We start from the raw sequence: 72089 nt of genomic DNA, 5'->3' as shown, positions 1-72089 counted from the left end.
CGTACTAAACAGATAATCGTTAATCTACTCGATTATTACGGGAATTAGTGAAATGAACCATAGTTCAATTTATTGGTCATTGGCTACCGCCTCCATTGTCGTCGCCGATCCGTGTTGTTGCCGGCGCGGGTCCTTTAAACCCAGCCCCGATGTTAAAGTCTTCAATGAATCTGCTGTCAGCCTCTTTTACCGTCAAGATCGACACGCGGATTATTGACCGTTTTGATTCTGGCCATGCTTGCCCGTACCAGGCGTAAACTCCTCTCAATGAGACTTCAGCATTGATACTTTGAAATCCGAGCCACCGATAAATACCCATTTGCTCTAATTGATGTCAAACTTTGCGACGTGGAAAAACGAAAATATTCGAAAACGAGTTGCTATTCTGAGGTATCCCTTTATCGAGGTGGATTACGGGATGGGATTAAGTAAAATGGTCTTGAGCTTGATTGGTCAAGTCTTCGCTTTATATTAACATGTATAAAAATCATATATGTTATAATTATAAATTTTATAACACATTAAAAAAAGTTTTAATAAAAAACGTATAAAATGTTGTTTATTACATGTAGACGTGTAAAAAATATTTAAATTTTTTTACATACTACATGTTCTCATCGAAATAAAATTGCAATCATGTGTAAAACATATTTCGTATACAAGCCATTAATTTAATAAAAGTAATTAGCGATTGTAACCACGCTCGGCTCTTATTGCCTAATTAATTCAAATATTTTATATACTGAGCCTCTATACAGTTATTAAAAAGTAATTTAGCTTCTGCTTAGTCGAGCGAGATTATTTTGTTTATTTATTAATATACGCTGGCCTCACAATGCGTGCGAACGTCCTTCTGTATAGGTTTCATGTATGTAATATGGATTTTATATTTCAAAATTTTGGAGAGAATTTTCAATATATACTTCTTATAGATTGAAGGATAGATTTAAATTAATGTAAATCAATGCGTCGACACACTGTTTCTTTTATAGATATTGATACGAGACATTTGTAATGCGTTTAGTTTTTTACTGTTCTGAAGAAGGCCAAGTAAGGCATGAAACGTTAACGACTGTATACTATTGAAATTTATTAAATATAATTTTAACATCTTGTAAATGCTCGAAAATTGGCCGTTTTAAATTATTTAATAAAAAGTAAATTAGAAAATATAGAAGATATATTAGGCATCCTAAGTAAAACAAAGATTGCAAATATAAGTCATCTTCAATTGCAATTCACCAATATTTAATATATTTTGTTACTCCTCTTTTTATGTTTCGTGACTTTAAATATACACTTTGCTAAATTTTCCACTAATTTTCGACAGTAAACACAGATATCTAATCCCATTTTTTTTTTAAATTGTATTTTCGATTTGGACTTTTCTTTCAGTAAGATCCAGGAATCCAATCTAAAAAGCTGACTTCATCTTGCTCAAATCACAATTTGCTTGCTTCGCGTGACACGGAAGATCATCTTGTTGGAAAAATATATTTTAACATCTAGTTTCAAAAATTTTCTATATAAAAGATCGCAAAATCTCTTTCAGTAATATCTGTATAGGTATACAGCGGAATTTATTCGTTATGTCGCGAGTGTCGAATAATTTTGAGAACATGGTTGTATATAATATTCCATACTTACCTTATATTTCGAGTCTTGAAAATATTCATAGCAAGTATACTAGGGATCGTAATCGTAATTACTATGCGCAATTAAATCTGTACATACATAAATGAAAATGAGAATAGAATAAAGATAATCATAAACGGCGATTCGCAATGTTTAAAAAGACAGTTAAAAAAAGACTGAAGAAAGCGTTTACTCGCGAGCTTGTGTGTTTCTCTAGAGATCGCTCGCTCCATTGAGAATCTTCAGAATGTTCAAGGTGGGACAGGTATACCCCGATGGACACAATAGCGCTCGTACCGTCTCAATGGGCTCTTATTATCGCCACTGTCGAAACAAGTTTCGGAAATATATTCGTTCGCCATTCATTCGGCTCTTCTTCTTGTCGGCGTGGAGAAAAGAAAAGCACGCGCGATGAAAACCGCGGCGCGTAAGCATGTAATTTCCATATGTAATGTAATTTCTATATACTCGTATAATTCTGCATAACATATAAAGTATTTAAATATAATCAAATTGCCGGATAAAGTTACTCAAAATCTGTGATACTCTCTGTAGAAAAAAAGATCGAAATAGAAATCGCTCACGCGTCGCGTTGCAATTTGCAGGAACGTATTCGCGAATGAGAACTGTAACGCGTAAACGGAATCGTCACGATGAGTTTTTAATACCCTTCGCGTATCCATGGCACATGAGTTCGCGCGATCTCGCCGCTCACGGTTTCGCGTTAATCCTACTGCACCAAGCCGCTTTCCGCGCTAAAGCCGCTTCTAGACGATACGTTCGCTTGCCGAATACTCAGCAGGCACAGGTATCACATCGTGTGGATGTAACGATGTAACGATGTAACAGGCGTGAATGTAATAATCTAATAAAATTTATATAAACGCGACATATTTACACTTAAAATAAACGATAAACGAGCGTATTGTTTGTAGCCAGTTTAATAGCATCAACAATTAATCGCTTTTTATCCGCGCTGTACAACAATAGTGTTGATCTTTGAAACTACTTTAGATCCTTTTGTAATGTTCTAGATATATTATTATTATTACATGTGTAAAAATTTTTTCAAAATTAAACGCTAAAAGAAATCTTTTTCTGTATTTATTGAAAATGTGGTAACGCTCTTTTGAATAAATAATAATGTTTTAATATAATAATATATCAGTTATCGCAACATAATTGTTATTTCAAATATACCTTTAATGAAAAACATTTTACAACGTTTTTTATGCTCAAAAATTGATCATTATAATTAAATTAACAAGTAACAAGTAAAAAAGGTGATGCACTTTGAGAGTGCAACAGATTAACAGTGCGTAAGTTAATGTTATATCGATCTTTAATAACTAACAGGATATATTAATTATACATCAAATGTTTTGCTTTGCTTTGCTCTGCTTTGAGCCATCTTCAGCGATGCGGTAAAAGTTAATCGTTATAATTAATCATTATATGTAAATACAAAATAAATAAATTATTTTTTTATATCCACAAAAAATTCTTTCCTACATACTATTTTTGAAGGAAAATTATGCCTTTATCTACTATGTTGAATATACACTATGTGTATATTATGACTTTATCTTTAATAAATTTCCATAGAAGATAATTTAGTAATATAAAATCGAGCGAGCATGGTAGTCATAAAATGACACCACCACATCTTATCCATTTTATTTCAAATTTGTTATTTAAAATAGAGCATATGTTTCTTGTAAAGTGAGGGAGCTCTATTTTTTAGGCTATATTTTTCTTCTCATGGCGAATGATTTTCTAAAAGTCTATATAATTTATTATAACTATTTAGCTATATATAAAACAGGGAAAAATGTTTTAATTGTTGTGTATGTCATATGTTAAACAAGATTTATTAAAAAATGTGAAAGTTTATACATTATGCTGTTAAAAAAATTAAGTACCACTAATTTATTATTTAAAAAACCTCACTAAATCACAATAACTGCAAGAAAAAAATTTCTTACTATTTTTGGAAAAAACATATTATAATATTTAGAATTAATGAGACACCTTGTACACGCACGAGTACTAGATTATAAACGTATTAACAATATCTGAATTTTGTAAAGAAATTCTTGTAAATATAATACAAAATAATATTAATTTACGGAATGTAACCATTACAGTTACTGTACATTCGAGGGAATGGTAAACTTAAAAATTGTGCGATAATAATCGTTAATTATCTTCAACTCTTCTTTTCTCAAGTTGCTAATTTCCGTCGCCTTTCTTCATTTTACCTTTTTGATACTCGCGGATAAAGTTGACACACATTGTCGGCCGATAACATATTATTGTGAACATTTCTGAAACAAAATCGGGAGATAAGTACATTTTGATAAATAAACACAGTAAAATGACAAAATGTACGTTGCCGATTAATAGACTTCCAGTGAATCGATAAGCGTTGACAGCAGAAAGTATATTTAGGCTTCCAGTTAATAATGTGTTAATATCATTTGACGCGCTATTTCCAGTTTGACAGCTTTAGCCGTATCATCGATGATTGGTTGGCATGCAGAGAGGTAGTCGGTTAATTATCCAACAGAAATAGACGTAAAAAAAGAAGTTGACGCGCCCATTCACAGCGATCAGATGAGTACAGCAAAATGAGTACGTCAAGAAAGGCACTCACGAGCAAAGAAGCGAGTGTGAGAGACGCGGGTGTGTTAAAAGGGAAAAGGCGGAAAAGAGAGAGACTGGGAGAAAGAGGGAGTTAGGAAGAGAAGAAGGTAAAAAATTCGTCTCATAAACACTCGGAGTGTGACACGCTCCGAGTGTCGAGCACATACATCAAAGCGCGAGAGCGTAGTGTGGGGTGGAGGCGCAATCTCACGCCATCCCGGCTAACTTCGGCTCCTCTTGAGATGACGGCGGTGGTAGTAGTGGCGGCGGCGATGGTGACAGGAAAGGCGTTTGTTTGTCGCTTTGTTGGATTCGGTATTCACGAAGATAGCTTTCACTTACGCGCCGCGTACCGAGATTAAACAGATTCGAAAATGTCTTCGGCACTCCCGGCGGCCGTCCGCCACTCGGTCCGGTGCTATAACCAACCTTCTCTCACGACAGTATCTACGCCCTTTCGAGGACACACGCGTGATTTCATGCGCGCGCTCTTACCAATTTCGCGTTTGTTTTCTTTTTGCCTGACCTAAATACTCTCGAGAATTTTATATTTTCATCTTACACATTAAGATATTTTTAGAATAAGATTATACATAGAAAACTTCTTTTTTTACAGAGTGTTTCCTAAGTAAGTACAAAAAATTGAAGGAAATATTTTGTGGCTTATTTTAGGAAGAAAAGGTCCTATAAACATATGCTCTGAACTGCTTCGTTTCCAAAATAGAGGGTGTCAAAGGTGCACGCTCCTATATGGTGGATCTAAAAATGTTTCATTGGTACTGGAAAATGGTTCTTAATACCACATGCACGCATACCAAATTTGAATAAAATATCTTTAAACTGTTTTCCAGATTTTCGAAATTTTCATTTTTTTTACAACTTTGACACCCTGTATTTTAAAAACGAAGCAGTTTAGGGCATATATTTATAGGACCTTTTTTTCCCAAAATAAGCCGAAATATCCTCTCCAATTTTTTTGTACTTACTTAGAAAACATCCTGTATAATTATAGCAGAAGTAAGTTTTCAACATTACTCATGTACTAAACGAATTTTTTAAAAGTATTATTATGTATGAAAACAATTAACCTTTAGATTTTTATACATCAATTAATTATTATTGTATTGTTAAAGTCTACATATGCGTTTCCGAATTTTACTTACAAGACGTGAAATATTTTACTAAGCAATTTACAATATCTTAAAATTTCTTCTTTTGTTGTCCAACCTTAAGACGCTATATATTTTTTATTTTGTTTAATTTGTAGCAATTTAGTACAATCTTTTTATTTTTAAATATATGTATATACATATTTTTAACTATTATTACACATATTATTACACAGAGAATTGACGCAATATAATCGTATTTCGTTTTATATTTATTCAATTTAAAATACAAGACATTATCTTTTGCTGCACAAAATCACTTTGAATCATAAAATAGCAGTAAAAAAATACACGATATAGCAGACTACGCTATGTAATATGTAACATCAAACAATAAGGTAACAGCAATAATATAGAATATAGAATACAAAATATAATATATCGAAATGTTTTATCGAGAGTCGGTTCTCCGAGTCGCGTTCTCATTCGATTTTCGTAAGAGCCAGACGATAATGAGGAAGGCAGGCGGTTCGTCGAGACGTACAATTTTACGAGAGCCAAGAGGTCGAGCGAATCGATGGCACCCCGCGCGTAAGTACCAAGATTTGCACAGGCATCACTACCGGGGGTAAGAAATGCTGCCGTTCCCAAGAGGGACGTCATTATAATACATTGCGTCGCGCATCCATCGCCACCAACCACCCCCTTGTTAGATCCGCATGCGGAGATTCGCATTCGACTACTTTTCTCGTGATTCGTTGCGACAAACTTTGAACTTCTGTCACTTTGAACTTCTGTCACATCATTCAATTTACCGTCCATCGTCCTCTGGGATACAACAAATCAAAATTATGATTATCAGAATACGTGTCGCATTAATCTTCGCATACAAATGTGTGATCGTTACAGAGCATTCTCCTTCTTCTGTTAGGCCCTGCGCACAATAGAGCACATATCAGGAATAAGAATAAACATTAAATATTAGGAATTGGAATTAGAAATAATAATTAAACGTAACGCACAATAGAAAAGAATAAAATATATAGGGAAGACCGGGGCAAACTCGACACTGGGGCAAACTTGACACCAGGCTTTTTGCAAATTTAAATCTATCATAGAAACTTGCCTTTCCTACTGTAAATGCGTCTTTATGTGTCAGTATTATCAACGGAATTTGGTGACATTCTCAGTTATGGTGTAATTTTTAGCGCGACATAAGCGTTTTTGATGGTGAAAAGTAATTTTTCTGATCTCTCGAAAATTTCTACTCTTTCATCGAGCTTTATTCTTGCAAACCTATATGTAAGTGATTTTCATGGGAAATTTGATGCTCTATATGAATCCGATAATCGTTTTTGGATATTTTCAAAATGTTCATGTTTTTGAAGTGACAAAAATGAAAAACGACGTCCGGGGCAAAGTCAACACCACACCGTTTCGTCGGCTCCCAGTAACAAACGATGTTTGTCATGCAGCCGTATGGCTCATGACAAATGTATGCGCACGTCTAATCGCGAATTTACTTGCATATAAATTGTTTTTCAGACATGAGTTTAGATGAAAATAATTGAATGTTCAACAATTTTTGTTCTTATTATTTCCATTGATTGTTTTAGTTAATTCCGAATTTTTGTACTTTCTAAATACACAATAAACAATGTATGTTTAGTTTCAGACAATAAAAAATAAGTTCCAAATCAAATTGTGTCGATCAGGCAAAATGTCGAGCTTGCCCCGGCATTTTTCAATTTAAGTCTTTGCATCACTTTTCCTTTCCTGGGGGCAAAAGTAAGCGACGTACAGCAAAACTTCCTTAAACAATTTTGTACCTGAAGGAACACTCTTTAAATGTGTACCATTAAATTTTCTTGAAAATTTTAATTAATTGTTGAAAATTGCCTTTGAAAAAATCGTGTCGAGTCTCCTCTAACATATTCCTACATTTACATATCCGAATATTTAATATTTATTACAGAAATATTTCTATATTTATATATTCTAATATTTAATATTTAGTCTTATTCTTAATATGTGTGCTCCATTGTGCGCCAGGATCTTACTCGAAAGATAGGTATAAAGATAGATATAGATATTATTTCTTAACATCAACTCCCTCCCTCTCTTGCTCTCCTCTTCCTCTCATCCCTCTCTCTCCGTTTAGTCAAATTAGAATATATATTTATTAATTACTTTTTTATCTGCATCTCTCTTATTATTACTTTGAATTTACCTTATATTATATCCTTACATTTAATATAATTTAAATTTCTTTCCTAAATCGTTAAAGTATTTTAAGGCAGTCAAAGTTTTTTTGATGTATTGAATATTAATGCTAAGTAATTCTTTGTCGAATAATTATTAAATTAATTATTAAAAATAGACAAATATAAATATTTGCGAATGCATTACTATAGAAATGGTGCGACTGCCGAGACACGAGAGCGAATTCATCGGTTTTAGAATCTCTTCCGGCATTATGCTGAAGGCAATAAGATCGGCACGCAGCGCGCTTTATTACTTTGGAAAACGCGAGAGGGATTGGGACTCTTCTCACGGGGGTAACAAAAGAAAATGGTGTGTCTCCGTGAAACGGATACGCGCGATCGTTGAATGCTCGACCGCCCTCTTTATATTTCTTCCGCTAAGTATTCGCGCTTAGTCGAATGATTCGGATTGAATCGAGTAACTCGTTGTCCCTGTTGCGTTTCACGAAGGCGTCGAACCGTGGATAACGCTCGATCAAAGCACAATGATCGAGAAAAGCGGGGTTGGGCTAGGTGGTGCCCCAGTGACACCTGATACTTCGTAATTAGATGTCGACGGCGCACAACGCTACGACCAAGACCACCAAAATCGATAACAATTACTATGGAAATATTATGGTCAAGCGCATATATATATTTACATTAAAATTTTTCACATCGATTAGTTAGTTATAAATATAAAAAATATCTAAATTTGGATACGATAAATATATAATAAATTCTCAAAATTAATTTTAAAAAGAATAAAATAAAAATGTAAAAATATTAAAATATATATAAGAGCAAGAGTGCTCGATTGCCATTTCATATTCATTAAATATAAGTTACTGTAAATTTTACTGCAACGCAATTAATAATTGTTAAACTATATATGTTTAAATATGCCGGTTTATTTAAAAAATTAAAATAATTTTGTCCGCAATTTATGTGATTAGCATGTTGATAGCACATGCTCTTTAGTCAAGAGATTAAACCTTTGTTTAAACAAACGAATTCTTATTTTAAAAAATATGAAGATAGACGTATTTATACAAGAACATGATACACGAAAGGTTTAAATGATTATCAATCGTAAAATTGATTCATTGAAGTGCTTCTCATTGAGCAACGACGTATTAATAGGAGCGATCGTCGAATCGAAACAAACATACGCGACGGCAGCATGCGAAATGATCGCAGCAGGAAGCTCTAAATCCCCTTGGCGTGGTATCGGGTTGCTCGTAAATGCGACCCCCGGGGGCTGATTTGCGACCATGCCACCCCCGTTAATATCCTTATAATTGGTTAAAACCCGTAACTGATGAGCGAGCTGTAAGTTATTATGCGAGCAAGACCTTTGGTTCGCTTGGTTCGGCGATAGGGGGTTTTACCAGATACGGTTCGACACCTCTTCACATTACTCTCTTCATCCCTTCACGGCCCCGGCGACGGCGTGTCAGTACGGATGCCTGGCATTATGGCGGCCTCCGTATTATCATTGTATCACGGATCGCCGAGGATCGTCCGCTCCACTGCGGGATTTGCGCTAATATTCGCTCGACTGAGCTGATACGTGCAAAAATTTGCTCGATATATACATTTTGGACGCTTGAGATTATATTTATTGACAGGAGATCCATGGTGGAGATTTGTGGAAATTACAACAATCATTGAGTTCATTTCAATGCTCCATCTATACTGTACACGGAATTTAACCATGTTAAGAAGAAACTGTACATGCTGTATTGTTTAAATTTATTTACAGATTTAATTACAATCTGTGGATCAAGAATAAATTGCGGTAATAAATTGATAATATAAAACAATTTAACATTTTATACGGTAAAAATAAGTCAATAATGAAAAATTAGTAAATTGACTGATAATATTTATTAGTGTACGATTATGTTATAATAATTTTAATGACAAAATTATCAATATGTGATAAATAATGGAATTTATAGTTTAAAAAGGTTTAATTTTTTTATTTCCTTCCTTAACGATATTTCCCTAAATGGCGATGCAAACATCTCAAGATCGTTTAATTCTCAAACGTTGCAACGGTGATTTTTAGTGATTTCACGCCGGTACGTTAAATTCTTTCCTTCATAGGGCAAAATTCCAAAACCGGAATCGCGGTAGAGCGAGCCGACTTAAAAGGCGACCGACGTGGTTACCGCGTTCCATCCTTCGGCGGGGAAGACGTATCCGTATAAGTTCGTGATTTAGGGAATTCGCAATGCAATGGAAGCAAGAAGCCGACAACTCAAGAAACAGCACGACATCGGTTCCAGGTGTTAATAATCCGCTCGTAATTGTGCCTCTCCAGTGAGGATAATTCCTATTAAATGCCACTAAATTCTTATTTGTATACAAATGCTACTGCGCGAGTGGGACTCTTTTATATACTCAAAAAGCTGAAATTTCCTGCCGTTACATAGAGAAAGCTTGACACTTTTATATATATACCTCTTACAATTAGTAACAACGTAAATATCAACAAAAGCAAATAGTAGATATATGAAAAAATATATTGAATATATCTGAGGTTCTTTTTAGTTTTTTTACATAAAACTGTACAAGTATACATATTCATAAGTCAAATTTTTACGCATCTTCGTAATTAGTTCTTTTAGTGACAATCCTTTAGAATCAATGACGTGGCTATAATAGGACAACACATTCAATACCGCGTGTCATCGAATCCAGATACATTATTGAGATACGATGCGTTCACGTATCGTATCGACCACGAAAGTATTCAATAGCGAGCCGTGTTACATCGCAAACATCGCCGTATTTCTCGTTGACACGTAACCTGAACGACGTCCTATATAGAACGTATCACCGATCCCGTAACGACCGACGGTATTTGATAAGAGACAGAATGGCCCCGATGGTCGGATGAGCTTGAATTTAATGGATAGAGAACAGATTCTGCAGATACATCAGAGGGCCGGTGCGGTATCTCGCGCAAACATCAGGAGGGAAGCACGTTGTCCTCTCTCTGTCCCTCTTTGACGCCCTTCGAACTCCGCAACCCCCTTAGTCGTCCATCTCCAACATGCTTCCCACTCTTTCACTTCGCAACTGCTATCATTCTTGGCTGCACTTTCAATCTCTGTTTCGTTCTAAATCAAGCCATCTCCCTTTTCCTCTTTTTCTCTCTATTCTACTCCCAGCCCTACGGATCACATCATCTCTAATGGTAGACGTGGTTCTCTTTGTCCCTCCTTTTCTAACACCTTCCGTCGATCGGGCTACTCGCTTCCGATATCGTTAATCCTCTCCCGCGATTGTAGACGATAGGATATCGAGGTAGACGATGTGCTCAAGAGGCGGTTCTCTCACTCATTGCAGCTAGATTAGGGATCGCCCGGATGATGTGTCCGAGAGATTAGCGTGTATACACCCTCGTTACGTATATTACGCAAAGGGTTAACCCTTCTTTCCGCGTAACCGATACACGATTTTATTAAACTTGCGATACTTCCGCTTCTTATTCATATCAGATACATAGATATCGTGGCCTTAATTTTACGAATTTGATTTGATATTGAATGTAAATGCAACAAGGTTTTAATTTAATTTAATAGCCGAAAAATTGAAAATTAATTAGAGTAAAAAATTTCATTAAGTTGGTGTTACATAAATGTTTTGAAATATACTTCAATATACTTTAATATCTACTGTGTTCAATGTAATATTTTAAAATTCGTAAAAAATAGTATTGACGGATGTTTGCAAAATCAATATATTATTTAATAGTTTTTAGGTATATTATATATGTATATACATTATAATACGCAAAAGAAATAATAGTCTTAATATTGATCCCATTTATTCGCTCTCTCGTTGCTATTTTCATTTAAAAATAAATTTCAAAAACGTTGTTAAAATTAATCGCTTTTTGGCATAAAATAATTTTAATTTTTATTGTTATAATATTCTTCACTTTTCAATTCAATTATATGCTAAGCGTATGTTAATTAGCAATAAAATTGATCAACTCTAGGAAAGATTTGAGAAGAGCTGAAAGGAACAAACAGTACTTCATTGGTATCGATGAATTTATTGCATCGGATTGACTCATATTTACAACAAGGACACATACATATATATGCATTTTCATCTACTTTACCAATTATCTACATACATAAGTTTTCACTTTTAGTTACGCTTGATTAATTTCACCGCAATTACTTGCCGCTTATCTAGCTCACGATACATGTACAGACAAGAGTCCGTTATGACTCGCTTTTTAAAAATAAATTTTTAACATATGACAAAGCAAATTATATCCTGTTATAATAATCAATGTTGATTTGTAACGTGGCGTTCCAAAGTTTATTTTATGCATAATTATAAAAATAGTCTCAGGCGGCTTTTTCACATTTACGAGATGTAAATAAAAATGCATAAATAGTTATACAAGTTATAATAATAATAATAATCTTTATAAACATTCTTGATTCTATTGCAAAGCTTTTAAATGATCACAGTTGCATTAGCCACAGTGATCATGATTTAGCTATAATAATTACAATAGTAATAATAATGACCAACATTTTATTTGCTATCTATGATTCACTTAAACCTACTATCACACCGATTTATACATTTGCCTAAAAGTAGATAGATATGCAGTCAACGTATAAGGTTGCTCCGTACGCTCTGCTGCGCCGTAGCCATAGCTCTTTATTCGTAAATTACATGATACAAAAAATCTCTTTTGAAATATTTTTCCTTCCTATTCGATTATGCATCAATTCCAACTCAAGAAATATTTATTTGTGTAACAAGTGCGGGAAGTTGAGAATTGGACACGGGTGCGGAGTGGACGCACGAGCCGAAGGCGAGATGATGTTACATTACCGCACTGTTTCGACTCGTGTATGGAATTGGCTATTTGTCGCACAGATGGCGCGCGCGTAATAGGCCACTTTCCACGCACGTGTGATATAATAGTTATTTGTGCAACAAGTGCTGGAAGATGAAAATTCACGGGTGCGGAGTTGACGCACGAGCCGAAGGCGAGTGCGGTCACCGCACCCGAGAATTTTCAACTTCACGCACGTGTTGCATACCCTATTTTATGTTGCAAGTGCGTGGAAAGTTGCCTATCACGCACGCGTCGTGTGCGTAATGGGCCACTTTTTATGCACGTGTGACATAAAATTCTTAATATACAGGGTGTATCATTTTAAGTGATTCAGCTGAATATTTCTTAAAGTAAAAGAGATTGGAAAAATTGTTTCAGACAAAAGTTGTTTGGTTCGAAGGGGGACATAAGATGGTGTCATTGATTTGACCTTGGGTGGCATCGTTAAGGACAGGTCAAGGACACCTTTAGTTTCTTAAATGGAACTCCCTATTTTTTATTGCATATTCTTATAGCTTATGTCGAGAGCTTTCCAAAACATTATAATTAAGTATTTTTTCATTACTTTTTGAGTTATAAGGCTTGAAAGTTACAGTATTGTGGCATAATATTTTATTAAGTATTTATAATTCAAATTCCTTATTTTTTATTTTTGCAAACAATATGAATCAATTAATGTAAAAAAACAAAATTTTCTTACAGAAAAACTTGTTGTGTAAGAGCGTAATGTGGCACAGTAGATAACGCACTAATCTACAAAGCTGAAGAACAATTTTAATGCCATTTATAATGAGTGTAATTCTTGTACCGTTGTTAAGAACAACGTCTAAAATACCTGGAATAAACTATTGCGCGCTGTGTAATTTCTGTAGGCATTCATATTCATGCATTAAGTTTTATTCTTACAGAATGTTTATTCACCAAGTACATATTGAATTACTTTCGACAAAGACTTAAATTTAGCGTATACCATGAAAGAAGAGTACCGATTTTTTATTGCGTGATTGATAGTTATTGAAAAAGCACCCCGAATCGTGAGAGGCAAGGGGATTCACGCAAATCAAGCACCCCGAATCGTGAGAAGCTAAGAAAATAATGAATATGCAATAAACAATTACACAACAAGTTTTTCTTTAAGAAAATTGTATTTTTTTACATTAATTGATTCGTATTGTTTGCAAAAATAAAAAGTAAGAAATTTGAATTATAAATAATTAACAAAATATTATGTCACAGTACTGTAACTTTCAAGCCTTATAACTCGAAAAGTACTTAATGAAAAAATACTTAATTATAGTGTTTTGGAAAGCTCTCGACATAAGCTATAACAATATGCAATAAAAAATAGGGAGTTCCATTTAAGAAACTAAAGGTGTCCTTGACCTGTCCTTAACGATGCCACCCAAGGTCAAATCAATGACACCATCTTATGTCCCCCTTCGAACCAAACAACTTTTGTCTGAAACAATTTTTCCAATCTCTTTTACTTTAAGAAATATTCAGCTGAATCACTTAAAATGATACACCCTGTATATTAAGAATTTTATGTCACACGTGCATAAAAAGTGGCCCATTACGCACACGACGCGTGCGTGATAGGCAACTTTCCACGCACTTGCAACATAAAATAGGGTATGCAACACGTGCGTGAAGTTGAAAATTCCCGGGTGCGGAGTTGACGCACGAGCCGAAGGCGAGTGCGGTCACCGTACCCGGGAATTTTCAACTTCACGCACGTGTTGCATACCCTATTTTATGTTGCAAGTGCGTGGAAAGTTGCCTATCACGCACGCGTCGTGTGCGTAATGGGCCACTTTTCATGCACGTGTGACATAAAATTCTTAATATATGTATACAATTGACAAAATAAAAATAATAATTACGAGAATATGCGATTTGTGGCAATAGTTTAAAATAAGATAAATAAATATATGTAAGTTCTGATATGTTGTTAGCATTACTAAAGATATTGTATTATGTTAGACTACATTTCCATTGACAATTGCATAAATGCCAAAAGAAAGGAATATAATTAAAAAAATAATAGAATATATAAAGGTGGTAGTTATAAAACATTTTTCCAACATTATTTTGAATATTATTAAATAAAAAAAATTATCGAATTAAATCACTTTGCAACCTAATATAAATATTAGATTTTTAACATTTTCTCCTTACAAATGCACACATTTATTCTAAATTATTTTTGCAACAGAGAAATTAATGCATAATGGAACTCGAAGGTAAAGATTCCGTGAAATCTGGACGAATTTTTGATAAGCCTTTTGGACGACTTCATCGTATTTCCCATGGCTCTCTATCAGTCTCTATGTCGAGACGACCCTAATTACAGATTACTTTGCTAATAACTCTCGTTCCCGTCCACCGTTAACGCGTAACGTATTTGCTTTGCACATACAAATATTTACAAATATTTACATTAGCCCACAGGAATCCATTGATGTAACCATCAACGTTCATAATCGATCATTAAAAACCCTTCTCAATTCTCGTGAAGAGCCTAATAGGGCATATGTGTCCTATTGATTTATTTTCGTGATATGGTTGATTTCGTACATGCTGCGAATTATTTGTAATATTTAGTACATTTTGCGAATATTCCACAGAATTACATGTTGATCATAAGTATCGTCCAGAATGTTACAACACATGCAATCCCAGTCGGAAGTTTAACAATTATCTTTTTTCTATTTACAGCATACTATGAACTGATAAAATGTAATGTTAATGTAAATTTAATCAAGCATTTTTTAACAGTGAGATAATACAAAAATATGAAAAATCAATTTTGTTATACGAGATATTTTATATAAATTTAGAAGAATAACTTTTAATCAACTTTGTCGATTACGATTATAAAAATAGAAAATTAGAAATTCTTTTTTCTCGACATATATAAAAATAAGAAAGTAGAATAAATAAAAATGAATGTATTCGAGTCGTTTGTTAATTTTGTTTTAATCCAATTTTAATCGTCATAAGAATGAGCAACCAGCTATCGGAGTTTATCGAACAAACCGTTGATATTGTTTCTTGTTGTATTAAAACGTCTGTCATTTAAAAATCTTATCTGCGGATTACTTTTTTAAAGTTCTATACATTTTCAACAAGATACATCGGAAACGTATATTTCGGCTCATTTTTGTAACAAAGTTGAAAAATGTTTTCTCCACATAAGAAATCAAACTAATCTTTGGATGCCTTCTTAACTCATTTAGAAGTTTGCGTCAACTGAGCCATATCAGTCGAGTAGCCAGGTGAGCCAAGAATGAGCGGATATTGAGTCTTCCTGGGATAGTGCATATTCTCGCTTTGTCACAACATCTTACTCAAAGAATGATAACTGGTGGATCCAGGTGGAGGAAGTATAAATGGACTGACGATAGAGTGTTCCGGGCCATGGTACACTGACGAGTAGCCCGACTGTTGATTGTGACTCTGGCCCGAGGCATCTAATCCATTGAGCACCGGCGAACCTGTGTCGTGTAATTTCCGCATATGCTTCTTGAGGTCAAAGTTTCTGCAAAAGCCCTTGCCACAGATCTTGCAGGAGAACGGCTTCTTGTCATTATGCGTATGCATATGGAAGGTCAGATTGTAGATCTGATGAAACGCCTTGTTGCAGATGTTGCACTTGTACGCTTTCTCGCCGCTGTGCGTGAGCTTGTGATTCTTGTAGTTACCCTTCTGGTGAAAGCCCTTACCGCAGAACTCGCAGACAAACGGTTTGAAATTGGCATGTATGCGTGTGTGGGTGTTGAGGGTGGAACTACGATTGAAGGCCTTGCCGCACGTCACGCACTTGTGCGGCTTTTCAGCGGTGTGGATGATCTTGTGTCGGCAAAGAGTGCTCGCCTGACGGAAACCCTTACCGCAAATCTTACAGACAAACGGCCGGGCGCCCGTGTGCACCGGCATGTGTCTCGTCAGATTGTAATGCGCATTGAACACCTTGCCGCATTCCGGGCAAGTGAAGGTCTTTTGCTTGTTTGCGGTACCGAGCTCGCTGCGCGGCGCCGGGCTCTTCTTGCCGCGCTGGTTTTCTGGCGACATGCTAGTCAGATTCAGTCTCGAGGAGACCTCCTGGATGGTCGTGGGAGGTGGCGAACTCTGCGTGACCGATGGAGTCGAGGCGGGAGGGCCTGGGAAAGCCCTCAGTAAGGGATTAGGATAATACAACGGATAGTACTTGGACAATACGGGATAATGTTGGAGGAGATCTTGATGCCTCAAGGTCGGTACATACTTCTCGAACGCCGATTTCAAATGCGCTGAGTACGATGGGGAGGAGATGTTCGGCGGTTGTTGAAGAATCGTCGTCGTCGTCGTCGTGGCTGGTACTGCTGCTGGCGGTGCTGGAGGCACCAGATTAGCGTTCTGCTCGGTCAGTCGTTTGTCTGGTTCCATAATCTTCGCGATGGAAAAGGTAAGATTTTGGCAAGGCGTCGGGGAAGTTACCCTCTCGGGTGGCAGGCTTGTTGGTGTCTCGGTCGCCATCGCGCTACCGGTTGCAAATGGTTGCATGGTGTAAACCTGTAATGAAAATATTGATCGTTTTAGTAATGTCAAATAATTGTTTTTCGTAATGTCGGGATTTTCATGATCAAAAATGCGAATCGCGTAGATTACCGTAGATGGATTTAGGAGAATATTACTCCCAAATATTTTTACAAGGCTATTAAAAAATATATTATAACATATTTATATTTAAATATATTTTAAATATTAAGATAAATTAGGATAAATGCATACATAAATTTTATTTTTTAAATGTAATTTTAAATTTATATATTATATAAAGAATATAAAATTATATTAAAAAATAGATTTGTTGTTTTATTACTTGAAAATGCTCAACAATAATTTGAAATAAAGATATTAATGCCTTTATTGACAACACATTTAGTGTGCCCTAACGGGGCTTTGTTAATCGTTAGAAAAAGAGTATCCGAATCATGGAAATCAATTTGATGACTTCGAGGATCGTCATTAAGCATCTAGTAACTCTTCTTTTACAGTCACCATATTATTGTTTTAGCACACGAATAAAACCCATCACATGTTGGTAAATCTGAATAATTGGATATAACAGTAGCTATGGTATTTATAAAGAAAAAAGAACGCTGCTATTTTAACAAAGAAATATTATCATTTTCTCTGTATTTTTAAAAATATTTCTAATATTTTATCGTTGTATGCTTGCTGTTCATAAGCACTATATATCTTCTTAATAAATCTAATCAATTCAAAAAGTAATAAATTTATCACTTTTGTAATGTTTTGAAAAAATAATTTTATAGACTAGCTATTTTATGTTCTATCATTGTTCTATTTTCTACATTATTTTCAAGTTTCTTTTCTGACATAAGGCTGTAAATACAAATGTATTTATTCTCATTTTGGCAAACTTATTTGTATGATCAATTTTGTATGATTAATTGTAACATAGTTAATATATGATCAGTGCATTTTCAAATACCGGTTAAAAAAATAAAACTATTTTAATAAAAATTATATTCTTACAATATTTTTAAAAATATTTTTTGAATATTTTTAAAATACTTTACACACATTTCAAATATAGATTTATGTGTATGATAATTGTAGATTTAACGATTAGACATATGTAACGCGGAAGGGGGAAATGAATGGCAGAAATGAATGAGATGCGAAATGGTCAGCACAGTAGAAGTGCAAGCTTCCCCGGAGGTATTGCGGAAGGTTTGCACGTTGAAAAGTAGAAATGTTTGCTCCGTGGAATGGCGTTATGTTTGGACTTGGAATGACGGCTGGAATTGGATGGTACCTCGTTGGCGATTTCATAAAATACTCGCGACTGGATCGCGCGGCAGTCACCGGATCTTGATTCAAGATTTACAATAGGACCAGTCTAGCTGAAACAAAGTTTGCACAGTCTGAGACGCATCCATCATTACGCAAACTTTAATATTTTGTTTTTATTAAAAAAAATTACATATTTGTACAGACATCTTTTTTCCTAAAATAAATAATAGATGTTAATCGGAAATTTTTTTGAGGTATTATTTCAATATTAAATAATTATAATTATTAAATCTATAATTATAGAATATTGAGAGAATTTTGATATTAATCTGTAATTATTTATTTTATCTTTTATTTTTATTTTTATTTCTTGTTTTACGTAACTAAATAAAAATTTATTTTTATTTTTATAGTTTTTTTCAAAGCTTTTGATTAAATAGTTATTAAATATTTATTTATAATAAAATGTTTTCAACTATTTTCTTAAAATTCTTATATTTCTTGTTTAAATTTATATGCTAAAAAGTTAGCATACTTATAATATATAGCAAGAGCAGACAAATATAGCATTGTATTTGTCTGCATGCTTACGTAATTCTATGATTATCTCTTTATATTGAAATGTAATAATTTTTTGTTATCCATTTCTGTAGATTGAATGACTTTATCAAGAACGAATTAATTTAAATTTTGTCTTTTTCCTAGCATATGCAATTTCTTTAATTTCTATCAAATATTTTATTAAATATTAAGCGATAATTGGTAACTTAAAATTTTTGTGATAAATGTATCGTATCTAACCGGAAGATTATTCATGCATATCAAAAAAAATTTATTTGCAATCAAAGCATCATTTTCATCCAATAAAGGAATTGACAAAGAAAAAGCTGCCAAAGAGTGTACAATTTAAAAACAAAAAAAATGCTAAATTATATTGGTTTAATACTAATTAATAGAATTAAAACTATTATTTTTTTAACTGTGTCAGAATAATTATATTACATTCTATTTTTTTATTATGAGAGATGCTAATAGGACCATGACACAAAACAAGAAGTACATGCTATCTCACATAAAAAATCTTGAAAAGGAGTCATAGCCTCGTACAGAAAAATAATTCTAGACTTACTTAAACTAGAATCACACTATCAATAGATCCGACTAAAAGATGTCCAGTACCTACAAGAAATCCAGGCATGATAAAATTATGAGTTACTAAAAAACGTTTCTTCACGCGACTTGATTTTTTTCGCTGATTTTACAGCTTTTCATACAAGAAAATACAGATACACGTCGCTGCGTCACAAATAAGTAATCACCGAACCCTGCTGTAGCCACGAAAGATCATACGATCATCAATCAATAAAATCAATCGAAAGATCATACAGATCATAAGAATAAAAGATTATTCGCGAAAATTATTCGTATTCATTTCTTTATTGTTTATTTATTAAACATCTCGCGATGATATTATAGAAACGGGACCTACAAGCGAACGAAGCGAGAACGGATATGAGCCCCAAATTATCCATCTAATTATCGCTTTATCGATTAATTAGTGATACAAATTTTTTTTTGCCAATTCTAATGCAGTATATCTAATTTATATAACAGAAATGCAACTTTTAAAACTCTATATTAATAACTAAAATTGTAAAGGCTTAAACTTATTAAGCCTTTCTTAAGCAAAAAATACTTACAATAAAAAAATTCTTTAGAATATATTAAAAACATTCAACAAAGAGCATTTAAATTACAACCTGTTATAAAATTAACAATTTATCCAAATTATTTATAAATTTCTTTATATATCCTACAGAATTAATGCCATAATTTTTTTTTTATTTTTTAAGCCCTGCTAGAAGTTTCTTAAATAAGCTCAAAAGAGCAAGGATGAAAAAGAAAAGATTCTTGTTGAAAATTCTCCTACTGAATGTGGAACACAATACAATAGAGGCTTTCGCAAGCTCCGCCTATCGTCAGGCGCACCTCTAGATTGCCCCTCGGTCGAAGGCAGCCCTAATAATCGAGACAGCCTGGTAGGAAAAGCTATGCCCGGTGTGAGAAGCGAGATTCTACCAGGGAAAATGGCCTTGTCACGCGACTCGCCTCGAAACCCGCCTCTGTGGCCTATAGAAAAGCGTCAACGTAGACAGCGTGGCGCGTCGCAACGCCATGGAAGGGCGCAACTGTCGACTAAAGTGCACTACCGACAAAAGAACGCGATTACGTACGAAGGTTTTCTCGCTAAGCCCTTCCAAGGCAGGCTCGAAGGCTCGAAGCAGCCGTCGTTTCTCGCGCCACTTTACATCGTCCTGTGTCGCATCTTTCCTTCGTTCCACTTTTTCTTTCGTATACTTATTGCTGCGTTTTTGTTTCAAACTTTTATTAAACTATGACATTAGTGTTGCAAATTACATTGGTTGCGTTCACCATAGCGCAACAATTTTCAACCGTTTTATGATTTTCTGTTGATTTTCCACATTTTCTCTGTTGAACGATTCTAAACGCATTCAAAGTCTCAACACGTTTACTCAGCGGTCGCCATGATTTTCAGCGAACTAAAAGTGTATTAATATCGCTGAGAATAATAAATATAAATATAAATATAAAAATGTTATTTATAACGCAATAGATACAGTGAAAACGCACAGAAAGTTACAAAATGGTATGTATATATAAATATTAATATAAGAAAATAAAGAAATATGTTATAATTATAATTTAGATAAACTCGGATTAGCACACATATAACATAGAATAATAGGTTAAATCGTTAAATGTATACAAAATATGTAATACTTTGATGCATTATACTTATTAATTAAATGTAATGTACTAACTCAAATTACAATATTACTATTATAATAAAATGTACATACCTTCTAATGATGTTTGTGGCACATCTTGTAATATATCATGCATTCCTACTATCTCTTTGTAATTTTCTTCAAAATAATTATTGAAAAAGTTTACATAAGTACATAAGTACCTACATGACATTTAATTAATAAGTATAATATATGCATCAAAGTATTACATATTTTATATACATTTAGAAGGTCTATACACGTACGAGTTTAGCTCGCAAGTCCGGCTCGGCAAGCTTAATTCGCGAGCCGGACTCGAACGTTTTTTCACCACACACGAAAAGAAAATGTGTGAACTTGGCTCATTTGACGCCGAACCCGGCTCGAAACATCCCATCCACGAATGAGTAGAAGCCAAGCTGAGCCGGACTTGAGAGCTAAACTCGTACGTGTATAGACTCCTTTAATCTATCATTCTATGTTATATGCGTGCTAACCCGAATTTATCTAAATTATAATTATATATCTTTTTATCTTCTTATATTAATATTTGTACATACCGTGTAGTCCATACATTTATACATCGCGTAGTCCATACTAACAATAAGTATATGTCGATGACGTTTTGCTTGACAGCTTGACGTTTTACGTACTTTTATTTCGTTGAAAATTATGGCGACCGCTGTGAACGTGTTGAGACTAAAGTGCGATCCACTTAGCGCTCCAGACGCTCTTGGAAACATTTCATTCTTGTTGTTTATCAAATGTTAAACAAGGACAAAATGATGCTCTGAAGCGTTTGAAGCGTCTAATGGATCGCACCCTTTAAGGTGGAAGCACATAAAATTGCAGGAGCCTTGAGCAGAATGCAGAAGCCATATGCGCATGCGCTATGGTATTTGTAGAGCTCTACAGATACCACAGCGCATGCGCATATGGCTTCTGCATTCTGCTCATGGCTCCTGCAATTTTATGTGCTTCCACCTTTAGGTGCGTTTAGAATCGTTCAGCAGAGAATCATAAAACAATTGCAATACTGTTATGTTCTGCTGAACGTAGTCATTTATGCCCTTTTTCAACAACGCCGTTTAACTTAAACCCTTAGTTCAATTCACTCTTTCTTTTTCTAAAGACTAAAGCACATAACATGGCGTAGTGATAAACGACGGTTGTAGTCCCCGACCTAACAGATCAGGATACGCCAAAGCTTGTGCGTTATATTTACGTCCACGACTATGACTGTCATGTGTGCTTTGGCCCTAACAGTCTCCCTTAGAAACAGACACAAACGAGTGAATTGAACTATGATTCAAGTTAAACGACGTTGGTAAAAACGGGCATTAGTCTTTGCAAATAATTTGATTTTTATAAATATTTTGACAATTAGCTAGATATTTTGAGATATTGAGCAATTTGTGTTAATCAACATTTTGCTACATTTCTTAAATAAGTTTTATATGAGCTAAAATTTTATATTCTTTATATTTTTATCATTTTTCTCTTGATAAAAAATTTATACTTCTCTCTCTCTCTCTCTCTCTCTCTCTCTCTCTCTCTCTCTCTCTCTCTCTCTCTCTCCCCCTCTCTGTCTCTCCTTCGGCTTCTATTCTCTCCCTTTCTCCCAGTTTTTCTCCCCATTTTTCTCCTCTCTCTCTTTCATCTTTATCGAACCATTCTCTTTTTTATTTTGTCCTTACTTTCTCTATCACTTTCTTGATTTATTCCTATCTTTTGTCTTCTAATTCTTTTGCACTACTTTCTTTACGCTTTCATGATATTCCTTGCCTTTTGTTTCTTCAACGCGCTTTCTTTCCTTGTCGCTCTTACGACTCTTCTATCCTCTACTATCTTTTTTCAATTTTATTATTTTATATTTATTTTATATGTATACTTCTCGCATACATCACCTCTTACTTTTTCTTCTCCAGTTAATCTTCCTTATCTGTACCTTCCATTCCATTTTTTTTCTTCTTATCCACTGTCATTTTTTTTCTCATCCATTTTTTTTTCGCGCTGGCCGCCTTCTCCGTTACTCTGGTTACTCATCTCTAACACCATTCTTGGTTTCCCTTCTCACACTCTTTACATTCACACGCTTCTCCCTCTACTATCTTCATTCTCTTTGGTGCATCCTTCTTCCCATTCTCACGCTTCTCCCTTCATCCTTTTTGCTCTATCTCCTGCCTTTTCCTTCGCGCTCTTTCTCTCGCTGTAGTCTCTTCTCGCACGCTAGCTGAACCTATCTTTCATCCTTCTCTACAATATCGCGTCAATCCATCTCTCTTTCGCGCCATCCTCCTCTCGTTTCACTTCGGACGACAGAGACAGAATAAATCGTTGCCGACGGAGGGGATAAACGAAAACAGATTGGTGGAGGCTATCATGGGTCGCACGAGAGTACAAGAGGCAGGGGGGGTGGCAAACTGTATTGTGGTGGGGGTCAGTATTGTTACAGTGCTTAACGAGCGGCCGTGGCAATCAGTATCGTTCCCCGCTACCGAGACCCGCGGCACCCGCGGTAATTCTACCAATTTAAATCAATCCCAACCAAAGCATGGCCGACACACAGCTAGAGACCATTTTGTTTTCTTAATGCCACTCAACCCAATCGACGATATATCCCATGCGATCATCAATATGACTATTTGCTCCTTTCGGAGTTTGGTGTAATTTTGTGAGTAATTCTCTCCTCAAAATTAAACTTCAAGAATAAAGAATCGAATTTTGATAATCTATGATAAAAAAATTTTTGACTATAGCTAGAGAGTAAAAACAAGAGTGAAATCATAAAATATCAAAATGATCTTGTAGCTAAAAATATGACAATTGAATAAAGGTTCAATATTCTATTGTGTTAGCAGTTGTGCTTTTGTGTACATACATGAAGAGTGTTCCATGTATGCACAATCGGGATAGAAAAATTCAATATTTCAAATAAAGTGCAATCACACACACACACACACACACACACACACACACACACACACACACACACACACACACACACACACACACACACACACACACACACACACACACACACACACACACACATGTATACAGATACATTGTATATATAAACACGTATATATGTAGGAAGTGTGCGTAGCGATGTATGTGCACGCACGCATTTGTAGCATCGTGCCATTTTATATATCTGATGCATTACTTTATTATATATTATTCACTATTAACTATGACTGATATTAATCTAAATGCAACAAAATACAACAGAAATATAACAAAAAATTAAAAGATCATATATCAAAATTCTTTTCCAAAATCTTATATTTTAAAATAATCTACAAAAAATAACTAAACGTAAACTTTGACATTAAGAAAAAAACGAAATATTCGAAATGAGTATTGCAAATAAATTTTGCATAAAAGACGCACAAACTACGTAAAGCTAAGAGCCGCTTGCTCAATAATGTGGTAACCTCTTCACGAGCAATCTGTCTAAAGGTAGAGATTAAATCGCAGACGCTAAATGTACAAAGTTTACCGATATGGTTACAAACGATCCGAAGAATCCAATCACCTCCAGTAAACTATTAACGATGACGAACGAATAGCTTCGAACTTAAAGAAAGTTGAAAGGGCTTGAAGAAACTTGAAATGGCTTTGCAAATTTACTTATCTCGTTGTCGGTTTGGTAATTACTTTTCTCTATCCCGCGACCCCTTTCGATCATCAAGATTTTGTTCTCTTGAGATTGTTTACTTCCCATCATAATCAAGGAAAACAATTAAAAGATTAGTTTCGACTGAACGTCGTTTCACCGTCGTCTCTGTTATCGTAAAATACTTTTTAAGTTCTTGATCCCTGATTTGCAAATGCGACTGTCTGAGAATCTAGTCTTTTTATTTTGTCACTCTCATTATTATGCTATTCTTTCTGTTTGCATGCTCCTTTTTTCTGTACATTATTTTACAGTTTGAATATTAAAGTAACAAGTATCATTAAAAATAAAAGCAAGGAATATATTTATAATTGTTATGCAAAAAAGCAAATTGTTATAATTGTTATGTATAGAAAAGAAATAATTAACTAACTGCTTATATCAATAAATAAAATAATTGCAAATAATATTATAAAACAAATTAAAATTTTTACAAGTTAAATTTGAAATATTTGATTTTAAAAGAATGATATATGAGAGAGATATATATATCTTTTTCCATATATAACTTATAATATAATTTTACAAGAAATCCCAGCACACACAAAAACTTTATTAATGTGTTTTGCAAAGAAAATTCAATACAAATTGATAATCCTTTCACAGATGTGCAATGACACATATCTTGCATTAAAATAACTGACCCTAAACACAGTAAGCGCTGCGATTCGAATCAATGAATCTCTCGTATGAACATCCTGGAATAAGAGGGTGAAAGTAAGCGGATAGCGATTTCGCGTGTATAAACTGCATCAATCACCGCGGTCTTCTCTAGTATATCTGCTCATGAACTCAGACGCCTATCACTCTTCACTGTTAAGTGGCGATAAGAAAATAAGGTGCGCCGCAAAATTTCTTGTTCGACTTTTTTTATGATTTGTAACCCCATTTTGAAATACTATTAATTTATCTTTTAACTGAGTTTAACTCTAAAAAAATGTTACATACTTTATTATTTTATTTTATACCTACATACATATATACACACGTGACATATTTCATTGCTTTCATTATTACTTATTGTCAGAATGCATATAGACTTCTTATCATAACATCATATCGCATACTAATCAATTGGAAATTTTAATCAAAAAGACGAACCTTCATATTTACATTAATTTATATAATATTTGGTGTATAAATTAATGCAGTACAAATAATAAATAATTGATACTTTCGAAAAAGTAACATAGTCTCTTTATGGTCATAGAATCGTTATCTTATATCATAAAAAAATCATCAAATTATGGTCAGAAAAAATGTCTCTCTTAAGGAGAAATTAGACAGAACCCCGCACCATTCTTATGGAAAAATGTCTTTCTGCGGATTTGGCTAATTTTTGGATATGTGTAGTTCTCGTCATTCTGAACAAATGTTTCAATGGGCACAACTTGATCCTATGAGCCGTTTCCGCGCTATAAGCCCTGGAAGGTCCAGATTTGAGATGTAATGGTATAAGCTTTTTGACTCGATATATGTGACCCTCGGTCTAGTGTGTGTGTGTGTGTGTGTGTGTGTGTGTGGGTGTGTGCGTGCGTGCGTGCGTGCGTGCACGCGCGCGCGCGTGTGAGTGTGTGCGTGCAGAATTGCGTAGGTTTATATATGCGAACGTGAATTTCCTGCCATATTAACGTATAGTAATGCGTCACGCTCTTCTCACTTTGCCGCCTATGCGCAGACCGAGGATATTCTCTCGCTGGACGGAGTATATATCAGATGTTGCACATAATCTGTGCCAAATACTAACAAATACTCTTGAGGATATGTCTACCAAATGTTCTTGCGTATCATGTTGGATAATATCATATCATGTATTTATAAAAAAAAAACTACTATATGCACTTTTACATATTCCTACTTGCATTACTGCTATACATTATATAATCCTGTCTCTATACATGTTGAATAGTATACCTTTTAGTATCTGTGCATATTAAATCCAAATACACACCGTCTAGCTGCTTAGCTGCTGTCTGCGCATAGGCGGCAAAGTGATCGAGAAGAGCGTGACGCATTACTATACGTTAATATGACAGGAAACTCACGTTCGCATATATAAACCTACGCAATTCTGCACGCACACACACACACACACACACACACACACACACTAGACCGAGGATCACATATATCGAGTCGAAAAGCTTATTATACCTTTACATGTCAAATCTGGACCTTCCAGGGGTTATAGCGCGGAAACGGCTCATAGGATCAAGTTGTGCCCATTGAGACATTTGTTCAGAATGACGAGAACTACAACATATCCAAAAATTAGCCAAATCTGCAGAAAGTCATTTTCCCATAAGAATGGTGCGGGGTCCTTTTTTAAACTGCTTTTGTTTCAAATCAGACTCATTAGCAAGTCCTTTCTCATTGTTTCATCTCTGACAGTCAAACCTTTCGCGATATGGCACGTGACATATAACGGTTGACATATAATTAGCATTTGGGGCAACGAAGGCTTTGGCTGAAGATGACAGGAGGTACAATGCACGCCCCCTTGAATTGTTCTCTGTCCCATAACTCGGCCACAAACCGCCCTTCGTATTCCGTTCAGTTGATGAGCGTGTCACGTAAGCCGCTTCGAAATTACTCAACTTAATCGTTTATAAGACCACACTTTTACGCACGGTTTAAGGAACTATAAATAACGCAATGTTGTGTGTCATTATGTATTTTATAGGATTTACACTATACACGCAGCACATATTTTGATAATTGTATAAAAAGTATATAAGACAGATTTGTATATATAAAAAAATATTATATAGTACTAATTTATAAAATGTACTAAAATGTATAGTTTGATGTCATCTCCGTATATTTAGAAAAATTGTTCTTATTGTTAGTATCAAGCACAGGATAGATTATGAACTAAACACTAAATTATTTTAACGTTAGAACTACCAAAAGAGTTAAAATAACTTTTTTTACATTTTTAAAAATAATCATTATTTATTTTTAAAACATCAGAATTTCTGAAATTTTCTCCGACTTTATTGAAATATATAAATAATTAATTTTATAAATTTGTTGTCTATTTTTCTCTTTTTTTTTTCTCCATTTTAATCTCTCGGTAGAAATAGGTATAGGTTAATCTTCGGTAGTTCTAGTGTTAAAGATTCTTAAAACATTATAGTTTATGTAAAATTCACGGCATAAGTGCATTAATAAAAGCAATAGACTTTTGACAAAACTTTCGAGGACATTATAGTACACAACCTGCGTAAATCGAGACGAACTGGGACTGAATTTCGAAGTTTCACGTTATGAGGAGGGTCCGCGGAGGAGGGTGATTTAAAGTTAATTGGAGAGCGGCAGCGCGATGGCGAGGAGTACGGAGGAATAAATTGCGAGTCGACGAATCAGATTGGTATATTCCAACGGTATTTCGGATTAAGTCGTTCGGTTATATGTCGTTTACATTGCGTCTCGGCAGTCTCTCCTGAATCATTCAGGGAAATTGCTTAATTTTAAGAAAGTTCCCGGTAGATTTATTAAGTTGGACTTTGACATCCGATCAGTGGAATCGAGAACGCGTGACTTACAAAGTATAATTTACTATCTTAAAAATATAACAGAATGTAATTGTTAAAGACTTAAGCCAATTTTTTCCCCAATTTTTCTTAAAATGTCATGTTTATTTATCGATATTAAATAAATAATTAATTATTTAAAATAAAATAATTGTAATTATATATTCTTCATAAAAATACGTATATGTGTATTACATATTGGTTAACATTAACATATTAATAATGCATAAAATTGTTTTTAATTAAAAAATAGATTTAATTAGATTAAGAAGAAGGTGATTTTACACATATAATAATAATTATATTATATATGTAAATAATATTATATATAATATATAATATACGTTATTTATTGTATATACAATTTTATTATATAAATTACACATACACGATTATATAGCAAACTTTAATCCGTCTTCTAAAATAATTGTTTGATAAAAACTTATTTTACAGTTTTATGCGTTTTAATATTCTATTGATCTAAAAAATAAAGAAATTCTTAATTGAGCTATTAGATAAATACAAAAACTATATTAAAAATATTATATTATATTATACATATATATGTATATCTAATAACATAATATTTTTAACAAGATTTTAAAATATAATATTTTATTACATATACATATATGTGATATATATATATAATCTTGTACAAAAATATTGTCTTATTTTGTTCGATAAATTATAAAAAATTTTGCAATCTGAAAAAATTTCTCTATTTTTTTAATATGAATTATACAGGGTGTTAAAAAAGGTGGTACCAAATAGAAATATGTAGTACTTGTGAAAACAAACAGAAAAGTCTTAACAAACATTACTCCAAAAACTATTTATTTCCAAGTTATAAAGCATTTAATTTATTCTCTGTTCGTTTCACGATATGCATTGTATAACGTATTTATAACACGCAACCGCTCGTATACTTGTCTGTCACAAGCTTCTAAGGTAGACAAATAATAAAAATCATCGAACTTTTGGAAAATATTCTTCTTCTACGTCGACAACAAATGTAATTCATTCACGATGGTGCTCCTGTGCATTTCCTCAAGATTGTTAGACAGAAATTAAACAATTGTTTTCAAGAAAAGTGGATAGGACGTGGCGATCTAGTTGTATAGTCACTTCGCTCACCAGATTTAAATTTGTTAGACTTTTATTTATGAGGGCATTTGTGTAGAGCATATGGTATACGCCACTGATACAGAAAATTGAAAACTCTTGTCAACAAATATAAAATAAACTAAAATAAACCTTGAATTTTCGAACATGTTCGATCTTCAATAAGAAAGTGTGCCGAATTGTGTGTTGAAATAAACGGAGAGAACATCAAACGTCTGCTATAGAAAATGCTTTATAACTCGGTAATAAATGGTTTTTGGAATAATGCTTACTAAGACTTTTTGGTTTGTTTTCATGAGTACTACGTACCCTTAAAATTTGGTACCACCTTTTTTCAACACTGTATACAAGGGTATGAATTATTGTAATATTTATATAATTATAAATAAGGAATACAAGAGTGTAAAAATTAAAATTCCATATATCGACACAGATGACCATCCAACAGCGAAATTCCAGCCGCACGAACAAATCGTTCAAACCGCACATATGAGCAAAGACTCGAAAAGAAATTGGTGCCCACGTGTGCATGCTCTGATGAATGTGAGCGGCTTTGCAAAATGGCAACGGGTCCCGCTGAGTTCGATATGTGCGTTCGGAATTCACTGGTGTTCGACATGTCGTCGTTGAGACGAGGCCGGAGTTGGCGGGGGGTTCACAGCTGCGCAGTCTACGGGGGGTTAGTATTCTCTCCCACCCGACGACTGTTGCAGTCCTGAAGGCACCTCGTTATCACTGACTCTTTCTTCTCGTTCTTCCTTTTTCAATTTGAATCTTCTGAGCGGCTGCCTTCATAAACGTGCCATAAGCTTGTCCGTTTCCATGAAAAGTTGAATTCGCAACGGGTAATTCGTGTCAACGATAAAACAGCTATATTATAGCACGCACATTGCCAGGCGCATCATAACGACGGCTCAAATGCAGTTAAATTAAAATTACCATTTTTATAAAATTACCATTTTTACATAAGGCATCGTATATAACGCCGTTTATCTTCGCGCCTGATAGCATTAACGCCCTAAATAATCTCCGATATCCATATGTAAATTGTAATGTATGATCACGAGTGCCGTCATTGACTGTTATGTTAAATTTTTTCCATATACTCGGCCAATGCCGTAAACTCACGTCATAATCGTAAATGTAACATAACTTCAGACATCGGAGTTATACTGATTAAACTATAATCTTCCTCGGACGAGGCTGCGTAAATTCCAATAATAATTATTTTTAACAATAAGAGAAGATAAACAAACGTGCCGATCGTCCCACCGCCGCGCGCCAGCCGCGCGGCACGCCGCGCCACGTCACGCTGCGTTGTTGCGATCGCTTCGTATTTTCGGCGTCGTGCGCGTGTTCTTTGTCGACAATGGCTTGGTAACTCGAGATCATCGACGTCCATAATGACGATCGGTCGCTCGGACGATCATAATAGTCGCACCGAATAATGAGTAGGATAAAAGTCAAGGAAACAATTGCCTCGCCATTGTCATTTCGTGACCCATTCAGACTACCCTGTACGTGACGCGCTTTCGTCACGTACGTTTTCGCTAAGGGATCCGCAAACGAGATCGGAATTGGAAATTTCCGCATGTATCACGAATAAAACGACACTGCTGAGTTAGAGCAAATTATTACGCATCAGAAGATCCTTTAAAGTATTATTTTAAGAAGCTACTTGAATATACTTGGAAATTTAATATTAATCCAAAGTGTATTTACTGGGTAACATCTGGGAATAACGTGATTTGTCATTACCTAAAGGTTATACTCCTAGATATAAAATTTTGAGTCTTTTCATTATAGAATCGTGTACATTCGCGCATTGTTCGCAGTGTTCCTTGGGACATTCTTCTTCTCGCGTTTCCAGCCATCTTCACCAAGTCGTGTGAGACAATGAACGACAAAAAAAGGGGTTTTGCTTGGCGCGACACGCTCGTATACAAATGCATGGGGGCGTACGCTACTTCCGCTCTCGCCATTCAATCGCGATCTCGATTCTCGAAGGAAGAATGAACCATAAACCCGATACTCCGAGTATGGGAGACGTCGTTGCAAAGCTGAGCCGGGGACCGGTGCCGGAAGTCTCGCGTGTGCCATTTGCCTCGTACGATATACTTATACACGTCTTCGGGAATCACGATAAGATGAATAGGGGATTCCTTGAGTGGCGCGTGCCTGTTGCCACCAGGGCAGATCAGGAGAGAACGTCTGATTTGACAATGAGGAGAACAAGCATGAAACAGCGCTTCCAATTTTAAATTATATAACTATATAATTATTAGCAAGTTCGATTGGCAATTATTTCTTACGAATTAATATTTAAAAAATAAGCTATTATTATACAGGGTGATTCGTATAAAGTGACCGATTTAATCGTTAGCGAAATTTGAAGACGTACGAAAAAATAGTTTATATCGACATGTTCAGTACATCATACAGGTCCCCCAATTATTTTATGGGTAGAGGCGTTAAGGACATTTTAAAGTCAACTTTATTTTCTTAAATGGAATGCTGTATTTTTTTATTTCATAGTATGATAGCCCTTTATTAGAACAAGTTCAATAATTATTACATAAGGACATTCAAGGTCAGCCAAGATAGTAAAATAAATTTCAAATGTAACACAAATAATTATTAGATTCTTGGTTTCCGTCTCTCTCCTCATTAAATTCTTATAATCTTAATCTGTTCTATTTCTGTTATTTTCCATAAACTTTGCTACTCTAATACAGTAAATTTATTTTACTGCTACAAATCCAACATGTTTTTATAATGTCTTTGATTCAGTCTAATAAAGCACAAGAGAGCTCAAGGCAAAGCTCGTAATCCTTTATTTCGTGACGAGCGAACGGAATAAAGGGCGAGTGGTCGGAACTCGTTAGAAGACAGGTTGAATCGAGGATACTTCAATCTTGGAAGGTGTTCAATGATCGATTTGGGTAGTCGTGGGAACCCTCAATAGCACGGCTTAGTTGCCGAGGAGTGTGTTACTGGCGGATTTGACGTGCTTATCAATGGATCACCGACGTAATAGGCTGCACGCACCCCCCAAATCAAGCACATAAATGATAACTGATATCTGATAAGGAAGCAATAGCCGATATTTGCGTGCAACTGTTCACGTCCACGCCAAAGAAAAGATTTTATAGAAATATTTCTATTTTAGTTTGCATTTGTTTAAATTTTTGATATATGTAAAGGTTATGAATATTAAGTAGCACTTAACTAATTAATAAATTTTTAGAACAATATTAAAAATTACAAATTTATTTGGAGTGGTAAAAATCATAGTGGTGTACATAAGTCAAATTTTTTAAAATATTGACTCGTGTGCATAGATGTAATTTATATATTGTATAGATTGCATCTATGCATCGAGTCAATATCTTAAAAAATTTGACTTACACCACTATAGCTTTTACCCCTCCATTTAGACATATAACATTACAACATTCGCATTTTAACAAAAAATGACTTTTTTATTATGTATACAAATTATTGTAGGATAGATAATTACGTGATATGAAATATTTACTTTTTACGTAATATAAATATTTTATTTCTTTAATAAAAGAAATCACTTTTCAATACAATGTAAAAAGCACATAAGTGAGTCTTATTGTTAGACAAGCTTGCATCTCAAACTTAAATCTTCCTTAGAATATTCTTTATTTTTAAAGAGTTCGATCATTTCGGAAACGTTCTTTAACGAGAGACATTAATCATCGCCGCAATGACACTCCGACGTTCTCAGGTACTTAATCTCTTACTCTTTTCTGATGTAAGTATCGGGCAAAACTGGCGGGGCAAAGTGCCAGAAAGAACTGGTCCGATGGCTGCCATCTGCCACCCCCAACCCCCAGGGGTTTCTGTCGTCGGTCTCAGAAGCTCGGAACTCTCGCGAGTGGCTTGGACGGCTCAATGCCTTTAACCGTCCTTCTAACCCCTGAGAAACCACCCTTACTACCACAGCGGCTTTATTCTATCGCAAATCACTGCACGGCGCTTTTCATACAAGATTATATAGGATATTACACGTTAAATGTCACAATTTAACCCCTCGAGCTACGTCATCGGAACACCGAAGAAATCCTGTGGAAATGATTGGAACGGAAATATACTGTAGAGAAAACTGTCGAATAAATCGTGACATCTAACGCAAAATATAGAAAATTCTTTAAATTCTCATACCAAGAAGTGTCTTTATTTTATTGACTTTTTTATTTCAAGTTGTAAATTTTAGTAAAAATTGTTAACTTATAATTTTATAATTCTATGCATTTATACGTATACTGATATCAGCAAAACTCTATTCATTAGATTGTCCATAAAAGATATATTTCAATAACACTCGCAACAAAGTTAAACTTTTTTCTGGTAACATGAATGAAATAGGATGTTTTTAACTAATTCGCATATAGTAAATGCAAAAATGACAGTAAAAAGCAACACATTACATTTTTGTGTTGTCGACTATGCCAGTTTTAAAGATCGAGATTCTTTATGTATCGTAAAACACGTTGGCCTCATTTTTTATATTTGAAAAATTTCCGAAAGCAGCTCTGGACAATAGAATAAAAAAAACAGTTAATTTATTCTAATAACAAAGAATGTGTTAAAACATAAACAAGTAAATTTATTAGTAGAAATAGTGTAGGAAAAGTCCGCAAACGTTAATGGTAATAAAGCGTTAAACAATTTTGAAGTTCTTTTACTCCATGAAAAAAAGCACATTAAAGAAAGGAACCGGATTTAATATTGGTCACTTTTACAAATTAAAATATCAATTCTAAAAAAAAGTGTGACATTGTGGAACTTATTGTTATATTCATAATTAGCACATACAAATTAACAAAAAAATAAATGTTTTTATTCGTATTGGGAAAGCCTTGTTGATTAGTTAATTAATAAGTATAATTGATTTTTTTGTGTGAGTTGTCGAATTTCAGCGTCTACAACCGTATTATTTCCGACTTGTCCGCGATTTGACTCGGACGAAGCCGTAAATCGGTGTCAAATTGTCGGGCAAATAAAGGGCAGGGACGAACTGACGAGCGGCATAAAAAAGCCTTATGCACAGCGTATGGCTCCTTGGTCGTTCCCCCTAGTACTCGGATCTCAGTCGAGGCGAAGGCAGCTGGCTCGTTTTGTGAATTCCATTTGAATAATTCCCGGTCGTCGTGGCGCGTGCCGCCAAGATCGTACGTACCGCTTCTCGAATCCTCGCGCCAGGTTGGTCCTTCTTTCGGTATCGCAGTTTCCATTGGCCCGTCTCACGGGAGACACGTGGCCGGATGTCGGTGTACGTTCCGTATCAAACGTTTCCGTTCATCTCGACGGGATAATACCGTCTCGCCTCGCGTTGCAACTCCACCTTCCTCGATCGGTATTCTTTTGTCTATTCTTAGGAGTCCTTGTAACCTCAAGATTCACGCAAAGGCATGTCTCGTAAACTTAAAAGAATTGTTATTTCTTTAACGACATAGGCACTTCATTTTCTTTACCGGCAACTGTTTAGTCCGAGTCAAGGGCTTTTTATCACGTTATCTTAAGATATATATGTTTGTTTGTTTAAGATTTAAAAAAGATACTTTTCTTTCTTCTTCATCATAATTTTCATGCTCTTAATATTTCATAATAAATAAAAACCTGAAAATCGTATAGCCCTTTTTCTGTAAACATCGAATATAAGCTAACTTCAAGAGAGAGATCCAAGAAGAGACAGATTATACGCAGGGTAACCCTATAATCAAAGTGACCACTCGACAATTTATGTGATAAATAGCGGAGGGTCAAAGAAGGGGATGCGGTCTACGTCGGCAGAGGTGAAAAGTTTATTTAAGACCAAATCATCCTTCATCGATAAGGTAAGAGAGGGTGCGTGCACGGGGCGACAGTGCGATTGCGTGGTGAGGGGGTAGGAAAGTAGGGAACAGAGAGTCGGTACGTGTTATTGCTTGTATTGTGGCGCGGCCCCTCGAGCAACCGGTAGGGGTTGGTTTTAGTCGGCCAACTCTCCCCGGAGATTTCAAACTTCTCGGTTGCCCTTAAACGGAATGGCAGAATGCGAATTTAGTTGGCGGCAGCTACTTGTCGGCCAACGCAACGATATCGTACGTAGATCTTGTGTTATTTACACAGATAAGAATTTTAAGTTGTCGCGTAATAGATATTAGAAAGTATTAGAGAGTAATGATTGTTAAATTTTATTATTGAAAATATCTCCAAAATATACCTATTTTATTTACATGGATATAATTATTTAATTATCGTAAAATAGCACATAACGATTATACAAGTACTTTTACACCTTTACATTTTATAATAATATGCATTTAAAGTATGAAAAAATATTTCTGGTTATTAATGAATATGCGTAGCTAATATACGTATAATTGTTAAAACATTTGCTAATCACAGATTTAAAAAGTAACAGAATATAAATTTTATTTTACATGTGGTACAGTTACTATCAATCAATTCTGAAACAAATTTTGATATATAATTTGTATTGCTGTACATTTTAGAACTAAAGAATGAATGCTTATTAATAATATATGTTTAATAAAATAATAAATTTTTTGCTACTAAAAATGTGCATTCTTATTGTTTATGTTTATTAATTTACTATCTTTCCAAGTAATTCTATTATTTGAATAATATCATTTACTCAAAAAGTTATAAATACTCTTTAAAACACATAAATAATTCTTAAATAAAAGATTCAAAACGAAGGAGAAACGGTACATAATATACTACTGCTTTAACAATTAGTCAATAATTTACAAGTTTTATTTTATATTTAAATTTGCATCAAAAGAGCAGATTATAAATCATGGGCTTATTTCACGACTTCACTTCGAACGTAAAGTGAATGTACCTATTTCATAAATTCCCAAGCTGAAAGTATTATAATCTTTGAATTATCTCGAGATGCTATCAGGACGCACAAATAATCCTCCTACGGAAACGCATCGATTTCATAAATATTTTTCCAAGCTGTCGCATTCCACTTCGCACCTTTCCGGTCGAAGTAGATCTCGCCGGGAATCGAAATTTCCCGGGGCGACCCCTCGTTTGCATTAATTATCTGTTACGTATCCTCTCTGTCGCGCGTAATTGCGGATGCACACGCACGGTCGAACGCTCGCGCGCATTCGCACAAACGCGCAATTCTCGCATAGGTACCTATCGTTATATCAATCTTGTTAAGTGAGCAATGCATATGCTTACGCCGTCGAAAAGTTTTTCGACGAATCGCGAACTGCGGCGGGGGCGTACAATACCCGCTGGGTATTACACGTTTTTTTTATGCATATGTATGCATATCGTATGCGTACGCGGGCGGACGGACGGACGGACGCGGAACGGAACGTTGGCCACCGGTCGCGAGAGGTCGGATATAAACACCTGCTCGTCACGATCGGCCTTTACGGCCTGGGTCCCGCCGTCCGTGTTGGTGCGTCGGTCGGGCCTTTAACTTCTTTAACGGAGGAGTATAGGAAAATTTATCGCCAAAGGTGCCACTACGAACGTTTATGACCCGGTGTGCGTTAACGACACCCAATTAGGCACTAGCATAAAGTCGAACATTGTTATAGCTTACGCATATACGGCGGTATCAAGTGCCAGCGTGACAGGAAGGATTATTATCGACCGATACGCGGGAACGTCTCTATTTCAGTTATCTGGTTGTTTATGAGTGACGTGAAGAGTTTAATGTTGGACAGTGAAATTCTTGGCACGTCACGAAATAATACCGAAATGATACGCGAGTGATAAATGTCATGCACTAATAGTCAAAAATATAGGTATTGCTACAAATTTATTAACCGAGCTTCTCTAAAAATTATATTCATAATAATCATTATGTTACACTTTTCATCATTTTATATAACATGTATACTTACTTAACACATTCATCGCCGAGCATATTTTACGTGACTTTTCGTTCACGCCAATTAAATTATTTTATACTGAAAACAAAAATTAAACATTTATAGTAGCTAGTTTTATAGTATTGAATTGCACAAAAATATAATACGTAACGTATTTATTTGTCTATTGCCCTATGATGGTCACCGATGACAAGGAAAACTCAGTATCGATCTACCAGTGAAGACCGTCATAATAAAGGTGAATGTGCGTATAACAGTGTTGTATATAAACAAGACAATATATTGTCAATAATAAAAGTAAAATTATACACCTTTTTACGGCAAAGAAGGAAGTATATATTCATAATTATTTATTATAAAGATTATTTTTGCGTTATATCACGTCAATTACTTTGCAAATTTTTAAAATTGTTTATTTCTATTTCTGAAAAAAATGGAGAAATCTTTTTTATATAATACATTATCATGTTTATATGAATACGATTTATTTGTCTCTGCGGACAGATAGTTCGCTAAAAAACACGAGAAACCTCATCCAGATTTTGAAAAGCACTCACTTCCTGAGCAACCAATCTTATCTGATGCCAAGAGCTGATTGATATCTCGATATAGAAGAGGGGTGGTTCGAGTCTCATCCGCCATAAACCACCCCCATTGGCTTTATGAACTGCGCGTAGGGTGGTGCTGAACATCTAGTGCCTCGGAGGTAGGTACACATTTAATCATAATCTAATATTTAAAAGGTAATTTCACGGCCTGTTTACTTCGTGCAATCCGCCTACCCTCGCATCGTTTCATTCTCTTTCCCTTCGTGGTACGCGCTACTCTGACCAACGCTAGAGTATGGGAATCGCGTTTTCATAAACGGTACCACTTCTCACGGTCTCCATCAATACATCGTTCTCACACAACACATGAATTATGTTATATTTACAACTTTAAATTTGTTTATAAAACTTTACGGGTTATTAAGCCGCTTAAAGATTCCGCGATACTAGGAGGAAAATTTTATAACAATAAATTTTACTGTTTCTTAAATAATTCGTTTATAATGATAAAATTTTACTAGATAATTTTCTGTATAATTTATAAATAATTTTAGTCCTCAAATTGTAACGACAAATAAATATTATTTTTGTGTATTTAATTTTGCCGCATTTGAAAGGATTTGGCGGATATTCCTGCTCTCACTTCTTCATTTTCACTCTCTTTACTTGTGTGCGCAAGCGTGCTATAAAAATTAATCATTTAATGAAGATACATTACAATTACCATTATCATCATGTTCAACATTATCTATATAGTCCATTTTTGGATGTATACCTCCCCTAGTTCTTTCTATGTTTCGCGGTCGGCAGCTACTCTTGTTCACTGTTTTTCCGCTATCTTGACGATGTTGTCTTTTCACCTAGTTCTTCCTAGATTTCTCTTACCCATTCCTGAACGCCATGCCATTCAGCTATGTTTCTAGTCTACCTACCATCGTCTCTTCTCATTACATAACCAGCCCGCATCCATTTTAGCCTCGCAATGTACATCAGTAACTTTTGTTTGGTTGCAGATGGAGACATCTTAAACACTTTATCCACTAGCTGAATTCCCATTGAACACTCCATAGCTCTTTGTGTTGCTCTCATTTTTTCCACGGCATGTTCCGTGATGGTCCATGATTCAAAAGCATAAGTAACATTGGGAGTATACATTGATTGAAAACTTTTGTTTTTAAATGCTGTGGGTATTGGGATTTGAATACATCTCGTGGTCTTCCATAAGCCTAATTTTACTGTATGATTGATTTCTTTCAACTGATGTTGTTTCCTGAAAAAGAGTGATGAGTTGCCGCAGATATATATATTCCTCTACTACCTACCTATAATTCCTCATTACCTATATTTTAATACTTCCAGTTATAGTTTGGTTGCTCACAACCTTTGTCCTTTTAATATTATTTGAAAGATCTTTTATCTGTGGCCATATTAAGCTCAGTTATTATTTATTGTAAATGTTCTATATTGTCTATAAGAGTAACACCATCTATATAGTCTGCGAAACATAGATTTGGCAAATATTCACCATTTATGTTTATATCTTGTTTTCTCCAGTTCAAGATTTTGAAAGCATCTTCTAAGGTGTTGCCGGTGTTGGTAAACAACTTTGGCGATATGGTGTTTTCTTGCCCGATTCTACGCTTAAAGGGATTGAATCTGTGTTGCTGAATGTTCGAAATGTCATTGTAGCGTCATAGTATAAATTTCGGATTAAAAAGATGTAGCGATAGTCTACTCGATCGACAACATTTGTGTGTGAATTATTGGTCAGGTTTCAATTGTATCGAAGGCCTTTTTAAAACCTATAAGCACAAAGTGGCTGATTGTACTTATTTGTTTTTTTTCCACTAACGTAAGATATGGATATGATTTTTTAGTAGCAGGCTTTCAGAAACCTGCCTGCTCCCTAGATTGACACTCATCTAATCTGGATATTCTGTTAGTTATTACTTTTTATCAGTAATTTATACATGTGGCAAAAGAGCGAAATAGGTCGATAATTTTTTATCATATATCCTTGTTGCCTTGTTTTTTATACAGTAAGATTATCTCAGCATTTTTCTACGATGATAGTACCTATTTCTCCATATTTCAAGCAAAAGTTAAATAGGCTTTTTAACACTCTTAACAGTGCTATTCCCCGTTTCCCTAATTACCTTAATTACAATTATTATTTACTTATATATTATAATACACTCGCTGTTCTTCTCTATTGCTTCACACAATCGTTTTCCGCTAGTAAATCGCTCCATAATTATCACAATTGCATATATAACGTGCATATCAAAAATATTTGTACCAGGAGAGACTAGGCATCAGAGGTGGAAATAGCAGATATTGTGTCCACGTGGCCAGATAATGAAAAACGTAATGTATTTGTTAAACGCTCGTAAACAGGCGAGCGGGGCACTGCTATTATCGTGGGTGAGCCATTGCGATTAATCGCCTGCCGTTGATTCATTCTGCTTAATTTATACGTAAATTATACCCGGTCGCCCTTTCGGTGCTCAGTGAATAAGTATAAACTTCCGGTGTCCATGCACCTCGGCTGCGTTCTACAGTATGTTCGTATATTTATTCCCGTGAACCCAGAACGCTTTATCCGCCATGTAACACGTAAATATCCACGTAATAGCAACAATGAGGTGCGCGAATTCCACTGAGATGGTTGTAAAAATTTATTCTACAATCTTTAAAAAAAAAACTAAATTTTACTTTTTACAAATTTCTTAATCCTGGCGCCAGAGCACATGCTTTATTTACAACTTCAATATTATCTACTATTTATTTTATGGAATTGATCAGTTTAACTTTTGAGAACTTCGCGTATATTAATCCGTCTACATCTTGCTTGTGAGTTATCAAGCGAGTTGTCAGTAGCTAAACCTTTATTGTCAGCTAGATGGATACAATTTGCACTTCTTCTATCACGGTTAATTGCAAATAAAAAGCAACTATTTATTCTACGAAGGTTTGTAGAATTATTGTTGAAAAATATACATATATCTGCTAAATATCATATTTTTAAAATAAGCATCAGTTTTTTAAATAATAGTTTAGCGATATAACTCGTATTAATGTAAAGAAACATATCAATAACATAATGATGAGAGAAAAATTTAGTTCCTAAGATATATAGCCAAAATATGCTTCGCAAAAATCTCACGCGAAAATAAGATAAGTGCTGCGTGATCTTTTATGCGACCTTGCTTCAGGTTCCTTGTTTGTTATCTTTTTCCTCGTACTCAAAATATTATGTAAAGACTCTCGCCAGAGAGACTCGTTGGAACGGTGATCGCAAGCCGATCCAAGATCGCATTATCGTGTTGGCCGCCAACTTACTAATTACAGAGTGCCCCGTACTATCTCGATTACTTTAATTAACTGACCGCTTCGAATTAACGTACACTAACCACTAACCAACGCTCGTTCATCGTACACAAATGTTCGGCTTCCGTGATGCATGCGTTGCTAGCGTAGATACGCGCACACGCTCGTCGTCTCACCAATTTACTACTTTAATTTTTCACGTGTAAATCCATAAGAGGATGACCTGGCTCGTTGCTCGCATATCTCGCACGTGTAACCGTCCCCCGCAGTGTAAAGCGTCAGCGGATAATTATATTTTCATCTCTCCGCCGCATTAAGATCCTATCTAAATGCGTAATGAGTATGCCTAACGAGGACAGAGTTGTTACATACATACGTGTAATACCTTTTATATATATATATATATATATATATTCCTCGTATATGTGTGTATATCTATAATTATTTATTATAAGAACCGCGCACACTAATGTCGCAACCTATCGCTTAATTATAAGCAAGCATTTAATTTACGCGAGTGCAATTTATATACGTTGCAGCGAGAAGATGTGACTATGATATTCTTGAAATATTACTCTCGTAAAATGGAATAATGAGCGATAAAGTATTTGTCAAATATATTACTTTCTACAACACGATTAAAATAATATAAAATTGTGCAAGGAATAAATTTATTTTTAGCAAAAATGCATTCGATTTCGTGAGAAATGGATAATTAAATATTTTCCAAATAGCTTACAATACAAAAAATATTTTTAGACTGATATTTTAAAACCTGCTTTTCATAAACTATAATATTTAGCAAGTACATATTTTTTGATAATTTTCTGAATTTTCCTTATTATTTTTTATTTTCGATTAAACGTGATATCAGAAGCGCAATGCGCAAAACTCATTGTTACTATTTAACAAATAAATAGTTAATTATTGCTTTACTCGGTAACGGATATATATTATATATGTATATATACATATATATTGTATATATATATTGTATATATATATATATATATATACGAGTATACCTATATGTGTTTTGTATGTGTGCGTGTCTTTTAAAATGAGTAAAATATGCCAACTAAAATTTTTTCTAAAATAATAAATTCAGAAAGATATAAATTTTATCAGCTCAAAGATGACATGCACGAGAGAAGAGAGAAGTGCCAAATACGTAGTCACTTAAATCGTACCCCATTCGATGTTTTTCTTATTATTGAATATAAACGACTTTTAATGGTAAAAATATCAAATAAGAAATATAGACAAAAAATTCCGAGATTACATTTTATTTTATGCGTGTTACAAACATTTAAAAAATTAGGTACAATTGATATAATTTTTTATCAATTTATATAGCTGCAGACAACAATCTAATAATTTTAGCGGTTTTATTCTGCAGTTTCATATTTTTATAAAATTTGATTTATTGTAAAACATTTTACGTTTATTTTATGTATATATTACAGTATATTTAAAATTTGAATCAAGATATTTTTATGAAATTTATCGTAATATTATTTTATCATTAATTTATCATCTTACATCGTATCATCATGAAGTTTTTTTAAATTATTAACTAATTTTAAATTATTACCAGTATGCGAATTAGTATCAAATAAATAACATAAAATATCTTAAGTAGTACGATTTTGGCATATACATAGATTCTTCCATATGTACTTATTGGCTTAGTTTTAAACTAGTACGCGTATGTGTATGTTTCAGTCTTTTAAAATTTATTCGTTTTATTAATATATTTGACATTTATAATTTATGGCACAAGAATATTGTATTGAAAAGTACTGTTTGAATTTCATGGCACACTGAATTTTGTAATTAAAAAATTTGATTTGAATTAATTTTCATTCAGTTTACGAGGAATTCCCTAGGTAAGATAATTCACGTCATGTTGCGAGTGAATAGCTGCTTCCGAATCACATCGTTCAAATTCTTTTCACTACCATGTACTAGGCCGCCTTAATGCGCGTTAAATTGCGTTATGTCTACTTATTAGTCACGGCATGAGCAGGCTGCGTGCAACGTTGAAAAGGCAATCGTGTAATACGTCATAATTTCCATAGCGTGACTGGACACTCCTCCGGCGGTACACCTTCACCATTTTCACTTCATTAATACGCGGCTGCGTTTTAATTTTCTGCATATAATTTATTATTTATTTGACTTCAATCTTTATATATTTTTAAAAATTGGTATTTAATAACTTTATGGAAGTCATACTACACAAATTAATTGCAAATGCAAGCACATTTGTATTTTATACTATGTTAATTATTTATTATGATAAATGCTATAGGTATATATATATTATAAATTCAACACTGCCTTGAAAAATCCAGTTTTACTCTATATATATATATATATATATATATATATATATTATATATAATTGAAGGCATGTGAGAAACATCTACTTTGCATGATACTTATATTTTTAGAGTAAAACTGGATTTTTCAAGGCAGTGTTGAATTTATCATTACTATTATATAAAACGCGACTGTTTGTCTGTCCGTCCGTCCGTCCGTCCGTCCGTCCGTCCGTCCGTCCGTCCGTCTGTCCGCGAACTACTCATTCGTTAGTGGACCGAATTTTTACCACGAGTACATGAAATAGGGGTAGAATTTCCCGGGGAGTGCCATAAAGTATATAGTTTTTCGTTACCGATTTTCTGGAAAGCAATTTTTTTAATTTTTTTAATTTTTCTGTCTGATCGCGAACTACTCATTCGTTAGTGGATCGAATTTTTACCACGAGTACGTGAAATAGGGGTATAATTTTCCGGAGAGTGCCATAAAGTATATAATTTTTCATTATCGATTTTCTGGAAACCGGTTTTTCTAATTTTTCTAATTTTTAAGTCTGTCTGTCTCTGTCTGACTGTCTGACCGCAAACTACTCATTCGTTAGTGGACCGAATTTTTATCAAGGGTACATGAAATAGGGGTAGAATTTTCCGGGGAGTGCCATAAAGTGTATAGTTTTTCGTTACCGATTTTCTGGAAACCGATTTTTCTAATTTTTTTAATTTTTCGGGAAATAATCGACCGAATTTAAAAGAATTATATATGAAACAGAGGTAGAATTTTCCGGGGAGTGCTATAAAGTGTATAATTTTTCGTTACCGATCTTTTTGGAAATCGGTTACAAAATTTTTTCAATTTTTCGGAAATTAATTGACCGAATCTTAAAAAATTATATAATTTTTAATTTTTTTTCAATATTATTCTTTATCTATATGTATTTTATGTGTATACAGTCGGGTTTTATATTATAGTAGTTTTCATAACCGATTTTTATGAAACCGGTTTCCAAAAAATCGGTAACGAAAAACTATACACTTTATGGCACTCCCCGGGAAATTCTAATAATGATAATAATGTGTTTGATATACTTATAATACGAGCATCATTTTTTACCGTAGCTAAACAAATCTATATATATAAGTCACGTCTGTCTGTCTGTCTGTCTGTCTGTACGCGAACTACTCATTCGTTAGTGGACCGAATTTTTACCAAAATAATATGAAACAGGGGTAGAATTTCCCGGGGATAAAAATGTTGTGGCCATTTTTTTGCTACCGATTTTCTGGAAACCGATTTTTTTAATTCTTCTAATTTTTCGGGAAATAATTGACTGAATTTAAAAGAATTATATATGAAACAGGGGTAGAATTTTCCGGGGAGTACTATAAAGTGTATAATTTTTCGTTACCGATCTTTTTGAAAGCCGGTTACAAAATTATTTCAATTTTTGGGGAAATAATTGACCGAATCTAAAAAAATTGTGTATGAAGTAGGGGTAGAATTTTCCGGGGATTGCCATAAAGTGTATAATTTTTCGTTACCGATTTTTAGGGAAATTGGTATCAGAAAATTTTCCAATTTTTCGGAAATTAATTGACCGAATCTCAAACAATTGTATATGAAATAGAGGTAGAATTTTCTGGGGAGTGATATAAAGTGTATTATTTTTTGTTACCGATCTTTTTGGAAACCGGTTACAAAATTTTTCCAATTTCTCGGAAAATAATTGAATCTTAAAGAATTACATATGAAATAAAGGTAGAATTTCCCCGGGATTGCTATAAAATGTATAATTTTTCGTTACCGATTTTTTTGGAAACCGGTTACAAATTTTTTGAAATTTTTCGGGAATTAATTGACCAAATCTTAAAGAATTATATATGAAATAGCAGTCGTGTCAAAATTTTTTTAATTGTTGGAGGATAAGTTATTTTTTATTAATGGATAATTTTTCATTAATGAATTGATTTTCTTGAAACCGGTTACGAAGTTTTTCCAATTTTCCTAAAAAGGTTTTCGATTTTTGTTTAAAAAATGTAGGTACGTGATTGTTCTAATTTCCTCAAATTTTGAGATATTAGCTAAATTTTTTTAGATAATTTTTCGTTACTTTCTTAAAAACAATGCCCAAATTTTTCTAATTTTTCGGGGATGGCGAAGATGTGTGTAATTTTTCATAATCAATTTTTTGGAAACCGGTTTCAAAATTTTCTAATTTTTTTAGGATGGCTACGATGAGTTTATAGAAAAATTGCTAATAATAAAAAGGTTTTCCGATTTTTGCTCCAATTTCCGTAAATTTTGAGATCAAGCTAAATTTTTTTATGGATAATTTTTATAGATAATTTTTCGTTACCGATTTTTGTGAAAACCGGTTACAAAATTTTTCAAATTTCTCGGGAGTTAATTGATCGAATTTCAAAGAATTGTATATGAAATAAAGGTAGAATTTCCTGGGGTTTGCTATAAAGTGTATAATTTTTTGTTACCGATTTATTTGGGAACCGGTTACAAAATTTTTCCAATTTTTCGGGAATTAATTAACCAAATCTTAAAGAATTATATATGAAATAGGAGTCAAAATTTTTTTAATTTTTGGAGGATAAGTTTATTTTTTTATTAATGAATAATTTTTCATTAAGAATTGATTTTTTTGAAACCAGTGCCAAATTTTTCTAAGTTTTCGATGATTTCGAAAAAATAAAATAAAATAGAAGAAAATAAAAGAGAGTTAATAATGGTGGATCAACGGAGGGTAAAAACGCGCGAGGCACGAGCAAAAATAAAATTTAAAGACTTTAATATAAGGAATTACATTTTTGAAATATTTGACAATATGCTAATCTGCATCTATTATATTATCTATTATTTTTTATTAAAAAAAAAAAATTCGAAGAGATGTAGGTTAGAGTTTGAGGAGAAAGAATATCAAAGGTGCTCCTAATTAATGAGTGAGTTTGGGGAAAGGGGAATAGATTTTGAGCCCGCGCGAAGCGCGGGCGAAAAATCTAGTTAATAATATTTCGACAACTTGCAATTTTCGTAAATCGCGCCGATAACAAATTTATCTTTAAAATTAGAGATCATGAAATTGTTGCGAATATTTCAGACTATTGTCAGAATATTTCATGCAATTAAGAATTTAATAAGCGGCATTTATAGCATACATTTTTTATTTAATGCGATTGTTCCTTTATTATATTAATACTTCACAAGTTGTACCGCAAAACCGCGAGACTGTAAATTATCGTAAATTTCTCAAAAGTAATTTCCGCAGTTTGGGTGTAACATAATAACGATGATATATAGGTTTGCGATAAACTCACTATCATAAATTTCGATAAAATCGTCGCATATCAAATAACCGACGTGCAGCACATTCGCGCTGTTTAGCGATCAATAAAATCGCAGTTTAATTAATTTTATATAGATATACGTAAATATAGGTTACATGAAATGACCTTTTGCCAGACATGCAAACGGTTTCCCTGTAATATGCATGCAAGCCTTTCGTACGAGCCGAATTAAATCCACTCCAATGAATTTTTTAACATTCTATTCAAAATATTGTATATCGAATTATCAACTATCAGGGTACCATTTAAAATTTGACCAATTTCACAATTTGCGGTATGAATTAATATTTAATTTCTTCGGTGCATATCTTTCTTCGAAGCTCATACCTCGACTAAAAACATTTATACGAATCACCCGCGAAAGGGCAATACCCTACAATTCTGGCATATAGTAGGTTTTGAGAAAGCAAAAAGAGAAGAAAAGAAGGGGTAAAATTCATTCACCGGGACTTGACATCAAGAGAGAAAGAGAGAGAGAGAGAGAGAGAGAGAGAGAGAGAGAGAGAGAGAAGGGAAGCAAAAGTCGCAATTGGTGTTACGAAACGACACAGGTGAGGGTGCAGCGATAAATCAAGATAAACTTATGATAAACAAATTAGTCGGCGCGCGCTGCTGCCCTTTACTGGTGTTATTGTCTATCGTATATCTCGGTACAAATTACCGGCCGTCCTGAACACCGCGGGCTAACTGCTGTTCTTAGGTAGTCTTAGTGTTGCGTACACGTACGGGGGTAGAAGGATATTTGAGGGGTAACTCGGAATTAATGTACCACTTCCTCTCCTTTATGCAACCTCGTATTACACCGTATTAGAGCAGCTTTTCTACACGGAGTATGTCAAATGTAATAAATACAAATATTATAACAAGATATTTTTCAATAAAATTGAATTATTTCTTTATAGACATTATTCCTTACAAACATTTCTTAGAATCATTTCGTTTAAATATATTATTACAATGTAAATTCAATAATTATAATGTCTCAACGCTACAACAATTGCCATTCAAATTGTTATATAAATTATTTTAAGTGCAAAATGTACGTTGATCTATGTATCTCGAACAAATTGTTCTCTCGCTCGCTTCCCGAAGCCCGTTCTGATTGCGAGTTGTACGATAAAACGGTGCGGCGGGGCATCGCTCTAGCAAGAGTGAATAAGCGGAGGAGAAGCTAATTTTTTAAAGAGCACCGCGAAAAGGGAGTGCGAACAGGCAAAGCAACCCCGTCCGCGGCTACTCCGTCCTTTTCGTCTCCCCCCCCCCCGCTCACCAGCTCGCCGCCTCTCTGTCTCACGCTCGCTTTCTCTCGATTCGATCGCGCACGCAAGCTGTTGGAAGAGCCTCAAGCCTGCCAGCTCGTATTTCTCGCCCTCCAACAAGATACCAACCACCTCGGCGGCCCCATCCACGACTTTATATCACACCATGTCCCACAGGCATACGTTCGTATACGTGTTCACCCACACTCGCGCGCGTACCTTAACCGACAGCCACCCGCCGCGGCGCCGGCCGTGGCCGTGCGCGTGAGCATGAGCGAGCGTTGTAGCGCTACAAAGTGCTATCTGACTAACCATCTTGCTGATCCTTGGCCCGAGACGCCGAGCTCACGCGGATTGTGAGAGAGGGTGAGAGCGAGCGTAATGGGGTGGTGGTCCCTAAGTCACGGATAGCTTAGAACAGCGCCAGCTTAAAAACCTTCTTGTGCGCATCTATCTGAATTTACAGCGTTGCGACTACCAATAAATCCATCTACAGCCAAAAAATCTGTTGGGTGCACTGGTCATAGACTAATACCATCACATAATACAACACCAAATAGATGTGTTATAATACTGTTGTATGAACAAGGAATTTACTTAAGGAAAGAGCAATAAAAGAGGTAAATTAATACGACATGTATGATAAATAATTCATAATACTGATATAGATTGTTCCTGGAAAATTTAAGTACTATATAGTTAAACGCAAAACTTTTTTTTTTAATAATATTGTCACTTTGAATTAGTTAACGTTAAAAGAAAGTGTTGAAGCAATTGTGGTAGGAGAAAGAGGGTAGAATAAGAAAAAGTAGATAGAAATAAATGTTAAGGTTGCGTTAAAGTTATATGGAAGAAATATGAGAGAGTGTATAAGGTTACTTGTATAAACCAAGTCCACTTCTTAACTTAAGCTGAAGTAATAAAAATTGATTGATAATATTGTCACTATCAAACCACGCATATATCTCGAATGCGCAAAATTATAAAACAAAATGTAAAAATTTCAAAATGTTGCGTCGCCTGTACCGCTTCAAAGCGAAAATTAACGCTTTATGCCGATTTGAAGCAAATTAATAACCACGTGGTAATTACAAGAGTAATCACGGTGCCGAGAACGTTATCGAGCTTAACCATCGTTGTGGCTCTTGGCGCGAAACAAAGTGTCGGTGAGGAAAAGCCGGGATACGAAACCATATACGATTGTAGAGAGCTTAAACTGCGCGAACTCCGTCTCGAACTCCGCGGGCAACAAACGATTTCCGTCCCTTATACTTAGTCTGAATACTTAAAATACTTTGGTTTACTCTTCCGGTTTGCGTGATCTCCCTCGAACTTCATCGCTTCGCATCGTTTCTCATGGGATCATTCGATGAAAAGGTATTTCGCGAGGGGTAGTGCCGCGCGCCGCCGCCGCCGCGCCGTGTCATTGGAGAACGAGTTCTTTGAACCAGCGATGTCATTAATCAACGGAGCGCATTAACTCGTCAATTTTACAAGATCGAAGACCACGATTAACATAACACGATATTCATTATCGAACATAATAAAAGAAGCCTTGAAACTCTTTGCTCTGAAAAGAGCAAAAAGTAGATTCAAAGGGATCTATTAATCGCAGTTCTTAATTTTCTTAATTATGATTAGAATTGCAAATGATTTTAGAAGAATTATATATCTGAATTATCGATACACAAAGAGCATAACAATAATATGATATATTTTGCAAAAAATACTTTAATTTCTATTTCTAAATATTTTAAAACTGTAAATAGAGTATGTGTTGGATGGCATATTTAAACATTATTTCAACCACATGTGCGATTTACAATAGCTTTTGATATTCTTTAGCACATTGCACGTTAAATATTATAGAGAACGCAAATAAGTTATACTTTTTCATATCTTTTTATATGTCACATATCTCGCTCTTTTACGCGAAAGCATACTGATTATACTCACTGTACCTACATATCTGCGAAGTTGTGTCTATTCGTTGAGAAAAAGGTCCGAAGTGGATTGTACAACGAAAAAGCCCGCGCGCGTCCGGTAAGACCCAAGACTGCGCGAGGCCTCTCCTCAAATATTAGCGGAGGTTGCCGGGGTCTCCCTTTGAATCAGAATCCCTGAAATTTCTATAGCAAATAATCGGAGACAGCTGGCTCGATGCGAAATCAAGTAGCGTAATAATGCCCCGAGACTCTACGACGGGGAAAATAAAGCGAGAAAGGAAGTCGCGGCGGTTCCATTGAATTCGAGGACGTTCTCGCGGTCTCTTCCGTATATGTCAGTTATGTGGGAGTAAAATTAAATAAATTTTTACTTGTAGCTTATGCAATATTTATATCCACCTGAATATTTATCATTTAATTTATGAATCAATTTATCTCTCGATTATTATCATATGATGAAAGTTTCTACGCAATTATTCCCCAAATTTAAAAAAAAATGCGGGCGTTTATTATGAATCCACAATTTTCTCAGTTGTAGTCCTCAATGCAAAAGTAATATAAATTACAGAATAGTAAATATTATACCTTAACCGCATTCAATAAATCTATCCAAGTTAAATTTTTCTCAATGCACGAACACACAGCAAGGCAGATATGCATGTTTATTTTTAGTCCGCAATTCTTTATCTATTTTATTATTGCTGTACACCATATATGATGACACAAAATAAAAATTTCCCTCTCAACTATTTAAATGCAAGATATTTCAATATATAATAACGAAATAACTTTTAGATAAAATGCACGTAATAAATTTACAAGTGTACAGTTGCTCCATGAAAAAAGATATAGTTACTCCACGTTAATAATAAAACGTGAAATAATAAATATTACTCAACTTTTCCATTTCCAACTTTTAATTTTTAATATTTTATAAATTTTTGTTGCACTCGAATTAGTTATTTAATATACTTTGTTTCTTGCTATAATATCTAAACTTAATTGTAAAATCTCAAGTTAATAATATCTAATCTATTTACACAATTGAAAAAAAAATTTTAAATCTTGCAATACAATCAGAATGTTATGATTATAGCAAATACATTAGATTTATTATTTGAAATATCTTCTTTACCTAAATTGTTCAATTTCTGAGAAGTTGCGTTACGTCATACAACTGTGTTTAACACCCGACGGCAAATATTCGATTGCTAATTAAATAATTTTTCGCGCGCGAAATTTTATTCCACTTAGTTTGCAATAAAATTTGCGCAAAATAAAAGCGGCGGATACTTAACACGCTTACCGAGTGTAACTGGGTGGATTGGTCAATAAAGCGATATCAAGTTTTTCGGCCGGTCGTATCTCAACGCTTGGCAATTAACATCGTGACATGTTACCCCATTTTAACAACGGTGAAATGATACAAGATACTCGATAAATATGCTAATCGCGGCTTCGCGCACTCTTAAAATTCTCCATTCAGCGGTTGTAGATTCAGTTGTTATAGTGTCAGCTGCTCTCGCAATATACGATGAGACATACACGTACGAATACTCCCGTGATGCTCGGACAAAAAGTTGCCGAAGTTACATGATCTCGACACGAAAACTTGAATGACTTCAATATAAATCATATAATAATAAAACTTGCCATATGACCGTCATGACACGATAATATTGTATTAAAAATAATAAGAAATATGGCGGACTTTGTATCCAAAATAAGAAACTCTTCCTTTTAAACTATTTAAACTGTGAATGCATACAGAAATGATAAGTTTTCTGAACTAATGATTCAAAATTAACTGTCTATTAATTATCACATTAAATACATTTAAAAATATATTAGTAATAAGAATAATAGCCAATTAAGAATTTAAGCTTTTCAGGAAATGTGAGTGTGAGAGGGAGTTTTATGTATTAAAAACCTTTTGTACATTTCAAATATCACAATATTCAGTATCACTTTTAGTGTACTCAATATTACTTAACGTTTCTAAATTAGCAAATTTTAAATATTTAAGATTTAATAGAGCTGACAAATTATGTATTCTTTATTACAGATTATCCTTCTTATATGTATAGTTGCAAACAAAAGTATTGACTTAGTGCAAACGCTATTGTAAAATGATCTACCAAAGATATATCTTTGAGGAAAATGACAATAAAATGTTAATTTTTGTAAAAAGCTTTGTTTTTTGTTTGCATTTCATTACACGTTATAGGAATTAATATAAATGAATATGCAGTCACATGAAAGAAATAAAAACACTTCCCAAGAATGTTTCATCTTTCAACAAATCTATTAGCATAATGAATTATGTGTATTCTTGATTAATAAACATCACTACTGTTGCACATGACGCGAAATGTGATTACGTTTTTTGGTTAATAATAAAACCTATCGTCTTTTGTAAAACAAATCCTAATATTTTTTTTTACTATTTAGGTTCATTTTTAACTCGGTTACAAAATAACTACATGATAGAGTAACTATACATAAGATAAAGAAATGACATTGGGGGAAAGAAAAATTGTATTGAATTTAAAGTTGAAAACAGAGAATACCTAACACATTTACAAATTTCTATAGATAATTAAAAAAAATCGTTATACAAAATCCATAGGATTATCAAAAAATTTCAAAATAAAAAATTTGAGAAGTAATGAATAAAGTAAACGCCCACCTAAACTAAGTACAAAAAAAAAACAAAAAATTGTAAATATAGTAAGAGAAAATACATCACAGATTGTTACACAAATAAATGAAGAGTACGGTCAAAGCAATAATTCGAAAGTAATATGCAGAATTTTTTATAAAATTTGAATATAATTTGAAAGCCCAAAGAAAATTTTTTTTAAAGAAGCGTTTTTATTTTTTTCATGTAACTTTACTTTCATTTATATTAATTTATGTAATATATGTATAGTCAAATATAAGGCAAGGAATAAAAATACAGGTGAGCAGTTACCATTTTTTTCGAAGACCATTTTACAGTATCAATCACCCAATGTCAATATTTTTGTCCGTCACTGTATATACAGTATTCTTTATTTTTCCATATTTGTTCATGTTACGTGAAATGATATCGTCTTTCCCGCGCTGTTATGTAATCTAGCTGTTCTAATCCCCGATCCGAAGAATCTACGGTAGAGCGTAGCGGCCATCGAGGCAGCTTATGCCGCGGGAGAGCATTCGGCGATACAATGAATAAACAACGAAGCCGCGCGCGGTCGAGTGAACTCCGTGAACGAGACCTTATTGGGATATTAATCGCCGTACCAGGCGAACGCTCCGCGTCCCAGAGTGTTTGCACGAGGTTTGAAGAGGCTGCAACACCAAAGCTGCCTTGGCCTCGCTCTGCCCTCCGCGCCTCGCCGTGCTTTTAAGCACAACGAAACGCTCTTCGCGAGACCCCGGCTCCCGTGCCGTGCCGCGCGCGATGCTCGAAGGCCTTAAGTACTCGCTCGAATACACGGATGCTTCGGACGCACGCTCGAACGCGAAGTACTTTAGGTAGTAGCGCATAGGCCGGGTAGGCGAGCGGGCGAAAGAATCCTCGAAAATAATGGTCGTCGATGGCACAAGCACCGTGTTTATAAAACATGGACGGGGCAAACTAATTGTTCGTTAATTTCCAGTGGCACTTACCGCACCGTTACTGCTTCGACATGCATTTGTTTGTATCGTGCGCGCACATTGTTTTGACTACGCAAATTGTTACGCCCTACCATGATAATCGTCGAGGCGCTTTCGAATGCTAAATGTTTTTATCGCTAGCACGACACGTCCGTGTATATATGTATGTATGTATGCGCATACATCTGAATCATTACAAGAGGAAGAAATGAAGTGACAAATTGCTGTGTTTATATAGCGCAAATAGCCGAAGTAATTGTCGGTTAATCATGTTGCTCGCATCTTCTTCTGGAAAACACTCGTTGAAAAGTAAACTTGAATCTAATAAAGTTAATTGTTGTGTGTGGATAAAAAAAATTCAGTAACGAAACAATGAGATATGCTAAAATTTTATTGTATAATATTGTAGATGCAATAACAGTTCAATAATTCAAGAAAGAAAGAGAGAGAGAGAGAGAGAGAGAGAGAGAGAGAAAGAGAACGGAGAATAAGTATTATGGAATCACTAATTTCTGTATTATAAACGTTTGAATTTAATTCTTTTGTAAGTTTTTATTCCTCTCTCGACATGTTAATACTATTTTTTTATTATTACTAAAAATATTTATTTCATTATTCATAAAAGTCATAAGAAATTGAGATATATATAAAATTTCTACAACGTATGTATACAGACTTCTTAATACTTACTTTTACTTAAACTTTATTTTTGCATTCTGTTATATTTACAAACATATAATTAAAGATTCACGTTCAAAAATTCACTGTGTTATTAAAAGATAATTCAGCTCACAATTATTGTTGATTTTTGAACGTTTATATCCTTTTTGAATATATTTGGTTATTGCACGCGACACATCCCGCTTTTTTTTCAATGCGAGAGAATGAAGCTGCGACGCGACGGGCGTTTTAATCCATTTAGTACTCTCTGGATGCAGAAAAGCGGTATATATATCTTCGCTTTATCCGTTCATGCAATCTGGTTAATTATCCCAAGCTTTTGATCTCATATTCTACCCTTCGATTAATGAACTTCTGTGTTATAGACTTTGAGGACACAACTGCGTACACGACTGCGTTATGCACTCTCTACCGCAATCGAATTACTCTATTGCTAGACATATTTATCACATAAAAATCGATCAGAATTACGTATGCTTATCAGCGCGATTTTATAAAAACAACAATAATAATAATAGTAATTTTTTGTTATATGGCGCGAGGTGTTTAATATATGCGACTTACATGTATTGTTGTTTCTTTCTATTCTTGTTGTCACAAAGTTATGTAGATATATTTATTAATTTAATTATTTATTTGTATAATATTTAAATATAATAATAGTAAATGCTTATTGTATAAGTATGTAAGTGCTTATTAGTAAATAAATCTATTTATTTATTTATAAATATGTGTACATATTATACATACGTACGATTACTCGTTCAAATAACAGTAATAATAAAAAATGATATAATAAACTAAGACAATGAAAAATTTAGAAATAAAGAACATTGATTTTAAATCAAATGTTTTATTTGTTTAATTTTTAATTTTAAATCATTTATAATTTATATAAATCTGTATAATTTACTACTTAGGAAAGATCTACAAATTTAGTAATAACTTGAATAACGCAACATAAAAAATATAGAAGACTATAGCCAATTCGGTTGGACGCACCAGTGCGCACTCACAATCAGTGCACATTAAAGCCGTTGTACACAAATCAATATGTAAAGTATATGTTTAATATAAACAGGTTAAGTCACGAAATCCTTATTATTGTACTATTTCATAAAACATATATTGGGCATTTTATCAGTCGAAATATTTGCATTTTACTTTAATAAGTATTATAGACATTAAATCAGTGTACAATGACTTTAATGTGCACTGAATGCGCCCAACCTATTCACTATTACAATTATAATTCAATTCATTACCAATTTTTTAAGATAATAAAAAAACTGATTCTAAACTGTGTATGTTAATACTTACAGAAATTGTGAAAATGTCGCCGTTTAAACTGACCCCAGCAACACAGCTCACAACACAAATTTTTCTTTTTCTATAAGCCCGAAACACTTTCACCGACTTCCGATTAATTATCGAAAATCTAACATCGAATATACTTCAAGATTTGAATGAAATTCATTCTTATTAATCACGGTGTGGTTCTTCATACAGTTTTTCATACAGTCCTTAACAACTATACAAATTTATCGCGAATAATTTCAGATCACACGCATCGTGACGCGAATTAACGTCATCGAGTTCAAAAGATTTCATTTTCATTGCAAAAATGAATCTTTCGTGACGATTCGGTGTTCGACACTTCAGTAATTAACTTTACATAATCCTGACTGTCCGACGGCATCGTCAAGATCCGTTAATGTTTCAATCCACTATTCGTTTCACACATTCCATATTTATAATCACCAACAACATCCCGTTTATTAAACTAGTCCTTCCGTTTCATTTTTAATTTACTCCTAATCATCGAAACATAAATAGAATTTCTCTGGAGATAATCAATTAAGATTTGAAAGTTCAATCTCGAAGAATCATTCTATAGCAAGAGTGATGTTGTTTAAACATTATTATCGGTAAAATCTCAATTATCTTCGTGCACCGATATATCTTTTGCACCAATCGATCTCAAGATTGATTTTCCCCTTGCTCTTTCTCTCGATTTCTCTGTAAAATTCGATAAATTTTATCCGAAAGTTTTTAATCTCAAAACAGTGTCCAGTTGATTCACTGATCTCTGGTCAACGTCACATCCGATACACGACTCAGATCACTTCCGGAAGTATTCCCAATAGCAGTCTGGAATTGACGAATCCGACGATTCCCGATGGGATGGATCGTGGATGGATCGCGGCGACGACCCCGAGGCGACGATTAAAAACGCCGTTCGCCGCTGGTGAGGATGACGTGTGTGCGTCGCTTGCTAGCGAGCCGCGAGAAGGTTCCAGCTGCGCTGCGATGGGTGAAGGGAGCGAGGGAACGGGAGAAAGCCCAGCAGCAACCACCACTGGTGTGGGCGGTACGATAGGCGGAGCGATACGATGGCCCATCCTCGTTGCTCGACCGGCGTTATCCCATAAAATTTTTCATCCCCACGTTTCTCATCCCTCCGTATTCGCTCTTTCCCACTTTTACCTATCGCGGATGTCGCGGTGTAACTATTTCGTTTCTGTCTGCCGCGCGAGTTGCTCGAATTCACGGTGGATAGGGTAAGGTGCAATCGACATCAAAAGTGCAGACGAAGGATCGCTCTCCTCGCTTTCGAATTCGACACTTTGCATCGATCCCCTTTCGGAGTTCTGCTCCTTCTCGGTCTAATTCGTTCACTGCCACATCGACCACCACCGACCCATGACGGTTTTAAAAGCCGGATATCAGTGATATTCTCATGCATCGTCTCTTTTTAGAACTTGTGGTGTGATACCATGCTTTTTATCTTGGATCTTTGAACAATAGTAACAAAATAAATTACTTGTATTTCCTAAAGAAATTGTTATTTATCCCACAATACATTTTAAAATTATTAAAAGTTTTAATACATTTTTGTTAAGTCAATCAAAACAATTTGATTTATTCAATTTTGCAAATTCCTGATAAATAAATAATTTTTAGAAAATTTTTTCTAAAACCAGTGTTATAAATTACGTAAATATTTCTTACAAACGTTTTTCTACTTGTTTATAATTACTTGAAATTTTTTAAATTGTTCTTATTTATTTATTTATTTGTTGAAAGAAAGAAAGAAGAAGCAAACTCATAATCTTTATAATCTACCACTTATAATTATAATTATTCTTAGAACAGTTATATTTTACAGATATCAAATATATAATCTTTTTGAAGTGTCTTTATTTCGGGAATACATCATTATATATTTTCAAATCTTTGTTATATTTTTATATCTAGATTATTATTATTATTATTACATTTTTACTTTATATTTCTTTGCAAATATAATTTTATACAGGTATCTTTTTTAAGTTTGCAATTCTTAAACAATTGAAGCATGCCATATATCGATTCGTTATGAATAAATAATAATCTTACATATAATTATATATTGCAATATATATTATAAATATATATTGCTTTTATTATGTTTAAAAAATAGTGTATGTGTGGGTGTGTAGTATATATTGTATGCCATATATATACTACACACCGACACATACACTTTTTTTCAATATAATAAACGAAATATATATTTATGTATTATATTGTTACAAAAGACACATCGACATTATTATAAAGTTTGAAGTAATTGATTTTGTTTCAATAAGATTTAAAAAGAAAACAGTGTTACACAAAGGTTTAATTTTTATAATTAATTCAACTGCGTTAGATCACGCACTATACAATTTTTCCTGTTGTTTATAAAATTTATATTTTACTTTAGAATGATCCTATACCATCTCTAACCATTTGCCAACGTTAACAGAAAATTAAGGCACCAGGCAGATGCGGCAAATATCGGAATGAGAAAAATGGCTGGCACCTGGACGAACGTGGAAATCCAATTTTCTCCGGCAAAAACACGTGCAAAATGGAGCTGCAGTTACGGCGTTTACTATCACACCCACACGACCTCGACGCTTATTAAAAAAGTATTTATTTAGAAATAGCGGACGCGAAAGGTAAAAGCGTCGGCGGTGAAATGCATTGTAAAGGCAGCCCGTGAGAGGGGTGAGTTGCATCGGCCGCTCACAAGAAGTGTCGAATGAGAAGGATGTAGGAGAGAGAGAGAGAGAGAGAAAGAGAGAGAGAGAGAGAGTTCACGTGGAAAGGGAAGTAGATGGGATTTCGACCCCGTGAAGGATCGACGAATGGGGTGGCGAATGAATACCTAGTATGGATTCGCCGGGAACCAATAGCGGTGCGTGATGTCCTCCCTCGTTCGAGAGAGAAACGCCAATCGGGTGTTCTCGCCGTTGGCGTAACTCTTGGTAAGAAGAATGGTGAGGGATGAGAGGGGGGAAGGGGTGAAGGAGATAGGGGTGGCGGGACGGCTCGACGGCTCTACCTGCTTGCCCGGCTGATAAAGACAGACAGACTCCCCTGTCTTCCGTGCCAGATCATACCAGCTTTTGCTAAGACGGCGACTCCCGGTGTGTGGCACAACCACACCTCTACTACCGTCTCGGTAGCCACCTACCTCCACCGCTCACTTACACCCACTTTACCAGCAACGCCGCGATGCGCTTCGACGCCTTTCTTCGAATTACACCGTTGCCCTTTAAACATCGTCTCACCTCGCCTCGCTCCTTCCACCAGTATCAATGCCGCCCTCGCGTAATTAACTGAAGAGGAACACAAATTACGTTCCACCGATAGGTACGTCTTCATCGCTATGTAGATTCAAACGAATCCGAATCTCAAATGGTCTTGAAGACGACATCGAATGACTGCTTCAGAATATGTTGCTTCAATACGTTGTCTATATAATGTATGAAACCTATAATTTTCACTTAAATGAAGTACGTATATATCGCTTATTTTATTTTTTGCTCTTGGGTGATTCTCTTACCATATCGTAACACATATATGTTATGTATACGTAATCCTATTATTCTTATGAAAATTTGCATTCTTCCTCTATTAAACTTTATGTGAAAAGTACATATATCTTTCATTTTTGTATTGAATATTTAACTAAAATTCTCATTCATTAATAATTTTGCAAATTTATCTCAACATAATCTCGCAAATCCTATTGACAAATCTCAAACTGGCGAGAATTTGATTCGGCTCTGAAATGTGACGGCCGGTAAGACTTAATTCGTTGTTTGTCATGCGACACGAGTTTAGCGTTGGCGCACGTGTCACGCCATATGACGAACGTGTATATCACAGTGTCGCACGCAAGCACTTATACGACACTCGAGAGAGTTCAGGCTCAAACATTGACGCGAAGTACATGTCAATACAATATCTCAATGACGACAGACCAACGATTCACCAAGACAAAACTTTTATTAATTGATTGAGACAAGATAAAAAGAGGAAGAGAAAGAGAGTACTTTTATTTTTACTTATACGCTTTATTTATAATTTATTTTAATTTAATTTAAAATACTTTTTTAATAAAAAGAGAAAAGATAGTAAATTAAAAAAAATTTTTCTCGCGTATAAAATGACAGAATGTTTCGCTAATATATTTTTTCAGAGTAATATAAGACAATGATGTATTATAAGATATAAATTGTTCGCATTTCATATAATACTCAAATTAACTTCGTTTTTGTCGTGAACGAAGTGTTTTAGATAAAGATTTATTTATTATGAATTTAGTATTTTTAATTTCAAATTTATATGTGTAAGCTACACTCTTTCTCCCCCTCCCCCTCTGTCTTTCTCTCTCTCTCTCTCTCTCTCTCTCTCTCTGTTTTTAATTAAATTACTTCGTATTTTATATAGCTGTTAATAAATTTTTTATTTTTAGTAAGAATCATACGGAAGAATCTTTTTTCCAATGTCAATATAAACCAACACTCGACAACCCAAAATATCCGACTGGATGAAAAACAGACCACTATGACAATCACGTGCCACTCTATCAAATATATTTACGAGCATGTACATTCGCGGTACGTAGCCTAGCGCGGAGGGAAGCGATGTTTCATTGCTAAACACATTTACGTCTAAAAATAAAGAAAGCACAGCTCTTCGTTATAGTCGAGTAATCTCGTTTCCATCACTTCATAAAGTGAAAACTTTGCACCGTTAGTCCGAGCTATTATGAGTGAGCCCTCTTCGTCGCTCATATACGCATATCCCATATAACCGCCCCTCTCTTCCCGCGCCCATAAGTTTCTCCATAGCAAGGGGAGCTACGACGGACAATATATCAGTTTACAATGATAAAAAGCAAACACAGGAAATAACGCGAGGAATTACTGAACCAAACAATATGTCCCCTGTCTCTGGAGAGACAGGGCGTATTTCGAGCAGGCTGTCCGCGCCCCGGCTAGCAGCATCCGACGGAGGGTGCGCCGCGCGTATTTTCCTCACAATACGGCCACGACAGTTTTATTTTATGTGAGGGCGCGGGCGATATCACGTCGGCGACATTGAAAATTGTCTCATTATCGCGTGTTAAAACGATTCGATGATATAATATCGACGCCTCATTAAAGAGCTGTTCGTTCTACGCGATAATTAAGAGCATGTTTGCAAGCTCGAAATTTTTAAATAAACAACAAAAATGTCTACTTTATCGCCCAAACAACTGTCTAATTATATTTGTTTTAATCTAAATTATTCACGCACATGCTATCGTTGTCGTTGTATCTTGTTTATTTTTATCTTTTTGCCGTAGTTGCATTATCACTTAACGACTTTCAATATTAAAGTAAAATAAAATTCATTGTTTATATTAAAAAATTTCTTTTTATTAAAACTTTTTATAACTAAAAGTCTCGAAAATTGATGTTTTTTTACTGATATTTTGTATTTTAAATTGCAAAATATTGTAAATAAAAAAAGTATACGTCTTAGAATATATTGAGTTATAAATAAGTTTTATTATAGATAATTAATAAATAAAATTAGGAATTTGCTTGCAGGACATTGCTTCATCAACATTTTATTTCGCTCACAAAGTTCCTCTTATGAAGAAGCTTGTATTTTATTTGATGCATAGTTATTAGTATTTATTAGTTTGACTTCCTCATAGAAAGCTTTATGAGTGAAATAAATACATATCATGTAATTCGAGGGAGGAAAAAATTCCCGTAGCATATCTAATGGAATCGCCGGGGATCATAAAATTCAAAATTTTATTAAAAAAGAACCTCTTTACCGATTATCGCCAAATTCAATACCAATCTTCCTTTAATGATACTCTATCGATTAAAAAGAATTTAGCCCGATATCTCAAAATTTGCGGAAGTTACAGCGGAAGATATCAAATCCGCACGCACGCACACACACACACACACACACACACACACGCACACGCACACGCACACGCACACGCACACGCACACGCACACGCACACGCACACGCACACGCACACGCGCGCACACACACACACACACACACACAAACATTTTGTAAAAATGTGATTTTTTGACGTTTTAGAATATTCGGAACACGTTGGCATAGAAAACTACTTAAAAAAATGTTTTACGAAAACAAAGCTTCCTTTATGAGGAAGCAAAAATTAAAAAACAGTAGGTAATTGTATTAAAGTATACAGAGTGTGTACATTAAAAAAAAAGACATCTCTCGTAAAATAAGAGCAATAAAAGTAAACGAGGAAGATTGTAGTATATAATATTACTCTTCTTAAATGAAATTAATATTTTTTAAAAATTAACGTATTATAATTAATAATCTACAATGCTCCATATGCTTTTGCTAGAGGGAGCTTTGTTTTCGTAAAAAAAATTTTTTTTTTGTTTTTCTGAATGTGTTCAGAATGTTCTAAAACGTCGAAAAATTGCAATTTTAAAAAATGTCTGTATGTTTACATTTCTAATGATTAAACGTCCTCGATCTTTAATTCGCGAACGATCAGGTATGTAATTAAACATTGGTACCTTTGCATGTGCCTGTTATGTGATAGGTGAGGCTTGTGTAAACACCACCGACTAGTGAAATAAACTTGAGTGTCTACAGTATAAAAGCGCGACGATGAGTATAAATATGGCTATACCAAAATGAAGAAGTTAACCCGGCCGTCCGAGATGGTGGCTTTTCCTCGGCCTGAGCATTTCGTAGGCGATGTGCTTCCAGCGCGAAAGCTTCCTTTGCCTCGCACAGGCGGCTTGTGCTCCGAATCCATTTTTCTCGCTATGTCTAGCTCTATCTCCCTCCTCCTTTCTTTTTCATATATATCTATCCATCTATCTATCTCTATCTAACTAACTATCTGTCTTTCTCTTATTCTGTCTTTGCTATTCACAGATCCAAGGTAACGTCTATCTTCCTCGGTGTGCACTGCATGCACACAAGCCACCGGCAAGAAGTAGACAATTCACAATTAGCAAACACAAACAGAACTACGAGTGGCTTCAAGTTGCTTGGAACGCGATGGCAGCGGGTTTAGCCGGAAGCGAGCGGTGGGGTAGAGGTTTCTGGGATGCGAAGCGACTAGTTCGGCGGTCCCTGAGCGTCAACCTCCTCTACGGAATCCTCATCTCTTCTTGTCCCGCCTCGACAGTGAAGATATATGCGTATACGGGGTAATCCTTAAGTTAGTTGCTCATCTCATAGTTGATTGATTATACCTAAAAAAACTTGATATAGTCTTATATGTTATAAAATCAAATAATATACTTAAAAGATTAAGAAATAATTGTTTTAAAACTGTATCGGAAAAATTCTCAAGATAAAATATATTTTTAGTATTAGCTTGAAACTTTCTCAGTTGAAAAATTTTTTCAGAAATTATGTCTTTTTATATCTACTTTAAATAATTTATTTTTTATTTCTACGATATTAATTAAATGAAACCATAACAATTATTACGTTTATTTGTACATACGATTTCAGATTCTTAGCCTAATAGAATATTTAAAAATTGTAGGAAATTTGGATTTTGTGAAACATATCAACGTACACAACTATCGAACAACGTTATGGTCTAACTTTTAGTTGCAATTTTGTAACTAAAAGTCAAACTAATTCCTTACAAATTACAAATTATGTATGTTATTTAACGATTTTTCTCTACATTGTTATGCACACAATTCGATAAATATAAAAGATATTATTTAATATTAATAATAAGTAAATAAATTACTGGTACATTGAAGTACATGTTTATCGATCTTTCTTGTTCACCCGTTATACACGCATCAAACTCTCACCGTTGCTTTGGAACACTTGAAGCTCCGACCAGTTACGGCAACAATAGGCTTTGTCTTCGCGCCGTCGGCGCTCGCAAATTGGTAGAAATCTTGATTAAAGGTGCAATTCTCTCTATTGCTGACTGCGGCAGCAAATATGAATTGCATCCCTGATGCTGCCGTCCCTTTATATTAGATGAAAATGAAAAAAACGTGTTCTTAATCGCACTTGTACAGAGAATCAATCAATGATTCCAATTGCATTACTAAACAATTTAAACTAATCCGTCTGTATCTTACGTTATAACCAAAATATCTTAATAATCAAACTGAAATTTATTTTGTTAAATATAATTTTACTGCTAATTTAGAATTTAGAATCTTGTATTGATGAAAAAAATGCTCTTAAAATGCAATTTTTTAACAGATAGTATTTTATTAACATTTGTGTACTGCGTTTAAAGAAACTACAATACTATTTGGTATTTTTCAACGAAACCCGATAAGTTTCAATAAAATTACTGATAAAATTGTTTTATTTTTGCTTCCTTATAGAGGAAGCTTTGTTTTCGTAAAAAATTTTTTTTAGGTATCTTTGGCAAAGTGTTTATAGAATGTTCTAAAACGTCGAAAAATCACTTTTGTACAAAATGTCCGTGTGTATGTGTGTGTGTGTGTGTGTGTGTGTGTGTGTGTGTGTGTGTGTGTGTGTGTGTGTGTGTGTGTGTAACGGTTTTATTGTCCGTTTATGCTCTAATTTCCGCAAATTTTGAGATATCGAGCTCAATTTTTTTTTAATGTAAAGTATTATTAAAAGAAAGTTGGTATTGAATTCGGCGGTGATTAGTAAAAAAAGGTTCTTTCTTTATAAAATTTTAAATTTCTTGAGAAATGTTTGTGGCTGCTCTAACTTCCGCAAATTTTGAGATATCAGGTTATTTCTAATTCTATTATATTCTTTAGTCTCTTCTACCCCTATTTCATATATAAATTTTTAAGATTTGGTTGATTATATAGACCCAACTTTATACGCGATAACGCGATTAAAGTCCATATGCAAAGTCCATATATGAACCATGTAGCCTGAACTCCCAAAATCATTGACACCAAAATCGATTTGACATTGCGTCGATTGTAAAACCCCACTTGTGCTACTAATTGTAAGCTAACCCATTATCAATTCATAAAACAAGTAGAAACTTGCACATTGCTTTCTCATAGTTTTTAAGTGTGCAGGTAGAAACTTGCACATTGCTTCCTCGTAGTTTTTAAATGTGCAAGTAGAAACTTGTACATTGCTTCCTCATAGTTTTTAAGTGTGCAAATGGAAACGTAGAAACTTGTTTAAGTGAGCAAGTAGAAACTTGCACATTGCTTCCTCTATGAGGAAGCCTGTTTTTTTATGCATAATTATTAGTAGATATTTATTAATTTGGCTTCCTCATAAAGGAAGCAATGTGCAGGTTTCTACTTGCAAAAACTATAAGGAAGCAATGTGCAAGTTTTTACTTGCTCACTTAAACAAGTTTCTACTTGCACACTTAAAAACTATGAGAAAGCAATGTACAAGTTTCCACTTGCACACTTAAAAACTATAAGGAAGCAATGTACAAGTTTTTACTTGCACATTTAAAAACTATGAGAAAACAATGTGTAAATTTCTACTTGCACACTTAAAAACTATGAGGAAGCAATGTGCAAGTTTCTACTTGCACATTTTTTTTTATGAATAGAGTATCATTAAAGCTAGATTGGTGTTGAATTTGGCAATGATCGGTGAAGGGGTTACCAATTTTTGCCTAAAAAATGTACAAATCATACACGTAATCTTATGTATAAAGTATCATTAAAGAAAGGTTGTTTTGAATTTGGCGAAGATTAGTGAAAGGGTTACCGATTTCTGCCTAAAAAATGTATAGGGTAGACCGAGGCAAATCGGATTACTAATTAACACGATAAAAATAGCTCGTTTAAAATAAAACACTAACAAAAATTGTCTTAAAACTTATATTAATCCGATTCGCCTTAATCTACCCTAAGTTATTTGATGGATAGCCGATCTTCAAAACCGATCCTCAAAAAATTTAAATTCGACGTTTTCGAACATAAGCAACACATTGGCATCAAAAACTCAAAAAATAATTTTTACTTCGGTCTTTTCTACCCCTATTTCATATATAATTCATTTAAATTTGGTTGACTGGACCCAATTTTATACGCAATCAAAGGTTCATATACGAAATTTACGAAAACAAAGCTTCCTCTATGAGGAAGCAAAAAACCCCTTTACTGATCATCGCCAAATTCAATACCAACCTTCCTTAAATAATACTCTATCGATTAAAAAAAAATTAAGCCGATATCTTAATATTTGCGGAAGTTAGAGCAATCACGGACATTTCTAAAAAAATTCAAAATTTTTTTAATATTGAGAAAGCTATAGCTTGTCACGGCTTTTTCACTCTCGGATCGGTCCGGATCGTGTGCCGGATCAAAAGGGGAGAGGAGAGCGGGATAATAGGCCTCTCCGACGATTCTCTCGCACCTCCGACGCTACACGAAACGAATTTATTTGTTGAGTGCCAGACGCGTAAATTCGCGTCCGCGAAATCGCAAAAGAAAACCAAAACGAGACGCAAGACGAAACGTGTGGATGTGCGAGGAATCGGCTAGCTCGACCTAAGAGCCGGGCGGGATTAATGAAGGGCAGCGCGATATCCGGCGGGGTGACACGCAAATAATAAATTCAATCAGCTAACAAAGAAAGAGTAACATTTATTGTGTAATCAATTTAGAGAAAATAAGAAGGGCCAGTTAGGCTTCCAGTAATAAAGCAAGTAGATGGTTGATAACGTGGGCGTCAATCTTTGAATAACACCGAATGATAACGCGACGCCAGAAAAACACGGAAAATTACGCTAATTTAATAAACACGCGGAAGGCGCCGTTATTACGCAAGATAATACTAAAAAAAACTAAATTCACGAATGGTTCGAACTATTAGAGCTGGCGAATAGGGTAGATCATCGGCGAACATAACCGGAGTAACGTGAAATAATAGCGTGAAATGTCGCTAAATGATAGCGCGTCACGCTCCGGGCGCGTGAACGCAAAGTCACAAGCCGTGCAGAGATTTTGTCGCTAAATAATCTTAATCTACCGCCACAGTATATACAGTAGCGCAACTCTCTGTCGGCACTTTTGATGTTAGCGTGGATAAAAATGAACTGCACATGCGCGTGCGAGGTATGTAACCAATCAGAGCACCGATAATTTGTCTCACTTTCTCTCACTGTTATAAGTCTCTCTCTCTTTCTAATTTATCGTTGCGTGTCAAACGCGCGCGTTTTGATTGGGATAATGTATGGAGACGCATGTTTGACGTGCGTTATAACGCGCAGAAACGCATGCATAAGCAACAAGGGTTACATTTGAGATAGAAATAAAACATGATGTACAACCAGACGCGCGCTATATATTTATTTATTGGCACTATATATTTTTTAATTATATATATATATATATAGGTATGTACAAAATACAGATAAATTTTAATAATTTGTATAGCAATTGTACAAATGTGCCATATTACTTCTTCGTGTTATACACGAGTTGTATAACACAAATCAATAAATTATTTATGCTATCAATATTTAAACGGTCACAAAAGGAAATATCAAGGAAATATTAAGCAAATTATATAATACAACTTGTAACTTAATTTTATCTAATTCTTTTTATTCACAATGACAACTATGTATATGTATATAGGTATATGTATATGTGACAAATGTTTAAACTGTCAAGTTACATGATTTCTGCAATGATAATTGCAATAACAAAGTAAACGAAATGAAAGAACTAATAAAAGTTAAATCTGTTACGTGCCTTTTTAAAAAGCGGATAAAAAGTATGTAAATAAGTTGATGACTCGTGTTGGCAATATTCTGTGAAAAAAAAGAAAAAAAATATAAAAATTATGAAATAATAAAAAATAAACAAAACATACAAAGACTTAATTATATAAATAATACAATAATATATATGTAAATATCATGCAAATTAAAGAATAGTAAAACAAAATAAAAAATAATAAAAAGTGCATAAGATGTAAAAAGAATGTTAAATATAGTTTAAGTAAAAGATAGTGTGTATAGAAATGCAAATAGTGAAAAAAAGTAGCTAAAAAAGAATCATACTCAGCAAACACAGATATATAACGATTATATTGCCAGTATATAACGAAATGTAACACGCAATATAACACGATCGTAACAGTTATATAGACGTTAGTTGTAATTTCCCACTTATGGATTATTGCAGTTATATAATATAAATATAGCGGTGTTATATAACATTTATATAGCAGTAATATAATGTAAAGCATTATTGTTATATAACTGCAGTGTAACCGTTCTCTTACATTTTATTGTATATATTAATTAATTTATAATTTGCCTTTTGTACATACTAATTCCAGAAAAGGTTTTTAAATTAATTCTAAGCAAAAACAAACTGTTTTATTTGCTTTTGCTTGAAATTAATTTAAAAACCTTTTCTGAAATTAGTATGTGCAAAAGACATACATGTTTTTGCGTAGGAAAGGGACAAATATAAATATATATTAAATAATCATTTTATTAGATATATTTTGCACTCAAAACATGTTGAAACTATTATATTTTTCTATATATATTATATTAATATACATATAATGACATTTTTCTTATTTGGTTAATAAACATTTTTGGTTAATAAACAGCTTTTTATCACAATATATTGTTAGCCGGGTATCGGCTAAGGGGATCGAGTTCCGCTTGCGAGCGAGAAAGGAGTGAATCAACACGTCCGATTTCCAATTTATATCTTTATTGAATAAATGGGCTTGTTCTACACGAGTTGTCTCTTCTTGTTGAGTTCCCGCCTTGCGGTTCGTTTTCAGGAAATCGTAGGTGTTTCGACGCGACTGCTAGCTGTTCTTCGACCGACTGCCGGGCATGCCAATTCGGCGGTCTTTTATAGTCTTGCGACCGAGTCTTGTTGCTAACTCGGGACTTCCGAGTTAGCGCGGAATTCTCGTTGCCGACGCCTCGCGATGGCCTTCGCGTCAGCGATTTCGGTCGCTCCGGAATCCGCGCTCCGGGTTCCGGTGTCGACTTGCATCGGATGATCGCTCGTCCGATGCAATCGTCAGGAGTTTCGGCGGAAGTCATATTCGACTTCTGTCGCTACCTATCGAATTACCTAATCGTTGCGCGCTCGCAACATCCCTCCCCCCGCGGAAAAAGAAAAACGTAGTTTTTCGTTTATTTATGTGCGTTTTTCTTTCCCTTGAGGGGTTACAATCTAAGTGTCTTATGCTATTTTACATGATTGTTTTTGTATTATAAATTTTTTAGTGGTCCCTTCTTTTCTTTATTACATAGATGATTACAGCTATGATACTTATTACTATTATAATTGTGACTGTGGAGCCTACGGGATATATAATATTTTTATTCGTGAAAATGTTCGGTTGGTTATTTTCCATTTCCTTTTGGATTTCTTCTAAACTTAAACTTAGTTTCATTAATTCTGTTGGATCTTTGATTATTGGTTCCAGTTTTATTTCTTTATCAGATTCTATTTTATTATTTACCGTTATACTTTTTTCTATGATGTCTGTTATATTAAACTCTGGTAAATACATTTTTACATATTTATTGTAAACTCGTTTTGTTGTCTCTAAATATATATCTGGTGTAGTTAGTTTACAACTGTCGCGTAATGTTATTTTTCCGGTTTTCTCTATTTTTATTTTAATTTCCGGCAATTCGTTACATTGAATTACTATGTCAATTGTCTTTGGGGTGGAAAATAACCATGTCTGAGGCTCGGATACTGCAATCCAGAATGTTACATTTGATATAATGTGACGTTGCTTACGATTTTCTATATGTGTAGACGTTTTTACAAAGAGCTGTATTTCGGTCGGCGCATTCGCAGTTATAAAATAGACAGGGAGATTCTGAGCGCAGGTGAACTTAGTATTTTCTTGTGTACATTTATTTAAATCGTTTTCCTTTAATATTACATAGCTGTGATTATCTCGATTTATCCCTAATAGGGTGTGAGAGGGTTCTAGGAAGGTGAAAACGTTGTGGCTATTGTGTACTGGTACAGGTGTGATCTTTATTATTTCATATATTGGATACGCTATTAATGGGAACGCTAGGATAGTGTATATGTTCGAATTATCATAATACGCGTTTACATCTAGGTATTTTTGGATGGAGTTCCAGTTTTCGGCTTGTATTTTAAATGGGAAGTTTAATCTTCTATCTATATGTGAGGTCGCTTCTCTTAGTTCTACGATTATTTTTTCGGTTGGGAGTACACGCGTTAATAAAATATTGTGTTTTGCGTGAGTCAGGTAATCTGTAATGTCATTTATGTCTGTTGTGAGGTCATTTAAAATAGCAGTTAATACTAGTAGTTGTTCGTCTATTCCCTCTCGGTATATGAGCTGTTCCTCTAGTTTTCTCGTAACGTTAGCCATTAAATTTTCATTATATGTAAGTGTTTGTTCTAGTTTTTCCATATGACCTATGGTAGCATTAATGATTTTTAATTGATTTTTTGCTGCGTGCTGCAACGTTTGTTGCTGATTATTTAGTAATTGTATTTGTTCGTTTATTATTTTCGCGTCTTCAGCGTCCATAGTGCCAAATAATGTTTTACTTATTTGACCTACAGCGTCGATCAGGCCTCGTTTAATTACTGGTGATCGGTAGATGGTTCGTAGTTGCTCTAGGTTGCGTGTCGTTTTACTATTCTCTCGTTTAATGGTCTGGAGAGTGATTTGGCATGTGTTTTTGACGCTTCTGATGGCATGGTTGCAGATTTCTTCGATGCGCGCTAAATTTTTCTGGAATTGTTGATGTCTTATGTTTAAGGCGGTTACGTCTATGCGTATTGCCATTTTCCATGTTGCCTTCGTTTGCTGTAGTTGTCCGATTTTCTCATAATATATGCCGGGTTCGGCAGTGAACGCAGTCATCTCGTACGGTCGTTGCTCTGATCTTGTTTCATTTGCGAGGTGTAGGATGATAGTTAGCCTGTAATATGAATAAGTTCTTGGAGATATTCTTTTTATCTTTTACTTTATGCTGACTTAATCCGTCAGCGAGAGTCGTTTCTTTCAAGTAGCGCGTTTCGCGTTAGTCCACTGCTGCCTTTCGAGTGGTACTTAACGTTTGCATTGTGAAATAAAAAAAAATGAGGTGCTTTAGATGCGACAGGTATTTCGCGCCTTCGACGTGCGATGCGTGCCTACGCACGTATTGGCTGGGAGTAGCTCGAGCTCCTCGAGCTTCCGGCGCCCCTGCGAGGGAACTGGAGTCGCCAGACTCGCCTCCTCCGCCCTATGAGGATGCGATTCAGCAGGGCATGCGGGTGGCTCAGGCTTCCCGCGCCCTTCCGCCTCCTTCATATATCGAGGCGATTCGGGAGGAAGTGCCCCCCCTGCGGGTATTTGTGAATGTGAACACGGGAGCGCGGGAGGTCACCCGTGGATTTCGACGAATTTTAACCACTAGGTGAGTACTTGTTAAATTTCTCTTTCTTTTTTTTTTTTTTTTTTTTTTTTTTTTGCTTTACCCGTGTGCTTTTTATTCTTCGACTAACGCTTTCAATCGGTTCGCGTGAACACGTAGCGTCTTCCGTTTAATTTTGATTGTGTAATTTACGTCGTTGTGCTTTTCCAAAATTACATACGGTCCTAACCATTGCGAGTCGAGCTTCTTTGAGCGGCCTCGTCGTATTGTTTCGTCATAAAGTAGTACTTTATCGCCTACTTTGAAGGTTGCCTTTTTGCTTTTTTTATCGTATTGTAATTTTGATTTTGCTTTTTCATCTTTCGTGTTTTCTTTCGCGATTTGATTCGCTGCACGGATCCGTTCTCGTAGTTCTTTTGCATAATCTTCATATGAATATGTCAATTTCGGCGGTTTTGTTAAGGCCGTCGGTAGGTCAGGTCGGTGCCCGTAGACCAATTCGAAAGGCGTGAAGTATTGTATGTAAACATCGCATAAGGAAGCCATTCGTCCCAGTCAGTTTGATCTTGATTTATATAATGTCTCAAGTATTCGGCGAGAGTACGATGCGATCTCTCTAGTGCCCCATTACTCTCAGGGTGATACGCCGTTGTTTGAATCTTCTCGATTTTCAATAATTTGCACGTATTTTTGAACATTTCGCTTGTAAAGTTCGTGCCCTGATCCGTGAGAATTTTCTCCGGAATTCCGTGTTCTAACACGATTTTTGTTACGAATTCTTTGGCGATGGTTTTGGCTTCCTGATTTTCAATCGGTATCGCCTTACTAAATTTTGTTAAATTATCCTGAAACGTCAGAATGTATTTGTTTCCTTGATTTGTAATTGTTAACGGACCGACGATGTCGAGAGCGCATTTTTCAAATGGTCGTTCTGGCGTGTCCGTGATGACCA

The 72089-nt window shown here is 34.6% G+C and overlaps 1 protein-coding gene across 3 annotated transcripts; it reads right to left on the bottom strand.

Annotated features, from left to right (window-relative positions):
* Positions 1-14233: 14233 nt before the first annotated feature.
* Positions 14234-56742, bottom strand: LOC139813326 (uncharacterized). 3 transcript variants are annotated; one of them, XM_071778781.1, is made up of 3 exons: positions 55779-56742; positions 18343-18430; positions 14234-17069 (listed from the first exon to the last, which is right to left on the bottom strand). In XM_071778781.1, the coding sequence occupies exon 3, from the start codon at positions 17058-17060 to the stop codon at positions 15852-15854; it is 1209 nt and encodes a 402-aa protein (XP_071634882.1). In that variant the 5' UTR covers positions 17061-17069; positions 18343-18430; positions 55779-56742; the 3' UTR covers positions 14234-15851. The 3 variants fall into 3 exon arrangements, with proteins under 3 accessions (XP_071634882.1, XP_071634883.1, XP_071634881.1); XM_071778782.1 differs by having other exon boundaries at positions 18343-18426; XM_071778780.1 differs by lacking the exon at positions 18343-18430.
* Positions 56743-72089: the final 15347 nt, after the last annotated feature.

Source organism: Temnothorax longispinosus, chromosome 5 (assembly GCF_030848805.1).
Source record: "Temnothorax longispinosus isolate EJ_2023e chromosome 5, Tlon_JGU_v1, whole genome shotgun sequence".
NCBI classification, from domain to species: domain Eukaryota; kingdom Metazoa; phylum Arthropoda; class Insecta; order Hymenoptera; family Formicidae; genus Temnothorax; species Temnothorax longispinosus.
The sequence above is the reverse complement of the archived record's forward strand: the minus strand, read 5'-3'. Positions and strand labels throughout refer to the sequence as shown.

Coding starts and splice junctions, on each gene's coding strand:
- LOC139813326 (XM_071778781.1), bottom strand. CDS start 17,060: ATGCAACCATTTGCAACCGGTAGCGCGATGGCGACCGAGACACCAACA.